At 39.8% G+C, this 72,089-nt stretch overlaps 4 protein-coding genes across 10 annotated transcripts in view; 3 read left to right on the top strand and 1 right to left on the bottom strand.

Annotated features, from left to right (window-relative positions):
• The first annotated feature begins 19,484 nt into the window (after positions 1-19,484).
• Positions 19,485-53,078, top strand: hrg (poly(A) polymerase hiiragi). Of its 7 annotated transcripts, XR_011225851.1 has the most exons (13): positions 19,507-20,148; positions 22,953-23,100; positions 23,932-24,016; positions 24,271-24,447; positions 24,686-24,941; positions 25,162-25,358; positions 25,564-25,784; positions 26,085-26,356; positions 26,754-27,013; positions 27,643-27,738; positions 28,822-28,869; positions 45,455-45,587; positions 52,767-53,078. XR_011225851.1 is itself a non-coding variant. In XM_069318150.1 (12 exons), exons 2-12 carry the CDS (start codon positions 22,958-22,960, stop codon positions 52,857-52,859), a joined length of 2,925 nt encoding a protein of 974 aa, XP_069174251.1. In that variant the 5' UTR covers positions 19,485-19,605; positions 22,953-22,957; the 3' UTR covers positions 52,860-53,078. The 7 variants fall into 7 exon arrangements, 6 of the variants coding, with proteins under 6 accessions (XP_069174251.1, XP_069174254.1, XP_069174253.1 ...); XM_069318150.1 differs by lacking the exons at positions 28,822-28,869; positions 45,455-45,587 and adding an exon at positions 42,004-43,128 and having other exon boundaries at positions 19,485-19,605; XM_069318153.1 differs by lacking the exon at positions 45,455-45,587 and having other exon boundaries at positions 19,485-19,605.
• A 7,419-nt stretch (positions 53,079-60,497) lies between these two features.
• LOC123773236 (ice nucleation protein InaU-like) lies at positions 60,498-61,841 on the top strand. The gene is made up of 2 exons (XM_069318219.1): positions 60,498-60,504; positions 60,742-61,841. Exons 1-2 carry the CDS (start codon positions 60,498-60,500, stop codon positions 61,839-61,841), a joined length of 1,107 nt encoding a protein of 368 aa, XP_069174320.1.
• Positions 61,842-63,356: 1,515 nt separating this feature from the next.
• The window catches only part of LOC123773344 (ankyrin repeat and BTB/POZ domain-containing protein 2), a 198,588-nt gene continuing 189,855 nt past the window's right edge, over positions 63,357-72,089 (top strand). Inside the window, exon 1 of the mRNA XM_069318138.1 lies at positions 63,357-63,480. The gene's annotated coding sequence lies outside the window, so the exon portion shown is untranslated. The remainder of the gene's footprint in view (positions 63,481-72,089) is intronic.
• LOC138359226 (integumentary mucin A.1-like) overlaps positions 65,740-72,089 on the bottom strand; it is a 16,933-nt gene continuing 10,583 nt past the window's right edge. The window contains exons 2-3 of the mRNA XM_069318218.1: positions 68,802-69,380; positions 65,740-65,911 (exon numbers count right to left, since the gene is read on the bottom strand). Of these exons, the coding sequence (XP_069174319.1) occupies positions 65,740-65,911; positions 68,802-69,380 (751 nt within the window). The remainder of the gene's footprint in view (positions 65,912-68,801; positions 69,381-72,089) is intronic.

Raw genomic sequence — 72,089 nt, 5'->3', positions numbered from 1 at the left:
TTGTAAACCTCTATCATGTCACCCCTAACTCTTCGCCTTTCCAGTGAATGCAACTTAAGCTTTGTTAATCTTTCTTCATATGAAAGATTTCTAATTTGGGGAATTAACTTAGTCATCCTACGCTGGACACGTTCAAGTGAATTTATATCCATTCTATAATATGGCGACCAAAACTGAACTGCATAATCTAAATGGGGCCTAACTAGAGCAAGATATAGCTTGAGAACCACACCAGGTGTCTTGTTACTAACGCTGCGATTAATAAATCCAAGTGTCCGATTTGCCTTATTACGAACATTTATGCATTGATCCTTTTGTTTTAAATTCTTACTAATCATAACTCCCAGATCCCTTTCGCAATCCGACTTCGCAATCACAACACCATCTAGCTCGTATCTTGTAACTCTATCATCATTACCTAACCTCAGAACTTTACATTTATCAGCATTAAACTGCATCTGCCAATCCTTTGACCATTTCAAAACCCTATCTAGATCAACTTGAAGTGATAGTGAGTCCTCCTCCGAATTAATTTCCCTACCGATTTTCGTATCATCGGCAAATTTGCAAATGTTGCTACTCAAACCTGAATCTAAATCATTTATATATATTATAAACAACAGAGGTCCCAGGACAGAGCCTTGAGGCACTCCACTTACAACATTTTCCCACTCTGACTTGATTCCATTTATACTAACTCTCTGTTTCCTTTGGTATAGCCATGCCCTAATCCAGCTTAATATAGCACCCCCAATACCATGAGACTCTATTTTTTTAATCAGTCTTTCATGTGGCACTGTATCAAAAGCTTTGCTAAAGTCAAGGTATACAACATCGCAATCCTTACCACTATCAACTGCCTCAACAATGCTAGAATAAAAAGATAACAAATTTGTTAAACATGAACGGCCATTTATAAAACCATGTTGCGACTCAATTATTAATTTATGTTTTTCAAGATGAAGACGAATTTTATTTGCTATTATAGATTCGAGTAACTTTCCCACAATAGACGTTAGGCTAATTGGTCGATAGTTAGACGCAAGTGATCTATCTCCTTTCTTAAAAACTGGTATCACATTAGCAACTTTCCAAAACTCTGGCACTCTGCCTGACTCTATTGATTTATTAAATATGGTTGACAGTGGGTCACAAAGCTCCTCTTTGCATTCTTTAAGCACCCTAGCAAACACTTCATCCGGCCCTGGGGATTTGTTTGGTTTGAGTTTTACTATTTGTTTAAGAACATCCTCCCTGGTAACTGCTAAACTCGTCAACCTGTCCTCGTCCCCACCCACATAGACTTGTTCGGCTGAAGGCATATTGTTAAGTTCCTCTTTAGTAAATACAGATACAAAATATTTATTAAAAATACTACTCATCTCTTCATCACTATCTGTTATTTGACCTGTCTCAGTTTTTAATGGACCTATCCTTTCCCTAGTCTTAGTACGATATAACTGAAAAAACCCTTTAGGATTTGTCTCTGCTTGCCCTGCTATGCGAACTTCATAGTTTCTTTTTGCTTTCCTTATCTCTTTTTTAACATTTCTAACCAGTTGTACGAATTCCTGTTCTAATGTGACCTCCCCATTTTTAATCCTTTTGTACCAAGCTCTCTTTTTACCTATAAGTTTCTTCAAATTCTTTGTTATCCACTTTGGGTCATTAGTATACGATCTATTCAATTTGTATGGTATACTACGTTCCTGTGCTTTGTTTAGAATATTCTTAAATAAGTTATATATTGAATCCACATCGAAATCCCCATTTAAGTCACCTATCGCTGGGTTCATGTCTCGCTCCAAGACCGGCCCACACCCCATACCCAAGCCTTTCCAATCAATTTGACCCAAAAAATTTCTTAGGCTATTAAAATCAGCTTTTCGAAAATCTGGCACTTTAACAGAATTTTCTCCTACTGGTCTATTCCATTCTATGCTAAATCTGATTTCTTTGTGATCACTGCTCCCTAGCTCACTCCCTATTTCGATGTCATTAATTTGCGTTTCCCTGTTAGTTAACACTAAATCTAAAATATTATTTTCCCGTGTTGGTTCCTTAATGTGTTGCGTAAGAAAGCAATCGTCAATTAATTCTAGAAAATCTTCTGCTTCACTATTCCCTGTTTTGTTCAACCAGTTTATTCCGCTAAAATTAAAGTCACCCATGACATAAATACTGTTAGATCTAGATGCTCTAGATATTTCATCCCATACTTAAGCTTTGTTAATCTTTCTTCATATGAAAGATTTCTAATTTGGGGAATTAACTTAGTCATCCTACGCTGGACACGTTCAAGTGAATTTATATCCATTCTATAATATGGCGACCAAAACTGAACTGCATAATCTAAATGGGGCCTAACTAGAGCAAGATATAGCTTGAGAACCACACCAGGTGTCTTGTTACTAACGCTGCGATTAATAAATCCAAGTGTCCGATTTGCCTTATTACGAACATTTATGCATTGATCCTTATGTTTTAAATTCTTACTAATCATAACTCCCAGATCCCTTTCGCAATCCGACTTCGCAATCACAACACCATCTAGCTCGTATCTTGTAACTCTATCATCATTACCTAACCTCAGAACTTTACATTTATCAGCATTAAACTGCATCTGCCAATCCTTTGACCATTTCAAAACCCTATCTAGATCAACTTGAAGTGATAGTGAGTCCTCCTCCGAATTAATTTCCCTACCGATTTTCGTATCATCGGCAAATTTGCAAATGTTGCTACTCAAACCTGAATCTAAATCATTTATATATATTATAAACAACAGAGGTCCCAGGACAGAGCCTTGAGGCACTCCACTTACAACATTTTCCCACTCTGACTTGATTCCATTTATACTAACTCTCTGTTTCCTTTGGTATAGCCATGCCCTAATCCAGCTTAATATAGCACCCCCAATACCATGAGACTCTATTTTTTTAATCAGTCTTTCATGTGGCACTGTATCAAAAGCTTTGCTAAAGTCAAGGTATACAACATCGCAATCCTTACCACTATCAACTGCCTCAACAATGCTAGAATAAAAAGATAACAAATTTGTTAAACATGAACGGCCATTTATAAAACCATGTTGCGACTCAATTATTAATTTATGTTTTTCAAGATGAAGACGAATTTTATTTGCTATTATAGATTCGAGTAACTTTCCCACAATAGACGTTAGGCTAATTGGTCGATAGTTAGACGCAAGTGATCTATCTCCTTTCTTAAAAACTGGTATCACATTAGCAACTTTCCAAAACTCTGGCACTCTGCCTGACTCTATTGATTTATTAAATATGGTTGACAGTGGGTCACAAAGCTCCTCTTTGCATTCTTTAAGCACCCTAGCAAACACTTCATCCGGCCCTGGGGATTTGTTTGGTTTGAGTTTTACTATTTGTTTAAGAACATCCTCCCTGGTAACTGCTAAACTCGTCAACCTGTCCTCGTCCCCACCCACATAGACTTGTTCGGCTGAAGGCATATTGTTAAGTTCCTCTTTAGTAAATACAGATACAAAATATTTATTAAAAATACTACTCATCTCTTCATTACTATCTGTTATTTGACCTGTCTCAGTTTTTAATGGACCTATCCTTTCCCTAGTCTTAGTACGATATAACTGAAAAAACCCTTTAGGATTTGTCTTTGCTTGCCCTGCTATGCGAACTTCATAGTTTCTTTTTGCTTTCCTTATCTCTTTTTTAACATTTCTAACCAGTTGTACGAATTCCTGTTCTAAAGTGACCTCCCCATTTTTAATCCTTTTGTACCAAGCTCTCTTTTTACCTATAAGGTTCTTCAAATTCTTTGTTATCCACTTTGGGTCATTAGTATACGATCTATTCAATTTGTATGGTATACTACGTTCCTGTGCTTTGTTTAGAATATTCTTAAATAAGTTATATATTGAATCCACATCGAAATCCCCATTTAAGTCACCTATCGCTGGGTTCATGTCTCGCTCCAAGACCGGCCCACACCCCATACCCAAGCCTTTCCAATCAATTTGACCCAAAAAATTTCTTAGGCTATTAAAATCAGCTTTTCGAAAATCTGGCACTTTAACAGAATTTTCTCCTACTGGTCTATTCCATTCTATGCTAAATCTGATTTCTTTGTGATCACTGCTCCCTAGCTCACTCCCTATTTCGATGTCATTAATTTGCGTTTCCCTGTTAGTTAACACTAAATCTAAAATATTATTTTCATATTATGCAGTCTTTAACATGGTTGGGAAGGTCATTCCACATTCTGGGCCCCTTGATTTGTAGAGCATTTCTAGTTTGATTAAGTCGTACTCTAGGAATATCAAAACTGTATTTATTTCTGGTGTGACGCTCATGGGTTCTGATACAACCTTCTATGAAGCTTTTGAGATCAGGATTGGCATTATAGTTTAGCGTTTTATATATGTATAATACACATGAGAGAATGTGCAGTGACTTAATGTCTAACATATTCAGAGATTTAAGTAGGGGTACCGAGTGATGTCTGGGGCCAGAATTGGATATTGTCCTAATAGCAGCTTTGTGTTGAGTAATTAGAGGACGTAAGTGATTTTGGGTAGTAGAGCCCCAAGCACAAATACCATAGTTGAGATATGGATAGATAAGGGAGTAATAGAGAGTCACCAGGGCAGGGCGTGGTACATAATATCTGATCTTAGAAAGAATGCCCACAGTTTTTGAAACTTTTTTTGATATGTTTAGAATGTGTCCCTGGAAATTCAGCTTGTGGTCAATGAGAATGCCAAGGAATTTGCCATCTAATTTGTTACAAATTTGGGTATTGTTTATTTTGAGATTTATTTGATTAGAGGATTTATTGCCAAACAGAATATAGAAGGTTTTGTCAATGTTAAGGGTGAGTTTGTTGGCAGTTAGCCACAGATGGACTTTATTTAGCTCAGTATTTACTGTGGCATTTAGAGCAAGGGGATCAGGACTGGAGTAAATGAAGGTTGTGTCGTCAGCAAACAGAATTGGTTTGAGGTGTTGGGAGGCATTTGGAAGGTCATTAATCTAGATGAGAAAGAGGAGAGGGCCAAGTATGCTGCCCTGGGGGCAGCATTTATATATATAAATTACACACAGAAATCCCAATAGCGTGATTCGTCAAATGAACAAATCCACAAGGACCGTGATGAGGGTTCGAACTTACGCCCGGGATGATCCCAGAACCCTCATCACGGCCCTTGTGGATTTATTTATTTATTTATATTTATACAAGGTACATTGGGATTGTGAGGATACATAGCATAGTGATTACATTCTTGTAAAACCACTAGTACGCGCAGTGTTTCGAGCAGGTCCTTAATCTAACAGAAAATCTAATTTAACATTTGTTCATATATATAAATTATTTATATATACAAGAGTTCTTACGTTTTTGTAAAGCCACTAGCACTGATAGCGTTTCGGGCAGGTCCTTAATCCTATTTTTTTTTTTCCCCGGAATACGACCCGCCAAATCCGGCTACTCAACAACCCGTTCCGTGATGGGAGAACAGCGGCTAAAAGGACTGGCACCCAGTCAATCCTCTCCGGCCAGGATACAAACCCAGGCCAAAACGCTCGGAAGCGCCGGGCGAGTGCTTTACCACTACGCCACGGGAACTAAATTTAATCAATTTAATTCCTACTAATACCTAGTGTTTATGCAGGGGGTAATGATGTTGGGCGAGTTAGGAGTGAGGAACTAATACAGAGATTCAGGACAGCCATTGAATTAGTTAGGAGCAAGGGAGGAATCCCGATCATATGTGGCATTATTCCAAGAAAGGGAGTGGGAAATGAATGGATGTCGAGGGCACTTGGTGTCAATTGCCGGTTGGAAAGATATTGCAAATCAAATGCAATATCTTTCATAGACAACTGGGAACGCTTCTATGGAAGAAATGAAATGTATACTCTTGATGGGGTGCATCTATCGAGGGCTGGGGTTGTTGCTGTTGCGAACTCATTGGAACCAGTGGTTAGAGGTGTTTGTTTGGGTTTAAACTGTTAGTAGATAGTGGTATGGGAATTGATTTGGAGGAAGGAGGTAATAAAAGTATGTGTTCGTGGGAGAAAGGAATTGGCAAAATGATCAGGGAAAGAAAAGGGCCTCAAAATAACAATTCACTTAGGATATATTACACTAACAGTAGAAGTCTAAGAAATAAAATTAATGAATTAAATGCTCTTGTCTGCACAGAAAAAATAGATATTATTGCACTTACCGAAACGTGGATGAATGTAGAAAATAGACAACTATTAGCTGAATATCAGATAAATGGATTTAAACTATTTCACACAGATAGATATATTAGACGAGGAGGGGGAGTAGCCATATATGTTAGGGACAATTTGAAATGTAGTCTCAAAGAGGGAATCAAAACTGAGCCACACACAGAAACTATTTGGATAGAATTAAATGAAAAAGCAAATAATATTATAATAGGAGCTATATATAGGCCACCAAATTTAGACAGAATTGAAGCAAAGCATCTATGGGATGAAATATCTAGAGCATCTAGATCTAACAGTATTTATGTCATGGGTGACTTTAATTTTAGTGGAATAAACTGGGTGAACAAAACAGGGAATAGTGAAGCAGAAGATTTTCTAGAATTAATTGACGATTGCTTTCTTACGCAACACATTAAGGAACCAACGCGGGAAAATAATATTTTAGATTTAGTGTTAACTAACAGGGAAACACAAATTAATGACATCGAAATAGGGAGTGAGCTAGGGAACAGTGATCACAAAGTTATCAGATTTAGCATAGAATGGAATAGACCTGTAGGAGAAAATTCTGTTAAAGTGCCAGATTTTCGAAAAGCTGATTTTAATAGCCTAAGAAATTTTTTGGGTCAAATAGATTGGAAAGTCTTGGGTATGGGGTGTGGGCCGGTCTTAGAGCGAGACATGAACCCAGCGACAGGTGACGTAAAAGGGGATTTCGATGTGGATTTAATATATAACTTATTTAAGAATATTCTAAACAAAGCGCAGGAACGTAGTATACCATACAAATTGAATAGATCGAATACTAATGACCCAAAGTGGATAACAAAGAATTTAAAGAACCTTATAGGTAAAAAGAGAGCTTGGTACAAAAGGATTAAGAATGGGGAAGTCAGGTTAGAACAGGAATTCATACAACTGGTTAGAAATGTTAAAAAAGAGAGTAGGAAAGCAAAAAGAAACTATGAAGTTCGCATAGCAGAGCAAGCAAAGTTTGTTATATTATCATTGCAATATGGAAGTTGTAGTTAAGGACCTGGTGACTCTAGTGGGAGCCCTGAGGACAGAGTTGGACTCTCTGCGGGAGGAGGTGCGTCAGATGAAAAAACAACGAGAAGTAACGAAGGAGGAGACCAGCAGTAAAGGGACCTCGTCTTGGAGAGTTGTGAAAGACAGGGGCCTTAAGAAGACTTTGATAAAGCCGCCTTCAAACGCCATAGCAACTTCTAATTCATTTGACGTTTTGGAGGACGAGTGCTGTGGAGAGACTGTGGATCGCGCAAAAGGGAAAGCAACGAAGAGAAAGGAAGCGCAGGCCCCTCAGAAAGTAAAGGAAGTACCTAAGAACATAAGAACATAAGAACATAAGAACAAAGGTAACTGCAGAAGGCCTATTGGCCCATACGAGGCAGCTCCTATTCTATAACCACCCAATCCCACTCATATACTTGTCCAACCCGTGCTTGAAACAATCGAGGGACCCCACCTCCACAATGTTACGCGGCAATTGGTTCCACAAATCAACAACCCTGTTACTGAACCAGTATTTACCCAAGTCTTTCCTAAATCTAAACTTATCCAATTTATATCCATTGTTTCGTGTTCTGTCCTGTGTTGATACTTTTAATACCCTATTAATATCCCCCCGGTTATGTCCATTCATCCACTTGTAAACCTCTATCATGTCACCCCTAACTCTTCGCCTTTCCAGTGAATGCAACTTAAGCTTTGTTAATCTTTCTTCATATGAAAGATTTCTAATTTGGGGAATTAACTTAGTCATCCTACGCTGGACACGTTCAAGTGAATTTATATCCATTCTATAATATGGCGACCAAAACTGAACTGCATAATCTAAATGGGGCCTAACTAGAGCAAGATATAGCTTGAGAACCACACCAGGTGTCTTGTTACTAACGCTGCGATTAATAAATCCAAGTGTCCGATTTGCCTTATTACGAACATTTATGCATTGATCCTTTTGTTTTAAATTCTTACTAATTATAACTCCCAGATCCCTTTCGCAATCCGACTTCGCAATCACAACACCATCTAGCTCGTATCTTGTAACTCTATCATCATTACCTAACCTCAGAACTTTACATTTATCAGCATTAAACTGCATCTGCCAATCCTTTGACCATTTCAAAACCCTATCTAGATCAACTTGAAGTGATAGTGAGTCCTCCTCCGAATTAATTTCCCTACCGATTTTCGTATCATCGGCAAATTTGCAAATGTTGCTACTCAAACCTGAATCTAAATCATTTATATATATTATAAACAACAGAGGTCCCAGGACAGAGCCTTGAGGCACTCCACTTACAACATTTTCCCACTCTGACTTGATTCCATTTATACTAACTCTCTGTTTCCTTTGGTATAGCCATGCCCTAATCCAGCTTAATATAGCACCCCCAATACCATGAGACTCTATTTTTTTAATCAGTCTTTTAGACTGATTAAAAAGACAGCCACAACTAATGTAAGCAAACATTAGTTGTGGGAGATTCCCAGATAAGGTATTTGGATAGAACGTTTTGTGCTAGAGATAGGGGGAACAGGTTAAGGGTTTGCTATCCCGGAGCTGGCATTGGTGATATTATAAACAACATGAATGAACATAAGAACATAAGAACAAAGGTAACTGCAGAAGGCCTATTGGCCCATACGAGGCAGCTCCTATTCTATAACCACCCAATCCCACTCATATACTTGTCCAACCCGTGCTTGAAACAATCGAGGGACCCCACCTCCACAATGTTACGCGGCAATTGGTTCCACAAATCAACAACCCTGTTACTGAACCAGTATTTACCCAAGTCTTTCCTAAATCTAAACTTATCCAATTTATACCCATTGTTTCGTGTTCTGTCCTGTGTTGATACTTTTAATACCCTATTAATATCCCCCCGGTTATGTCCATTCATCCACTTGTAAACCTCTATCATGTCACCCCTAACTCTTCGCCTTTCCAGTGAATGCAACTTAAGCTTTGTTAATCTTTCTTCATATGAAAGATTTCTAATTTGGGGAATTAACTTAGTCATCCTACGCTGGACACGTTCAAGTGAATTTATATCCATTCTATAATATGGCGACCAAAACTGAACTGCATAATCTAAATGGGGCCTAACTAGAGCAAGATATAGCTTGAGAACCACACCAGGTGTCTTGTTACTAACGCTGCGATTAATAAATCCAAGTGTCCGATTTGCCTTATTACGAACATTTATGCATTGATCCTTTTGTTTTAAATTCTTACTAATCATAACTCCCAGATCCCTTTCGCAATCCGACTTCGCAATCACAACACCATCTAGCTCGTATCTTGTAACTCTATCATCATTACCTAACCTCAGAACTTTACATTTATCAGCATTAAACTGCATCTGCCAATCCTTTGACCATTTCAAAACCCTATCTAGATCAACTTGAAGTGATAGTGAGTCCTCCTCCGAATTAATTTCCCTACCGATTTTCGTATCATCGGCAAATTTGCAAATGTTGCTACTCAAACCTGAATCTAAATCATTTATATATATTATAAACAACAGAGGTCCCAGGACAGAGCCTTGAGGCACTCCACTTACAACATTTTCCCACTCTGACTTGATTCCATTTATACTAACTCTCTGTTTCCTTTGGTATAGCCATGCCCTAATCCAGCTTAATATAGCACCCCCAATACCATGAGCCTCTATCTTTTTAATCAGTCTTTCATGTGGCACTGTATCAAAAGCTTTGCTAAAGTCAAGGTATACAACATCGCAATCCTTACCACTATCAACTGCCTCAACAATGCTAGAATAAAAAGATAACAAATTTGTTAAACATGAACGGCCATTTATAAAACCATGTTGCGACTCAATTATTAATTTATGTTTTTCAAGATGAAGACGAATTTTATTTGCTATTATAGATTCGAGTAACTTTCCCACAATAGACGTTAGGCTAATTGGTCGATAGTTAGACGCAAGTGATCTATCTCCTTTCTTAAAAACTGGTATCACATTAGCAACTTTCCAAAACTCTGGCACTCTGCCTGACTCTATTGATTTATTAAATATGGTTGACAGTGGGTCACAAAGCTCCTCTTTGCATTCTTTAAGCACCCTGGCAAACACTTCATCCGGCCCTGGGGATTTGTTTGGTTTGAGTTTTACTATTTGTTTAAGAACATCCTCCCTGGTAACTGCTAAACTCGTCAACCTGTCCTCGTCCCCACCCACATAGACTTGTTCGGCTGAAGGCATATTGTTAAGTTCCTCTTTAGTAAATACAGATACAAAATATTTATTAAAAATACTCATCTCTTCATCACTATCTGTTATTTGACCTGTCTCAGTTTTTAATGGACCTATCCTTTCCCTAGTCTTAGTACGATATAACTGAAAAAAACCTTTAGGATTTGTCTTTGCTTGCCCTGCTATGCGAACTTCATAGTTTCTTTTTGCTTTCCTTATCTCTTTTTTAACATTTCTAACCAGTTGTATGAATTCCTGTTCTAAAGTGACCTCCCCATTTTTAATCCTTTTGTACCATAATGATATTATGGCTGGTAATGGGAACAATCCCATTATTTGCATTAGCGTGGGAGGAAATGATGTTGGTCGAGTTAGGAGTGAGGAACTGATTCAGAGGTATAAAACAGCCATAGAGTTAGTTAGGAGCAAGGGAGGAATCCCGATCATATGTGGCATTCTTCCAAGAAAGGGAGTGGGAAATGAATGGATATCGAGAGCACTTGGTGTCAATTGCCGGCTGGAAAGATATTGCAAATCAAATGCAATATCTTTCATAGACAACTGGGAACACTTCTATGGAAGAAATGAAATGTATGCTCGTGATGGGGTGCATCTATCGAGAGCTGGGGTTGTTGCTGTTGCGAACTCGTTAGAAGAAGTGGTTAGAGGTGTTTGTTTGGGTTTAAACTGTTAGTAGATAGAGGTATGGGAATTGATTTGGAGGAAGGAGGTAATAAAAGTATGTGTTTGTGGGAGAAAGGAATTGGCAAAACGATCAGGGAAAGAGAAGGTCCGCAAAATAACAATTCACTTAGGGTATATTACACTAACAGTAGAAGTCTAAGAAATAAAATTAACGAATTAAATGCTCTTGTCTGCACAGAAAAAATAGATATTATTGCACTTACCGAAACGTGGATGAATGTAGAAAATAGAGAACTATTAGCTGAATATCAAATATATGGATTTAAACTATTTCACACAGATAGATATATTAGACGAGGAGGTGGAGTAGCCATATATGTTAGGGACAATTTGAAATGTAGTCTCAAAGAGGGAATCAAAACAGAGCCACACACAGAAACTATTTGGATTGAATTAAACGAAAAAGCTAATAATATTATAATAGGAGTAATATATAGGCCACCAAATTTAGACAGAATGGAAGCAAAGCATCTATGGGATGAAATATCTAGAGCATCTAGATCTAACAGTATTTATGTCATGGGTGACTTTAATTTTAGCGGAATAAACTGGTTGAACAAAACAGGGAATAGTGAAGCAGAAGATTTTCTAGAATTAATTGACGATTGCTTTCTTACGCAACACATTAAGGAACCAACACGGGAAAATAATATTTTAGATTTAGTGTTAACTAACAGGGAAACGCAAATTAATGACATCGAAATAGGGAGTGAGCTAGGGAGCAGTGATCACAAAGAAATCAGATTTAGCATAGAATGGAATAGACCAGTAGGAGAAAATTCTGTTAAAGTGCCAGATTTTCGAAAAGCTGATTTTAATAGCCTAAGAAATTTTTTGGGTCAAATTGATTGGAAAGGCTTGGGTATGGGGTGTGGGCCGGTCTTGGAGCGAGACATGAACCCAGCGATAGGTGACTTAAATGGGGATTTCGATGTGGATTCAATATATAACTTATTTAAGAATATTCTAAACAAAGCACAGGAACGTAGTATACCATACAAATTGAATAGATCGTATACTAATGACCCAAAGTGGATAACAAAGAATTTGAAGAACCTTATAGGTAAAAAGAGAGCTTGGTACAAAAGGATTAAAAATGGGGAGGTCACTTTAGAACAGGAATTCGTACAACTGGTTAGAAATGTTAAAAAAGAGATAAGGAAAGCAAAAAGAAACTATGAAGTTCGCATAGCAGGGCAAGCAAAGACAAATCCTAAAGGGTTTTTTCAGTTATATCGTACTAAGACTAGGGAAAGGATAGGTCCATTAAAAACTGAGACAGGTCAAATAACAGATAGTGATGAAGAGATGAGTAGTATTTTTAATAAATATTTTGTATCTGTATTTACTAAAGAGGAACTTAACAATATGCCTTCAGCCGAACAAGTCTATGTGGGTGGGGACGAGGACAGGTTGACGAGTTTAGCAGTTACCAGGGAGGATGTTCTTAAACAAATAGTAAAACTCAAACCAAACAAATCCCCAGGGCCGGATGAAGTGTTTGCTAGGGTGCTTAAAGAATGCAAAGAGGAGCTTTGTGACCCACTGTCAACCATATTTAATAAATCAATAGAGTCAGGCAGAGTGCCAGAGTTTTGGAAAGTTGCTAATGTGATACCAGTTTTTAAGAAAGGAGATAGATCACTTGCGTCTAACTATCGACCAATTAGCCTAACGTCTATTGTGGGAAAGTTACTCGAATCTATAATAGCAAATAAAATTCGTCTTCATCTTGAAAAACATAAATTAATAATTGAGTCGCAACATGGTTTTATAAATGGCCGTTCATGTTTAACAAATTTGTTATCTTTTTATTCTAGCATTGTTGAGGCAGTTGATAGTGGTAAGGATTGCGATGTTGTATACCTTGACTTTAGCAAAGCTTTTGATACAGTGCCACATGAAAGACTGATTAAAAAAATAGAGTCTCATGGTATTGGGGGTGCTATATTAAGCTGGATTAGGGCATGGCTATACCAAAGGAAACAGAGAGTTAGTATAAATGGAATCAAGTCAGAGTGGGAAAATGTTGTAAGTGGAGTGCCTCAAGGCTCTGTCCTGGGACCTCTGTTGTTTATAATATATATAAATGATTTAGATTCAGGTTTGAGTAGCAACATTTGCAAATTTGCCGATGATACGAAAATCGGTAGGGAAATTAATTCGGAGGAGGACTCACTATCACTTCAAGTTGATCTAGATAGGGTTTTGAAATGGTCAAAGGATTGGCAGATGCAGTTTAATGCTGATAAATGTAAAGTTCTGAGGTTAGGTAATGATGATAGAGTTACAAGATACGAGCTAGATGGTGTTGTGATTGCGAAGTCGGATTGCGAAAGGGATCTGGGAGTTATGATTAGTAAGAATTTAAAACAAAAGGATCAATGCATAAATGTTCGTAATAAGGCAAATCGGACACTTGGATTTATTAATCGCAGCGTTAGTAACAAGACACCTGGTGTGGTTCTCAAGCTATATCTTGCTCTAGTTAGGCCCCATTTAGATTATGCAGTTCAGTTTTGGTCGCCATATTATAGAATGGATATAAATTCACTTGAACGTGTCCAGCGTAGGATGACTAAGTTAATTCCCCAAATTAGAAATCTTTCATATGAAGAAAGATTAACAAAGCTTAAGTTGCATTCACTGGAAAGGCGAAGAGTTAGGGGTGACATGATAGAGGTTTACAAGTGGATGAATGGACATAACCGGGGGGATATTAATAGGGTATTAAAAGTATCAACACAGGACAGAACACGAAACAATGGATATAAATTGGATAAGTTTAGATTTAGGAAAGACTTGGGTAAATACTGGTTCAGTAACAGGGTTGTTGATTTGTGGAACCAATTGCCGCGTAACATTGTGGAGGTGGGGTCCCTCGATTGTTTCAAGCACGGGTTGGACAAGTATATGAGTGGGATTGGGTGGTTATAGAATAGGAGCTGCCTCGTATGGGCCAATAGGCCTTCTGCAGTTACCTTTGTTCTTATGTTCTTATGTTCTTATAGTGAGTCCTCCTCCGAATTAATTTCCCTACCGATTTTCGTATCATCGGCAAATTTGCAAATGTTGCTACTCAAACCTGAATCTAAATCATTTATATATATTATAAACAACAGAGGTCCCAGGACAGAGCCTTGAGGCACTCCACTTACAACATTTTCCCACTCTGACTTGATTCCATTTATACTAACTCTCTGTTTCCTTTGGTATAGCCATGCCCTAATCCAGCTTAATATAGCACCCCCAATACCATGAGACTCTATTTTTTTAATCAGTCTTTCATGTGGCACTGTATCAAAAGCTTTGCTAAAGTCAAGGTATACAACATCGCAATCCTTACCACTATCAACTGCCTCAACAATGCTAGAATAAAAAGATAACAAATTTGTTAAACATGAACGGCCATTTATAAAACCATGTTGCGACTCAATTATTAATTTATGTTTTTCAAGATGAAGACGAATTTTATTTGCTATTATAGATTCGAGTAACTTTCCCACAATAGACGTTAGGCTAATTGGTCGATAGTTAGACGCAAGTGATCTATCTCCTTTCTTAAAAACTGGTATCACATTAGCAACTTTCCAAAACTCTGGCACTCTGCCTGACTCTATTGATTTATTAAATATGGTTGACAGTGGGTCACAAAGCTCCTCTTTGCATTCTTTAAGCACCCTAGCAAACACTTCATCCGGCCCTGGGGATTTGTTTGGTTTGAGTTTTACTATTTGTTTAAGAACATCCTCCCTGGTAACTGCTAAACTCGTCAACCTGTCCTCGTCCCCACCCACATAGACTTGTTCGGCTGAAGGCATATTATTAAGTTCCTCTTTAGTAAATACAGATACAAAATATTTATTAAAAATACTACTCATAATTAATAGGGTATTAAAAATATCAACACAAGACAATGGGTATAAATTGGATAAGTTTAGATTTAGAAAAGACTTGGGTAAATACTGGCTCAGTAACAGGGTTGTTGATTTGTGGAACCAATTGCCGCGTAACGTGGTGGAGGTGGTGTCCCTCGATTGTTTCCAGCGCGGGTTGGACAAGTATATGAGTGGGATTGGGTGGTTATAGAATAGGAGCTGCCTCGTATGGGCCAATAGGCCTTCTGCAGTTACATAAGAACATAGGTTACTGCAGAAGGCCTATTGGCCCATACGAAGCAGCTCCTATTCTATAACCACCCAATCCCACTCATATACTTGTCCAACCCGCGCTTGAAACCTTTGTTCTTATGTTCTTATAAGCACCTCCAAAGGATACCTGATCAACCAGGCTGTGACTCATACGTCAGGCTGCGAGCAGCCGCGTCCAACAGCCTGGTTGATCAGTCCGGCAACCAGGAGGCCTGGTCGACGACCGGGCCGCGGGGACGCTAAGCCCCGGAAGCACCTCAAGGTAACCTCAAGGTAAGGATACTTTTAATACCCTATTAATATCCCCCTTTGTTATGTTAGATGGCGCCCCTTTCCCCCTTTGAGAGTTAACTGGAGCTCCGATTGTAGTAATAATATTATTACAGCAATAATGGAAGGATTAGTGAAGGAACTGATGGATCTAGTTGGAACTCTGAGAGCAGAGATGGATTCCCTACGGGAGGAGGTACGACAGCTGAAACATCGAGAAGAAACGAAGGAGGAGACCAATATTAAAAGTATCAACACAAGACAGAACACGAAACAATGGGTATAAATTGGATAAGTTTAGATTTAGGAAAGACTTGATACTTTTAATACCCTATTAATATCCCCTTTGTTATGTCCATTCACCCACTTGTAAACCTCTATCATGTCACCCCTAACTCTTAGCCTTTCCAGTGAATGCAATTTAAGCTTTGTTAATCTTTCTTCATATTCTTTTATGTGCTAGCCATATGCTGTATTGTGCCTGCTAAGTTTTGTTAAACTACCATTCAAGCTGTCATTGCAATCATTCTGAGCTACCTATAAGCTTCAATATACCTACAATATTTCTCTCATCTTTTATTTTTTTCATGTGGCCTCTGGTAGGCCCCATTTAGATTATGCAGTTCAGTTTTGGTCGCCGTATTATAGAATGGATATAAATTCACTTGAACGTGTCCAGCGTAGGATGACTAAGTTAATTCCCCAAATTAGAAATCTTTCATATGAAGAAAGATTAACAAAGCTTAAGTTGCATTCGCTGGAAAGGCGAAGAGTTAGGGGTGACATGATAAAGGTTTACAAGTGGATGAATGGACATAACAGGTGGGATATTAATAGGGTATTAAAAATATCAACACAAGACAGAACACGAAACAATGGGTATAAATTGGATAAGTTTAGATTTAGGAAAGACTTGGGTAAATACTGGTTCAGTAACAGGGTTGTTGATTTGTGGAACCAATTACCGAGTAACGTGGTGAAAGTGGGGTATTTTTGAAACAACCCTCGATTGTTTCAAACGTGGGTGGACATGTATATGAGTGGGATTGGGTGGTTATAGATAGGAGCTGCCTCGTATGGGCCAATAGGCCTTCTGCAGTTACCTTTGTTCTTATGTTCTTAATATTAAAAAAAACTCGTGGAAAGTCGTTAATGACAGGAGTCTTAAGAAGACCTTGACAAGGCCGCCTTCAGACGCCCTAAGGACATCAAATTCTTTTGCCAAGTTGGAAGACGAGTGCTGTGGTGAGCCTGCAGTTCACTCAAAAGGGAAATCAATGAAGAGCAACAAAGCACAGGCCCCTCAGAGTGCTTAGAAAATTAAGGAGGTACCTAAGCGAATTTTGGTTGTGGGAGATTCCCAGGTGAGGTATTTAGACAGAATGTTTTGTGCTAGAGAGAGAGAGAAGATTATACGAGGCAGCTCCTATCTATAACCATCCAATCCCACTCATATACTTGTCCAACCCGCGTTTGAAACAATCGAGGGACCCCACCTCCACCACTTTACGCGGTAATTGATTCCCACAAATCAACAACCCTGAACACGAAACAATGGGTATAAATTGAATAAGTTTAGATTTAGTAAAGACTCGGGTAAATACTGGTTCGGTAACAGGGTTGTTGATTTGTGGAACCAATTACCACAAATAACGCGGTGGAGGTGGGGTCCCTCGATTGTTTCAAACGTGGGTTGGACATGTGTATGAGTAGGATTGGGTTGTTATAAATAGGAACTGCCTCGTATGGGCCAATAGGCCTTCTGCAGTTACCTTTGTTCTTTTATTCTTATGTTCTTATACATAATATAAGAATAATATACATCTTATATGATCTTGTATTTATGACGATACAATGGGTGTGGGAGTACACGTTGGTGACTGAGTAGCAACATTGTGGTAACACACACATAGCATTAGTGAGGTGTAACACTTTAGTATAAATTCTAGGCACTTGGGTGTTCGGGCCACACAAGCGACACGTCTGATCTCGCAAGTGATCTCTAACATAAATTAAGATATTCGTAAACAGACTTCAAATACCGTGCTTTGGCGTTAAGTTGTTTAAGGAAGAAACAGTGAGCTACAGTACACCTGAACCACACACGAAGAACTGAGTAAGTAATGGTTAACGTTGGACAAATGTCCATTTATTAATTTAGATGTTCTTGGATGTATGAATGATTGTTGTTGTTGTTTTAGATTTAGCTACTCAGAACGACGTGTCCATGTAGCACGGGCTATGGTGAGCCCGTTGTGGACTTACCTGGCACAGGAGCGGGGCTGTAACTGTCGATCCGTATATAATCACTCCCGTCCTTCACCTGTATTCCTCTTCAATTCAATGACCAAACCACACACAGGAAAATCGAGAAACAACGTCGTTTCGCTCCGTCATGGATCATTATTTACCTTTAGTTACCTCGGGTAAACAATGAGGTAATTTCCAATACTTGTGTCATTAGTCCTCGATGAGGTCAAGAAGTCGGGGAAGGAAGCCCTCATTTGCCCTGACATATATCAAGTGACGTTCCGTTTCCTGGACGGACCGACACGTCCTTTCTCCTTTTCTGATGTGTGGTCCTGTCTTGGTAAAAGTATTGCAACCTGGAGTCCTCACTAGGATCTGGAAGCCCAATCGGGGTTTCACATAATTCCCCCATGCACCCGGGCTCCGTCAACCAAATGTTCTACCTCTACGCCCTTTACTTCAATACATAAATCACAATAACGTGATATATCAAATGAACAAATCCACAAGGGACTAACATCCCCGTGCGAACCCTCATCACGAACCTTGTGGATTTGTTACAAAAGTTTCTATAGAAAGTGGACTTGGAACGGACATAGGAGAAAATAGACCATATCAACACTTTCGGCAGCCTCCTCCATGGGAAGAATCGAGTCTAAAGATAATCATTGAAGAATTACCACTTAAAAAATCAGCATGTGACTCGCAGAGCCTAAGCCACTTTTTCAGAAATTTAGATATAAACCAATCTAAGGTTTCAAACTCAACAAGGCACAATGCAGAACGGAAAACAGGAGATGCTTTTTCATCGGTAGATTTGTATACTCATGGAAGCGCTTACCCGCCGAAGATTAAGTGCCTAAACGTTGCTGAATTTCAAAATCCAGTTCGACAAAATCATCAGGACAAATGAGGGAACCTTCAACAAGATGACAGTTGTTGTCGCCTCAGGTAACCAAATTTCTCGTTTCGCTCCCTACCAACCACTTGGGCTGGACGGTCTTGCATAGTGCAGGATGTTTTCTAATTATTTTCTAATCAGGCTGCGATGTTTTCTAATTATTTTGTTTTTTTATGCTCTAATTGTTGATTAGTGTGTAACATAGCGTCTGAGGCAGAGTATATACATTTATATTTATACAAAAAGATACAAAGTACATATGTTGGTGATTCTGTGTTACATTCTTGCAAAGCCACTAACACGCATAGTGGGTTTGAGAGAATAGCTGTACGATTTTGAACAAAAATGTTATGCCAATTAAAGCAACAATTCTTTACGTGGAACCGAGTATGCACCTTATAGGTGGAAGCCTGGTCGAAGACCGGGCCGCGGGGACATTAAGCCCCGAAATCATCTCAAGATAACCTGCTAGGTCAATTTGGGGTATTGTTTATTCTTAGATCTATTAGACGTGGTTGATTCACCCAGAATTAGTGTGATACTGTAACTCAAATGACTTGGTTACCCTTGGCTCAACCTAAGATTGGCTCACCCAATGGCTTCTTATTTTATTAGATGTTGTAGTTTATAATAATATAATTAGTGGGTCATTATTAAGGGTAAATAGGCTACGGCGTGGACAACAATGGAGCACCACAGAAAACGGAGTCCTTGTGACGTCACCGGAAGTCTTGTGAGCCGCCATGTTTGTTGTTATGCGATAGTCCGCTTTGTTTACTACGTACCGTTGGGGGCCTCTCTCACCCTTATTTTAAGTTGACTTGGCTTCTGTTTAAGTGTTTCGGGTGAGGAGAAAGGGTATTTGGGTTGAGGAGTGCGTGTACGAGGAGGTGGAGGGTGTCATTCTCCGCCATGTTGAGTATTGGTGCAGTTGTGTATCAATAACCAAGTGAGGCTCCGGGCTGCTGCTGGGGGAAAGCTGAACATTGTTCAAGTACCAATTTCTTACCCTCTGGACTAACCTGTTGGAGTAGCACAGAACCATCTTGGGCATTAGTTGCACCCCTTGTGACTAAGAGTGATGTAGTAATATTGTATAGCGTAAGCAGCACAAGACGGTGTTTGCCTGCTGTGTAGAAACATGGGCGCCCCGAGACGTGAGTGCTGAGGGCGGTCAAGTCTAAATGGAGGCTAACTTTTGCACCTGACAAGGTCCAACATACACATACTTGCCGAATATATGAGTGTTGAAGGGTGGAAGGTGAGAGTTGACCTCGTGGACAGACCTTTCCAAATGGTCGGTTGAGGGTGATGATCGGCTGCTTCGTCAAGATCTAGTAATCTGAAGCCGAGGGTCACTTTCTCCACCATTCTGGATCTGTCACAGGGCAAGTACAGGTAGTTGGGTGTTTAACGTTTATATGCTTACCTTACATTCAGGCCATATTGGCTAATTTTCCTCCAGCTGTCTATTGACAGGACACAATATTTGTGCTCTATAACCTTATGTGAATGGCAGTTATCTCATTTATAGCTGCAACTAAATTATATTTAATTTATATGTAACGTGTAATTATGGTTGGTACCATAATTACGAGTTGGAATTTAACTTGCTTGAGGGTGATGTGAAAAGTGATTCCTTGACCTTATACAGGACCTTGGGGTGGTGTACAACATATAGATACAATTTAATTGTTCCTTCAGAATTGCACATTATTTTGATAAATTCCTATCCCACATTATTTTGACAATTTCCTCTGAACATTATTTTGATAATTCCTATATGGAGCAGATTCCAGCAATATAGGCTGCTGCTAGGAAGTAGATCTGCCTCACCTAATCTCTTATTGTGCATTTTAAACATAGATGGTAAGGTAAAGTCTACCGTCACCAGTTTACCAACGCTTAAGGCTAGGATATTGACATTCACATTGCCTAATAGTTATCGTGTTTATTGTGGTGTGAAGTAGAAGATGCCGGACAAAGTTCAAGTGTATGGGCACTCCTGATGCCGGTCTGCGAATAGTGTGATATATTATTGCAGACGATAAGTCACAGTAACGTGGCTGAAGTATGTTGACCAATCCACACTATAAAATGAAGGGACAACAACGTTTCGGTCCGTCCTGGACCATTCTCAAGTTGATTGTGACTATTGTGACCATTCTCAAGTCACAATAAACTTGAGAATGGTCCAAGACGGACCGAAATGTCATTGTCCCTTAATTTTCTAGTGTGTGGATTGGTCAACATGATATATTATTCATTTGTAAAGGAATTCTGCAAGTACAGTCTACCCAAGTATTTTATGGTTTTTATTTACTACCTCCTTCCTTGCTTACCTGGGGAATATCTGGAGAGGGTCTTGGGAGTTCTTTTACTGGCCTGAGGCTTGCTTCGACTTGTGATAACTTGGTCTTATAGGCTACTTTTGTTTGGAGCGGCGCTCAGGTCACGTCCGACAGACGGACCTGATTGGTCCGGCATTTCTTGAATACATTCGCGTTTGTTCCTGCAATATTTATAATGCTTGCTGGGACGGAGGAAGAGCCCTGTACCCCTGATGTCCGGACAGTGCTCTCTGATCGTGCCTATGGCACCTGTATTACTCACTGGTTCTATTCTTGCTGTTAGGCAACACTTCAAAAAAACATGTGTTCCTGGTTCTCGGTTGTTCAGTCCTGTGAGAGTCCAGAGATACTGTATGAACAATGGAGGCCTGTGATGCATTGACCTTCTTTCTCAAAATAGATCAAAGATTGCTTTGATCTATTGATGCTTTCGATAGGTGATTGGACAAAATCCAGCGGAAGTCTCTGATCAGCCAAGTTGCAGAATAGAACCAGTGAAGAGCAAGGGTGCCATAGGCACAATCAGAGAACACTGAATAAACATCAGAGGTCCACGACTGTTCAATGTCCTCCCAGCGACTACATTGCCAGTTATAGTCGCTGGGAGGCTATAATATATAGGCAGTTTATTGCGACTAGAAATATTGCCTAGGAAATATAAACCTAGGACAATATCCTAGGTTGTCCTGGCAATATCCTGAAATCCTACAATATGTAGGATCTCAGTGAGGATATCTTATCAAGGAATCATTCCTTGGGAACCAATACAGTATTCTTGGGAATCTGATACAATATTAATGAAAAGGTAGCATGATTATTTGGAATGCCTTGGTTACATTTTTAATTGGTAGGGACCTGGCTTTGGTGGTTCAGAGACCAAAAATACAAGGGGTGCCAGATTCTGGCAAATAGAGTTTATGCATATGTGATCTTGTAGTATGGAGCAATCTGAGCAAAAAAGGACTTCACCAGAAAGAGGTGTTTCATTACATTTAATGAAGCTTTTTGTAATTTGGCACGTATAGACTACTTTGTCTACTTAACATAGAAAATATTTGTACTGTATTTAAAACTGATCTGAAAAAAGTAAGTACTGTACAATATAATTGAAGGTAAAGCCACTGATATCTGGATATGCTTTTTTTTGTTAAAATACTGTACAAAAATACAATACATGTACTGTAAAATACTATAAGATACTGTATAAAAATATTGTACTAGATAATGATACTATATTCTTAGTAAGTAGACCAGCAAGCACACACCAGAGAGGTTAATTAGTTTAGCTCATTTATTATACTGTATTTACATTTATTATACTGGTGGTAGTGGAAAAGATTACAAAGACACGTATATATGCTCTGGAACTGAATCGTCAAAATACATTTAGCTAAGGAAGAATTTGTGGCTTAGCTCATCTAAGAGATTTTTGAGCCATGCATAATTATATATGATAGTTGATAGTATGCATAAGTTGGTCTTCACAAATACTGTCCTCTTAATAGATCATTACATTTTGATGTACAGTATACTCTACCCAAGGCCAAAAATTGTCGTACTAGAAAGTGGCTCCCGAAATTGACATTGTCTCGTTTTCTGTTTTAGGTCCTCTGGTAGGTTAGTATAAGGGCACTTTAGTACGACAGTTTCTTGACGTTGGTAAACCTTAGGAGGACTGGCTGGATCATTTGTTTTAGTGATTTGGCACTTATTCATTACTGTTAATTCATTTTGCAGTATCTTTTTCTTAATGTTTACAATTTTTTTTTACAGGGTTTACAGCTTTGTGTTCTATTGCCTAGTAACTATATGTATATTAATTATATACTGTATATTTTTAGACAAGATGGAAACCAGTAAAACACTGGGAATGACATCAGCGATCAGCCTGGCCAAACCCAAGCCCTCAGATCTAGAGCACACTAAGGAACTAGAAGAATACCTTCAAGATGCAGGAATGTTTGAAACAGATGCAGAGCTAAATCACAGGTTAGTTTCTGTAACTTTTGTTTGACTAGTTTTGATTTTCCTGCTGGGAAGAAAAGTTTTCTGGGAACGCCCCATTGATAGCTCCCCGAGCTATGCTTGTTACTGAGCTAATTCACAGCAGCACATCTTCAGAAGACTATCCATAATGAACCCCGAGCCCCAAACAGCAGCCAGCAGACTTCTTTCTGGGGACCTGAAACCCAGAACTGATCCCCAGTAACTAGTTCTGATGACTAAAAAATATCTACTGAAAGGAGGAGGAAAGGGAATTGGATCACAACAATGTTCTGAGGAGACACATACACATTTTATGTGTCAATTGACACATACAATTAACACAGTAATGTGTGTCAATTGCCTCAATGAATAAAAACAGGATAAGAGAATATATATAGGTAGAAGCAACTGGAGATTTAAATTCAATTTTAAGTAGAATACATTGAAATAGGAAGTTGTGGAGTCACTTCCATCCACAGTTTCAAGAGTAGATACAATAAATAATGCAAATGTTTGGAAAATTGACCTAACTCCTTAGTAGTCACTGTAAGCACAAGAAAATAATATTTACTTGGGTTCCAAACACTTGCACATCATCTAGAAACAAAGTACTGTATCTAACTGCTCCTAAACAGAATCTTAGATAAGCTCTTTTTCTATCGTATAATCTGTTTTCCATCACTTTTTTTTTATTACACATGATGAAAATCTTATTTGTGGAATTGCGATCAGTGCAAACGCTAGATTGGACTAACTCGACTCTTAGAATTTTTAATGTATAAAAGTAATGTTTGTTTGGCATTTTTCATGTTAATTTATTTTCAAAATTTTCAGATTTGAGGTCTTGGGCAAGTTAAATACTATGGTAACACAGTGGATAAGAGATGTAAGCATAAACGTAAAGAATATGCCACCACAGGTATGTCATCAGTCGTCAAATTTTGTTTCTGCAATATACATGTACTGTATTACATAATCTACTATTTTTGCCTTTAGTTACTTTTGTTGACCAATTAATAATTAAGAATTATTGTTCATAAGGCTTATTTTTATGATTTTAGTTTAAATGTTAACAATTATTTGCAAAACTACATAATACGTATATGCATATGCTGTATATATAATTTTTTCTCCCTTTCCTTTTGATACTGATTCTAACTATATTTTCACCAGATTGCAGATACAGTTGGTGGTAAGATATGCACATTTGGTTCGTATCGACTCGGAGTAGCTGGTCGTGGTGCTGATATTGATGCGTTGTGCGTCGCTCCCAGACACATTGAACGATCCGACTACTTTGGTAGTTTTTATGATCTTTTGAAGGATCAGTCGGAAGTAACAGAAATGCGGGTAAGTTTCCGAGGATTAAGATGAGAGGTTGTAAAAATGTAAAATATATATAAAAATCAACCAGTAGCCTTATATATGTAAGACAAGCTTAACATTCAAGTTGTTTATAGCGTATGATGTTTTGGTAAAAGTTCCTATTTACTGATACATGAACAAATTACTGTAATAGCAAATAATCTTAATACAGAACTGTAGTAAACATTACTGTGCTAATGAGACATGTCTTTTAATATTTTAGGCAGTCGAAGAGGCCTTTGTGCCTGTGATCAAGATGAAGTACGAAGGCATTGAGATTGATCTTCTGTTTGCTCGGCTAGCGCTGAAGGAGGTGCCTGACTCGGTGGACCTAAAAGACGACACCATTCTTAAAAACCTAGATGAAAAATGTGTGCGGAGTCTTAATGGGTGTCGGGTGACTGATGAAATACTACGCCAAGTGCCAAACAGAGAGAGCTTTCGTTTGGCATTAAGGGCAATCAAGTTATGGGCTAAACGTAAGTACAGTACATTATCGTAGTAATATCTAATTCTTGAGAAAATATTTTAGTAAATTATAACTCGGGTGTTGTAGTTATACTAGTTTTAATATACTGTTCATAAAAATGCATCTTATTTCTGTAACTTTTCACATTTGTGGATATTCAATGGTATATACTGTATTTGGTTAGGTGATCTGAATATTTTTTTATGCCATTTTGTTTTGTTTCTCAACAGGTCATGGTGTATACAGCAATGTTCTTGGGTATCTTGGTGGTGTTTCATGGGCCATGTTAGTAGCTCGCACCTGTCAGTTGTATCCTAATGCTACTGCCTCTACACTTGTTGAAAAGTTCTTCCTTGTGTTCTCAAAATGGACTTGGCCAGCACCAGTATATCTCAAACAACCTTATGATGCCAAACTTGGCTTTAAGGTCAGTATTGTATTATTTCATAACTGTAAATTTTGTAATTGTAATTATATTAACTGTAACTGTAAATTAAATTGACTGAACTAACATTTTAGGTTTTAGTTCATTCATTTTGCTATTTGTTAAGAAGTATTATATAATATACTATACTTTAATTACAAATATATAAACATCAATATGTTAACCTAAGTTAATTTTGTGTTGTCAGGTGTGGGATCCACGGGTGAACGTCCAGGACAGATTTCACCTGATGCCAATCATCACACCAGCCTATCCCCAACAGAATTCTACTTTTAATACTTCACAGTCAACTAAGGCAGTTATGGTTGAGGAATTTAAGATGGGTCTTCAGATTACCGAGGACATAATGCTTGGAAAGGCTACGTGGGATAAACTCTTTCAGCCACCCAATTTTTTTACAAAATACAAGTATGTTTATATAGTGTCTTATATTTTATAAATGAAATAATTATAAATTCTCATAACTCTAATTATACATAAACTTGTTGTTACGGCCACTTACGACCAGTAACCGGGTTCTTGATGGATTAACCTCTTTTAGTGTATCCGACCCCCAGTCTTTCCCATGGCTCGGCTTAAAACAGTCTTTACCTCTGTCCAGTTTAACCCACGTATAAGATAGTGATCCCATGGTGTATGGGAAAAAAATTGAGTTTTTCCACTGATTAATATAGTTGATCTCATAATTGTAAAATATTATATTGGCAGGCACTACCTTGTGGTGATTGCTGTTGCACGAACTGCAGAGGACCACCTAGAATGGTATGGACTTGTCGAGTCAAAAATTAGACATCTAATTGCAACTCTGGAACACAATGCTGCCATAAAAGCTGTCCATATTAATCCTGCGACCTTTAATTGTCGTGACAGTGATTATATGGAAAAACCACACTCATCTTGGTTCATAGGGGTGGACTTCAACAAATCAGAAAATGTAAACATAGATCTCACCAACGACATCAATAAGTTCGTCGAAGTAGGTAAGTGAATATAAATATTAAAATTTTCTTGGGAAGATGATATATTTGCATAAATCTTAGCAAAATTCAAGTATGAATGATGACGTAATGAACTAAAGTAACGTTGGTTACATCAATAAGAAACAGTTACATTTGTGACTCGAGCGCAAATAGGCAGATGCAGATGTGTAAGAATTATGTGGGGGAGCAGTTGGTGTATGATAGTGTAATGGTAATAGTTCATTAAAGTTCTATTTAGCTTCATCAGGCATGTGCCTGAAATATAATTAGATTTCTTCAAATAGAAAGAACTAGTTATTAATTTTATTTTTTCAGTTTATTCTTTACATTTTCAAATACTGTACTAGTAAAGTAGGAACTAATAAATTTTATTGACAATTTAAATTTTCTCCTGCAGTGTATAAGCAAAGTACGTATAACAAGGCTTATAAGGAAGGCATGGAGGTAAACTGCAAGTATGTGAAACGAAAACAGCTGACCCACTACCTATCACAAGATATCTTGGACAAATACAAATCCAAAACAGAAGAAGGAGGCCAACCACGACAAATAGGACAGAAGCGCAAATCCGACCCAGTACTTCCCGATTCACCAAGTCGAAACAGTCCCGAGTCAAACAAAAAGCTCAAGTTAGACCCAGAAACTCTTCCAACTCAGGTACTGTAATTGTCTTCTGTTATGTTCATACTGTATTATTAGTAAACTCAGATTTGCAGTTTGTTTTTGCTGAATTCATCAAAGTCGGGCGCATGTAGAAACATAACAAAATACAAAGCCTTGTGTCGTAGTTGGTGTTGTATGTTCACACCGTCACCATATTTTCAACACCATCGCCAACATTCTCATTACTAGCTTGATCAGCATCACAGTCACTAAAAATCACAGTGGCACGTTTCATCAGATTCGATAGCACATGGTATAAAAGTTGCTCCACTTGTTAAGACATTTATCTCTACCACATCGGTAGCAGCTCTCATTGTGGTCAACGCTAAAAGTTCAAAGGTACATTTTTTGTAATTCAATGTTTTGTGGTACCTAATAGGCTCTGTCAACTTTAAATAACTTTAAATTTCTATTAACCAAAACTCACTCTACTCATTGTTAGTAACATATTTCATCTTCTGATTAATTATATTCTCCATTAAATAAATTTCTCAATTACTATTTATCCATTACTAGAATTATCCCTTAAAATAAGGGATAATTTTATGTTTTATTTAAATTAAGTCTTAAATGATTCAATTAATAAGTGCTAGGCACTAAACATTTTTTCTTTCACTTCACAGGCTGCTTTAAACGGTGATGACTCCAATATCTCCATTGACGAAGCATTCTCTAATACATCAATACCTGGTCTTGCGCCAGAAATAAATACCACACAGGTAATTATTACAGTTTAATGGCACAAGGAAATCACGATACAATAGTATGATATGCCTATGAGGAAATGTTTTGAAGTGACCCAGGACAGGAGTTTGATTCCATCACATTGCTCCAAAATATTTTCTCTTCGATGGCAGTCCATTTGTACTGTGTGACCACTGCATTAATCCTGAGAGGGAAGGAATATGCAATTCTTTCTTAATTACTTTTGAAGTAATTTTTTTTAGATTTATAGAAATAATTGCTACAGCTGGACAAGCTGGACAATAACAATTCTCAGATATGTATGATGTTGCAATTGTCCATAACAAAATATTTATTAACATTGTTTATTAAGATTTATTATTTATTTACATTGTTTATTAAGATTTTATTTTGTATTAGATTTTTTCGATAAGATTTTTTCATATTAATAGAAATGTCTATTTGTGATGGAAATCTTATTCACACATTTATGCTTTTTGAATATCTTTTTACAGCTACTTAAATCCTGTTATTTTGAGTCTTATCAAGGCTCGTCAAACAATTGTTGATAGAGTACTGTATTTTTACTGCCAGATGACAGGTTATCTTTGTGTCCTGTTGAAGGTATATATATTTTTAATTTTGCAGAGTTTTGCTGCTATGCTGAGCTTCACTTAAACCATTTATGACATGGTGGTGGTGATTGTAAATCTCTCTTTATTTGACAGCAGTATTTGTCAGTGTTTCAGATACCTCAGTCTTCGAGAACCCTCCTTGAGAGGGCAGTATTACAACATGCAATATTACAATTTTGGCAACAATATGCAGATATTTAATTTTTGTGTTGGTGTGACATACCATAAATTATACATACCATATGATGTGACATTCCATAATGGTAATGTCTTATCATAGAGATAATAACATAGGGTCAAACCCCACACTTATGAGAGTGCAAAAGACTGTGTAGTTCAAATCTTGACATAAAATACAAAAATATAGGGTTTTTATCCTATACTGTAGATTAGTTACTAAATAAATATTAAATTTACATTATGAATCTTTTTAGTTGTTTGTGATTATGAGTCTAAATGTATTTTACCTTCGTTTCCTTTCAGCAATCTTTACCATTGTCTAGCTGAGGGTAGCAGAAAGTGACAGCACCTGTAAGTTGGATCACTGTTTTCTTTTGATCGTCTTGATCAAGCTTGCTGTTTCAGGATGCTTCTGAGCTTGCAGCATGACCAGTGCATTATTATAGTGCACCGCTTCCTGCTTGTCCCTCTTGTGTACTTTGGTGGAATGGAAAAGTTACCTAATGCTTGTAGGCCTCCTCAGACGAGGCTTCTTACCAGTAGTAGTTTTACTGGGTCTCGTGTGCTTGTCTCCTGGACTTTGGCTTCAGCTCATGGCATGCTTATTATAACTTATTGATTTAAGTTAAATATTCAATATGTAATCTCAGTTTGTAGCCTCACAGATTCATACATCTGTGTATGCTATTCAACACCACCACCTAACCATTCTTTGGTTTTTATTAAAATATGACATATTTTTGTGTATATAACTATGTATATACAGCCTCACTGTTTCTATGACATTATGTGTCCATGCTAAAATTGACGATCCTCCATACACCTTTCTATATTATATTTCTTCCTATAAAAATTCTTGGGCACTGGTATCGTTTTTTACCGAGTTCTTTCAGAATTATAATTTAATGCCGCTCAGAATGATACATTTATGGGAGACGCAAATGTATAATTATGCACACACAAATGAAGTTTGTCATGGGTGCATAAAGTATCAATTTGTGAAGTACTTGTTGAGCAAACAGTGTAGAGTAATATGCACTTTAAAGCACTAAAGCAAAAACAGTAATTGCCTATGAGGGAGAAGCCACCAACATGCTAGAAAGCCCCCCTTCAGCTAGAAATTTTCTGCAAAAAATAAAGTGCAGACATTTTAATTTCTAGAATTGTGTAATTGTTTTTTGCTGCATTGCATTTGGATGAATGGAACCTAGTTAAGTTGAATGTAAATAACTTAAAATAAATAAAATAACAAATGAAACTGATTCCCTGATTGCCCCCCCCCTTGCTACTTCCACACGGGTACATGCATTGTGTTCTGCCCACACTTCTAGAGGCACGTTCTGCATCACCACCAAAAAATAAAGTTAATTATACACTTTCTGTATGAAACAGTAAATATTGAGGCTGTGTGGTGGAATGCAACCTGTGTCCTTTAACTCTTCAGGGACACAGGTTTTTAACCTTGATATCTATTGAAAGATTCATCACTTTCTTTTTACCTTATTGTACATATAGAATGGCAGTATAAATGAATAATAACAATCAAACTGGTGAAATTTTCTACAATGCCATAGTGCTTGAAAGAAGGTGAAGGAAAGACCCAATATATGTGTTTATTATATACAAAATTTTTGGATATAATCTATATCCTTTCTGAAGGTACTGCATACAATGCATACTCCCTTGAGAAAAGATGTAAGTTACATCCAAAAATTTGTATCTTAATACACTTAAAACATATATTTGGGTCTTTTATTCACCTTCAATAATACTCGTAACAGTAGTAATAATTGGTGATCTAAATTAAATAATGTTTTGGAACTGCTTGTAACAAGAAGTTGGTGGCCTAAACAGTCACTTGAATTAATAAATCTGGTAAATTTAATTCGAATGATACACAGTGATATTTAAAATAGTGGAAGCTCATTTGTCTACCACAGTACTTTGGCAACTAAAGTTCCTCGGCACAAGTTGATAATACGTATCGGTATAGTGTATTTGGTAATTAAAATATGAAAAATCATCTGTCTAGCAGGTGTTAAAAATCCTTAAATAAGTATAATTAGTATTATTAATATGTTATGCTCAAATATTACTAAACTGTTTGCTTTGATGATCTGAATAAAACTGGTGGAGGGGGGGGGCTGGTGAGCATTAAAATAATTCCAGATGCGAGTGTAGAAGGATAATTAATAATAGTCTAATAATTAATAGATAATTAAAATAATAGTCATTTAAATATGAAAAAGTGATCTGATTTCCTCGTAGAATGGAAGTGGCATGTAAAGGGTTGTTAAAATATGTGGTAACACCAAAGTGCTCTTACTTATCAAAATGGTTATTTTATCATGCCTATCCACTTTAATGAAAGGAGATATGCAGTATCTGAAATAGGAGGAATACAGAAAACATTTCCTGTCCTCACAGATATAGAAAAACAAATTAATGTGACCATTCCTAAATACTCCAACTGTCTGGAATGTGTGAGAATTTGTTTGCAATTTTTTTAGGTTGCTAAAAATGTGCAAATGGAAAAGTCTTGTTTTTTTTTTTTACTGCTTTTACTCCTAGTGATACCATTTTCTTTAGATATTTAATTATTTGTTACTATAAAAATGTTTGCCAGAAGGATTAATTGGACTAAGTCAGGCAGGGGATAGAGAAGGAGCATCTTATTACAGTACTGTATATTAAAGAAAAGGCTAAATTGATTGAAACAGTTTAACAAGATTGGGTGTGAAAGTCAGAGGCTTCATCACTACTAGTGTTTAACACATAAGAAAGCATACATTTCTGATTCTGGAGAGAAAGATACTCCAGAAATGATAGCACCTATGGTCTCAATATTACGTATTGAGATTATACTCTACAGTACTGTGTTAATAAATGTTTTACGAGTAATAAATAACGAAAGAGAGACTCAAAGATGATTTACGAATATTTCTTTGTGGATGACTTTAGTCTTCCAGTACCTTTGTCTGCGTTATACATTTCAAAAATGAAAGCGAGGGCAAATTTGTGGAAGTTCAGTTCAGTAAAATCCTTAAAAAAAAGTGTATAATACTGTATGTACAGTACTTTGGAAATGTAAGTTATCAAGGAAAAAATTTGTCTCAAGGGTACTGGAATATTGAGATTTTTGTATTAAAGTATAGTACAGTGTGTATTGTAATTTCACTTTATCAAAATATGGTAATAATTTATAGGTAGCTAGATAGAAAGTGATGATCTTTCTTTCAACAGTAAAACATATCTTGTGTGTAAATTAGTAAGAATAATTATACAAATTATATTCATGTGGAACAGTTTGAGTCTTCCCCTTTTTCTCGGTGATAGTTTGTGTCTTGTTTGAGTCTCGGTGCACTGCCCTCTGCATGTTAGGACCTTCACACTAAACTGATGCTGTTTTTACTGCACAGCTGCAAGTTTATCGGTACCTTCAGCTCCACTTCCAAACTGTCTTAGTCCACCTCCAGTCCTAGAAGACTCATGGAAGCACTAAATAGCTTTGAATGTAATGAAATGCCCCCTTTTAAGAGTCGTTTCCTCTGTAATTTCTCTTAGCTTATGTCATCAGCACATTAGAGAGAGTCTGAAAAATACTGTCACCCTGTGATGATATTGATCCACCTAGAGTCAAGCTCAACATTGGTATAGACTAGATATAGTCCCTTATATAGACTAGAGTCAACCTCAACAGGGTCTTCTTTCCCCGCTGTTTAATGCAGGCCCATTCCCCTGCCTGTGGGTTTGCTAGATAGTAGATAGGGACAGTGGGAATCTCGTTAATCCATTAATGCGCGTCAGTAATTAGATGACAAGGCATTTGGCTACCTTAAGAGAGTCATAGTTACTCCAAATGATCAAGGACCATTTTAAGGCCACTGTGCCCTGTCAAGAATCACATTGGTATAAAAAATCAACTCGGCAGATTTAAACTGCAAAACACTACTATGACTGCGCGTTGACATCTCTACATGCTGCAGACCCCCATTGAAGGGGGTAAGGGGGTCTCAAATAGGTCCTTGTCCAAGGTATGTAGAGGTATACATTGGAGCCTAGCATATTTAGTATGCCCATAACAGGGCAGGTGCTTAAGGTATGGATATCCACTGTGGGTTTATCCAGAAAGATTGAAAAAGTTTGCTAGTTTTATCTAGTTAGAAAAATCTAACAAGTTTAGCTAGTTAGAAAATCAAGGCTAGTACCGAAAAGTCTAAGACACAAAAATAGGTTATGAGTGCCGAGTATAAGAACTCGCTTTCGGAGATCAGTCACAAGGGATATGATCATTATACAGTATGTACAAAAATTTATGGAGAATAAACAGTTTTTGACAGGTAGTCAAGGACAGTTTAGTTTTAAATATGGGAAAATTGGGGCAAGAGCACAAGGGTGGAAGCTGGAAATGTAAATGAGGGGGAGAGAAGTTAGAAAACGTTCATACTGTGTGGTGGGGGGGGTCAATAAGGAAAATGCTTAAAGAGAAGTGGTCTTGTAATCCTCCTCTATCTACAGCTTCAACAGCAAAATTACCAAATAAAAGACCAAATAATTTGATGCATCAGGCACAAATGGTTTAGAGACGGACCAAAAAACTAGCAGGAGTTAATAGTTTAACACTCGCACTACTGCTCCCCATTCCCTTCTAGTTTGCTTTGCTGGGACATTTTCCTCACTGCCCTGGTGCCACTCACTTCCTCACTGCCCTGGTGCCACTCACTTCCTCACTGCCCTGGTGCCACTCACTTCCTCACTGCCCTGATGCCACTCACTTCCACACTGCCCTGATGCCACTCACTTCCTCACTGCCCTGGTGCCACTCACTTCCTCACTGCCCTGGTGCCACTCACTTCCTCACTGCCCTGATGCCACTCACTTCCTCACTGCCCTGATGCCACTCACTTCCTCACTGCCCTGATGCCACTCACTTCCTCACTGCCCTGATGCCACTCACTTCCTCACTGCCCTGATGCCACTCACTTCCTCACTGCCCTGGTGCCACTCACTTCCACACTGCCCAGATGCCACTCACTGCCCTGATGCCACTCACTTCCTCACTGCCCTGGTGCCACTCACTTCCTCACTGCCCTGATGTCACTTAATGGGGTTGAACTGGGGTTGGATGGCCAGCATGAGGGATCTGGGTGATCCGTTGCGCAGCTTTCCCCTCCCAGGGAGGTTTCAACCTCATCCTGGATCTAGGGTCAAGAATAGACCAAAACGTCATCACTTTATTCTCGTATGTTGGTTGCGTTACTGTGATTTACTCTCTACAAGTTGCAAATTCTTGAGATCATGATGTAAAGATTGCACTTTTGGGGAGTGAAAGGTTAATGGTTCAAGAAGCAAAGAAAACTACATCAAGAATTTGAGTGAGAGCTACTCAGATATGAGAGCAGTATTTAGGGCAAGGGCAAATTGGACTTGTGGGGCTCAGGTTATAGATACAAAATATCTAGTGAACTCAAAGAAAATTATCTACTTTTTGTAGGAATTCCCATAATAAAGTGAATAAAAATAGATTGTTGTAAATTGTGGAAAAAATATAATGTGTGATAACTGCTATGAGGCTTTTTAACTTTAAGACCCATGTTAAGCATATATGGTTATCATGGATGAATATTGTATTAGACCAGTTCTCCAGTTGTGTAATCTTAGCCCTTTCTCTGCAGCCTCATACTTTTTTCTACTGTATATGGAACTTTATTTTTTTATTTTTTTAAATTATTTGTACATTTAGAGTAAGGAAATTATTATAAATGTAAATTATAAGAAATTACATGTTCTTTCCAGTGGCACCATTACCAAAAAGATTAATAAAAATGTTTTGATGAAAACAAATTTGTATGAAGATAAATATTTGAGTATCGTGGTAACCTATTTCTAATAGAAAATATGGTCCAAGTAACTCAGTATCAGGCCATAAATATTTCCAAGATATAAAATATCTTGTACAACCAATAACAATGATCACATTTTTCGGTGGATCTCCTCGGTGGCTACCCGAGCTAGCCATCTGGTTAACTTAGTGAGCCACTGAGGGGCCCTACCAGAAAGAGGCGTTTCATTACATTCAATGCTGGATATTTATTTTGGGGGTGAAGGGGTCCTTCAGCTTTGTCATTACAGTATATATTTGAGAAGAAATGGGTGTTTTTTCTTGTCTGATGAACCTGGCTCCTAACATGAGGCCTCTGCTTCTTTGTGAGGTTGGGATTTTTTGGCTGCTATGACACTGCACTAGGCTCTACTATATTTACTCAAGTCTCGACATTGCTCATTTATTGACTTCTGTTTTTTATTCTGTTATTGTTTTTTTTTTATTTCTCTTTAATTTCAACCTCAGGCTTTCACGCCTTTGTGAAGACATTTCTTAACACTTTCGCGCTTTATATTAGAGATAACTCGTCGCCGTTTTTTCTTACGATTCCGCATAACAGCCTACTTTTCTCGTCCATCGAAAAAATATTTCTATAAATTCCATTTTTTAACCGAAATGGATGGGGATACTTTTGTTTTGTAGAGAATTTATTTGCAAATTTTTTGGTACCAGAATGAATATTATATCACATAAACTTCTATGAGTAAAAAAAAAAATACACAAAGTATGTTTGGGGGTGTGGCGAGCATGTGGCAGTGGGTTCCCTTTAGCCGTTGATATATCCAACACGTGGGAAATATCTGTATGTGTTATGTATATGTCTGTGTAGGGAATTTTACTGCAATCACTGTCATATAAATTATAAAATGTTTCAACAAGTATAAACATGACAAACATCAAACGAACGAAAACAATGCGTTCGTTTCTGCCGCGAACGCATACTGAGCGACGTGGTTCTATATTTGGCGCTTCTCTTACACATGCTTTGTACAAATGTTATACATTTCATCTTATAGAAAATTTTATTGCGAACACATTGGTATAAAAAAGAAATACCTACATAGAAAAGTAGGGTCAGGAAACGTATAAACTTTCCAAGCATGATTTCCCCCCTGTGTTTTCGCCAGTGCGCTCGCGGCTAACTACTCTCCACTTCACACACTCTTGCGGGTGGGCAATTACCTATATTAAACATTCATATGCATATGTCCGTGTAGAGAATTTTATTGCAATTCCAATGATACCAAAATTAGCGATGTAGGACATCTGTAGGCTTCGCAACCATTAAGAGAGTGGAAACATTTTGTTGCTGTTTGGGGCTCTCGGCGAGTGATCTGCATAGTTTTTTATTTGGTGTTGATACTCCTTATGCTTGGGCGGCATTTTATAGGTATGCTCTTATAGACAATTTCATTGCGAACACAGTGATACCAAATTTAAATACGTGCGCCTTCAATTCTTGTCAGGACAGTCAAAAGAGTGTACACTTTTTCGGTCTTACCGCGTAGGCGCGCGAAGTGCCGAAAGCATCTGGGGCATTGTTTTTTTTTGAGCGCCGAGAGCGCGAAAGTGTTAACATTCTAGTTCTCATTTCTTATTGGTTGCAACTACATGGCTAAATGGATATTGCTTCTCTTAGGTATTTGCCAAACAGCAATTTTCTAACTTAGCCTAGTAATATAAAAAAAAGACACTGTACATAAAAATAGTATACATAGATGAAAACTACTTCTGAGCAGGCCACTTAGTTGTGGCAGTAAGCAGCATCCTCCTACTCTCGCCAGGAATGACATCACACCATTCAGCTCAGAAGGTTTATTCATCCATGCTTAAGAAATTAGGGTGCATATCATTGACATAGATTGTTGTTCTGTCTAGTTAGTTCAACAACTCGCATGTTTTCGAATGATATCTTGTTTTTCCTCTGTCGTCCTCCTCACAACTATTTTCTTATGTTGAACTTTACCATTGACTTTCTTGGAACCCATGGCATGATATATATAATAAGAACTTTTATGTTCAGAAACCAAAAAAGCAGAAAAACAACGAAATTCTTCACAAAGAACTCAAGTGCGGTCATCACTAGGCGGGATACACTGGTAAACTGAGCGTGCCTTGCCCTGCGCCCAGCAGAACCACGCACTCGACGACTTATACATGTGTCAACAAACTTCGGCCCCATTCCGTAAGTTTTCTCGTGCTTTGTTTCTCCTCCGTCCTACTCATGCATCGCCTGAGCCATCCTGGTCCTTGGACAGGGTGCTCTCCTATCTCTCTTCTCGTCAGTTCGTGGTGGCCCCTTTGGTTCAAGATTATTTCTCTTAAGGCTCGTTTTCTGCTGGCATTGGCCTCTGGGGGTCGGATGGGGAAGCTTCATGCTCTCCTCCGGCGTAGGGGTTTACCAGCTCTTTTGGCCCTGGTAGTCGGTTTGTTCGGTTGCAGCCATCTTCTACTTTTCTGGTGAAGAACGAGATGGCTGCTTTCGAGAGGGGCCTTTGGGTCATTGATGCTTGGAGCTGCACGGACAGCTGGTGCAATGGTTAGGTGTGACGTTTGCTTGTTTCCTTAAGTTGTAGGGTGAGTTCTGCCTCCCTGTTCGGTTTTTGATCACATTTTCTTACCAAGTGGGGTTTGTTTTGTTATGCCTACCTTTCTGGGTGTCAACCCCAGTCGATGGCAGACACTGAATGCCTCCAACCACATGGGGGTTTCTATAGCCCATTGCTCCCTTTGCCTCTCAGAAGGGGGCCATGTTCTGGTACATGGTCCCCAGTAGGCTGAACTCCAATTGACTGATACCCCATACCAATATAACACACATCAACCTTATAGCTTCAGGGAGCCTCCGGTGCTCATCCAGAAAATGGCATTTCATTACATTCAAAGCTGGTTTTTTACCCTGTAGTAAGATGTTATTCAAGAAACTTGCCGTTTGATTTTGTAAAATAATGCTGGAGACTGATGGGTTCTTTGGACTGTTTCTCAAGAACTTTGAACAAACAAAAAAAAAGCTATGTAAAGAAAATTAATATAATAGACTAGTTTGCAGTATTTGCATTAATTATTATTTTCCTTCATTTGTTTAATTGTATTTCTTACCTGTTCATTATCTATATGTACAGTATTGTATCTTGAACTGGTGTTTGAATGGATCTTAGTTCAACAGATGAATTCAACAAAAGGATTCCATTTTGGCTGTATGGTCATTTTACATTCCTGATACTGTATATGGTTTTGTAGAAAATAATGGAAGACTGCTGGTCGAATGAGTACACACACACACTGGAAAACTTAAAATAAAGCTGCTTTTTAAAAGATATACAGTGCAATATTAGTATACAAATTTCTGCAAAATGCAGAACATGTTTGTACCGAAATAATATAAATATAGTGTTTGATATAAACCAGCAAGCTAGGTCCTACAAAATTTTTGGTTGGTGTGGAAGGGGTATACCTGGAGTATACCATGTCAATGATTCCGTGGATCAATGTCCTTAACCCTTAAAGTGCGCATCACGTCATATGACGTGCTGGACATTGTTCCAGTCAACTGCGCATCACGTCATATGATGTGTTGGAGTACTACGCAAGATTTAAACAGCCCACGGATACACGGGGTTCACCACACCTTCATCAGGGCTCTTGTAAACAGACGCCATTTTAAAAAAAAATCGTGGGCCAAACTCCTGGGTGTTATTGGCCTCAGTATTGAGTGAGCAACCAAGCCTGACGCACGCAGCATGAGCTAACAGCACTGCTGTTCAGCTTGTGACCACAGCATCGCCTAAAAATGCCAAATTATACTTGTTCATGCTATTATGTAGCGATGATATTATTACAGAAGACCCCTGACTGATAAAACTGACCAGGGTTCTGATAATAGCAGGATTGTGGTGATATTTAGCGCTGTGCGCCATGGAAGGAGGAGTAATGCTGTGGGAGGGAGGGTGGTGGCGAAGTCTTTTGACTGTGTGTGGCCACCTTTTATTGACTGCACTCAGCATACCAGCTTAGTGGTTCGCTATGGTGAACACAAATGTAGATACTTATATATAACGTGTGTATAGAGGGTATAAACAGCAAGAGAAGGTTTGGAGCCGCCATTTTGGTGAGGGCGGTGGCGTCGTCTGCACGACACCACCGTGCAGACGACGGTGTTGTTTACTGGTTACCACGATGGTCTTTGGGCACCATACCAGTTTATTTGTACAAGTATGGTGAATAAAACAGGTAGATATTTATATATAATGTGTGTATATAGCGTAATAACACCACACAGTATTGTTGGAGGAGAAATATTAGTGCGTCTGGCCTTGAGGGCGGCCGCCGATCAGCTGACTGTGTGAGTAGCCACATCTTTGTGCCTTTACTCACCATACAAGCTTAGATGTACAGTTATGAACAAAACATGTAGATACTTATATATAACGTCTGTATATAGTGAATTATAGCAAAAACATTACTGTGAGAGGAGAATGTGGGTGAGTCAGATGACTGGAGGGAGGGCGGGAGTGGCTGGCTGGTACACGGCGGTCACTCCTCGTTACTTTTTGACTCATAATAGCTACTTAGTGGTTCGTTATAGTGAACAAAACATGCAGATACCTATATATAACCTGTGCTTATAATGTAATAACCGACAAAGTATTTGTTCACTGATTGATGAACATAATTGAATCAACAATATGCACACCATATTTTTGAGTACAGCGATGATTCACTCATTTTATTATAAATATATCAAACTACACACTATTGAATAATATTACAGCAAAAAAAGTATGAAAAATCAATCAGAGACATTGAAATAATTCGGTAATTATCTCTTTGTGGCAACTCCGGCCTGACAGCTTGCGAGCAACAGACCGCCTGGGACGCACGCTGAGTCAGCGCCTATAATTTGCCAGACTTCCCCGCCCTATAGCGGGCAATATATGCCACTTACGATTTTTTTATTATTTTTCCCTTGATCAGTGAACACAAATTAACAGGTTAGAAAGAAAAAATATTTTGTTTTTTTTTCAAAATGACATGCGCCTGTGGGGATGACAGGATATTAAACCCCGAGCATGTTAAGGGTTAAGGCCCGATCTCTGACCAGGCCTCCTAGTTGGTATTCTGGTCAGCTTGGCTGTTCAGTGCTGCTGCTTGCGGCTTAATGTAGGAGTTACAGCCTGGTTGATCAGGTATCCTTTGAATGTGTTTATTAAGTTTTTTTTTGAACGCTGCCTGAGGTTGGCAATTTATACTCCATGTGTGTTGAAGAAGAGTGCTGAAAAGTCTTGGGCTGTTGATCGAGTTCTCTCTTAGCATGCCTATTGACCTCTGGTTTTCAACGGGGCTATTTTACGTATCTTGCGCTTCTGGTTTCATATGGTGTTATTTCTGTATGCATATTTTGAACCAGTCCTAGTATTTTCCAAGTTTAAATCATTATGTATTTCTACTGCCTGCATTCTATGGAATACAGATTTAACATTTTTAAACAGTCCCAATAATTTAGATATGTGTTTGAGTGGATTCTAGCAGTAAAAGACCTTTGCACACTCTCCAGATCAGCAGTTTATTCAGATCTGAATGAGGCTGTTACTATGCAACAATATTTCACCCTAGAGAGCACTAGCATTTTAAAAAGTATCATTACTGATGTGGCATTTCTTGTTTGAAAGGTTCTTGTTATACAACCTGTTAATTTTTCTAGCAGTTGTAACAGCCACATTATTGTGTCCATTAAAAGTAATGTCTTCTGACAAGATTACTCCTAAATCTTGTACATTGCTTTTCTTTCAATAATGGGATTTGACTGCATTTTGTATGTGGGTTCTGTTTTGATATTTTTTGTTTTTTCCATAATGCAGTAACTGGAACTTATCCTCATTAAACATCATGTTATTTTCTGAGGCCCATTGAAAGACTTGATTAAAATCAGATTTGAGGTTTGCTGTTTATCTCTGTATTGTCCACTCATGGAAATCCTAACATCATCTGGTATGAATTTGTCTAATTGAACAGGACTTCACTGTGCTTTCTTTGTTGTCTGTCATAGAGTGCTGTATTTTATTAGTTTTTGTTATACAAAGAGAATGTCACAATAATGTGGCTGAAGCAAGTAACCCATATTTCACAATATGAAATAAAAGTTCATTTTGGTCAATCCAGGACCCTTATCAAGTTTCATTTCATTTTGTTTGTTTTTTGTTATTCTTCATATTGTTTCCCACTGTTTACTTTGAGAAAATCAGTAGGAGCCATGAGGAGGATTCGAACCCGCACACTGGGTTGTGAATCAAAACAAACAAACCCTAGACCACTACCCCACAACATGGTGTTTAAACAAACATCCTAAACCACTTCCCCACAACATGGTCAAGAGTATGTGTTTGGGAGTACCAAGTGTGCGGGGAATCGAATCCTCCTTGTGGCTCCTACTGATTTTCTCATTGATACTTGCTGTACATCACGTTAGTGTGATTTCATTGTGTTGTTTACTTTTGTATATCTCGGCTGTATGATGAGTTGTGCTGCATGATCGGATTCTACATTTTTTTTAAATTTATAAATCGTATTTAATTTTACCCAATTAAGTTAAATTTTAAATGGTCAAGACATTTGGAATCACTAGGAAACACTATTATTTTATTTCTGATAATACTGCAAACTTTGTATAAACATTCATAATAATCCTAAATAGAAAAGTTTGGAGTTTCATAATTATTTCACTTGTGTTGGGTCTGGTCTCTTCTCTTTTCCATTTCTCTCTTATGTTGCTTCTAAACTTCACTTACTAAATTAAATTGAATTCCAAAGGCTATTTTAAAGCAGTTATGACTTGATAAGGGTCCAGAATGGACCTAAACATCATCACTTTCATTTAATTTCATATATGTGGGTCAGGTGATATATTTACGGCTGTTTTAATTTATTGTTTTGCTTTATTGCATCACTTACAGATTATAATTTATCATCTTTTGTTGTAAATTTAATTTTACCAGAATACTTCATACTTTTCAATCAAGTTTTTACATTTTTTTTTACATTGTGTGATTCTTAGAGAATTCTTCAGAGGTGCATCCCCATTTCACACCAGGATCTCACTACAGTATATTTATTATTTTCTTTACTTATTATGTTATTTGTGTATGTTTATTTAAAATAATCATAACAAAATGTCTTTATAATTATATATATCGCATTGTACATTTAGAGCACTTCAGTCATTTCAGCTTACAGTATGTTGCATAATGATTTGCTAATTCTACACTGGAAACAGATTGCCGCTCTTTCACATCTAGTGTTTTTGGAGACATGAAACCTTGCCATGTTTCTGCAGCGTGAGCAGTTTGTTAGCATGATATTTCTTTCCTTTGAAAAGCATGAGAGGAGCCTAGCACTGACTGCTGAAATTCTCACCAGTCATTTCAGGTACTCATCATCTGTCATTTCAGGTACTCATCATCTGTCATTTCAGTTTCTCATCATCATGTCATTTCAGGTACTGCAGCTGTCTGTTATTCACTTCATTTTATATGTTTGAAACTTAATAATGCATTTTAATGTTTGTTAATTTCATAAATTTACTGTGTTCGTGGATATGGCTTTAGTACCTGTTGGTGCAGCCATTCCTGTATAGTGCGGGGAACAGCAGCACCGGTGACAGTGGTGTCACACACAGTGGATGTGATGGTGGTGGTGGTGAACTCAATATGATCAGAGCATTTTATCAAATGTTCTTCACACAATTGGCATCTGAACACTTTGTCACCTCACAGCACCACCAACATTTTATGAGCCAGAAGTCGTCTGTCACAACCTCCCCAACTTGTACACACTCATTTCCTTCCCAAGTACATCATCATCAGCCAAACTTGAATTGTGATTCAGCCTCGCCACTACAGACATTTAATGTGTCCCAGGTATCTGGTTATCCCCAGCAGCAGCATCAACATGTGCCACCACATTTTCTGAGTGAACCATTTCAAGGTGTAAATCAACATAATACAATAACTCCACAGCACCAAATTCATCATTATAACCCAAACTTCCAGCAACAGTCAGAATACCACCAGTACTTCCAAAGCCCTTTGTTATTTCAGCCTTACAACCCAGAACTAATGCATTGCCAGCAGTCACATACAGTGACTTCAAAACCACCGGGTCCCATCCATTTAACACCACCATCGACACAGATACATTCTGCTCAAATAGATACATCTTCCACCCCTTTACAGGATCAGAATAGCCTCAGTCCCCATCTCAACCATTCTCAGTTGAATTCTTCCTCCCATTCTACTGTCCAGACTCATGACCACCTGCCAAATAAGCTTCAGTCTAGCTCTTCTTCTAATCATGATAGTTGCTCTCCAAACTTTTTTCAGTATCAGTACATTTCTAACTACCTTAATCGTTCAACGCCTTCTCCTCCTGCTTCTCAATGTTCCAGCCATTCTCAGTATTCGGATCAAACACATTCACCCAACCAGTCTAAATGTCTTGCTTCTCCTACTCACTATGCGATGGTCCCACCACCTCGTCAGTCAAGCCCCTCATCTTGCCACCGACTTCGTAGTCATCTTCACAGTCATTCCCCTTATACTTTTCCTCACATGGACACTAAAAGACAGCCTCACCACCACCATCACCAGCAAGGCCTCTGTGGTAACACCAACAGCCGAATGTCATTCACAAGGCCGGCAGTGAAACCTCCCCCTCTGGTGCTAGCAAGACAGGTCTGTAAAAATAATCAGTGGTGTGATGTAGCTCAATTGGTAGCAACTGGGAAGGATAGTCAACCATTTTGTTGGTACAGTAATTGTTATATTTAACCAATTTGTTGTAGTATGGTTCAGTAGATTATTTTAGTTGACAGAATAGTGGCATAAGCATGTATAGAAATACCCATTATCTGTTGAGTATGACTTTGCTGCTGGGTTCTTGTACTCAATGGATTTTATATTTCTGGAGGTTACTGGTATTTTTTAATTTGGAGCCTCCAAGTTAATTTGATTTCTTTACATCTTTTTCTGAAACATTTATTTTACATTATGTTTATTACAACAGTCTACTGTGGTAGTGCGTGGCAGAATTTAACACTTCACTACTTGGGGTAAAACTTTATAGCCATACAGTATTTCTGCTTAGGTAGTTATCTCTTACTTTTGCACTTTGATGAGAATTGTTAATACAAGAGAACCATGAACATCATAATTTTCACAAATTTTAATAGAAAGTTAAAAAGTTTTACCTGTTTGGAGAAATTCAAGTGTACTATACATACTACACTCATTGCCATCTTATTTATCTTGGTGGCTTGTGATTATATTTTGTTTATAAAATGTTGTATTCAATTACTTGTAGGCAGTCACCAATGTAGGCTGGCCCCAGGTCAGGCTACAATAGAAAAACCATTAAAATCGTCCACATGCAATTTAATGTACACGATTTAATCTGCAGGTACTCAAGACCAATTTTAAACCAAAATTAAATTTAAAAGCCTCTAAATAGCTTTTCTAATGAAAATTACAAATGCCTACAATACATGACTTGGTGCACAAATTATATATGACTGCAAATAACTGCTTGAGAAAATACTAGTCATGGGTGCCTATCCCAGGTCCTTGGATGAGGATCACAGGTTCTTGGGAAAGTACGCCTTGCACATGGAAGAATACCTTTTGCACTTTGCAACGTACTCCATATTCTTGGAAGAGTTTCACTTGTTTTTGAGTGAGTGTCCCCAGGCCAGTAGTAGTGTACCTAGTATTCTTGGTGAAGTACTCAGGCACAATACATGGGAAAATATCCTTGGGATGTGGGTGAGTACCCCATGCTACTGGCTGTCACTGAGCTATGGGTTTAGCATTGATGCACTTTCCTGGCCTTAGAGGCATTGGTCTTTTGCAATGTGGCATGCAACTCTTGCTGTTCAGGCTTTGGGGATGGGGTGACACGGCTTGTTGCATATCCCTCTCCACTAGGCTCGGCTGTCCATCCGCTCTTTGTCTGTGCTTTGGTGATGCCTTGCCTCTTTTGAGGAGCCCCTTCTGGTCTCTCCTGTTGTGACATTTGACATCAGATGCTGCTGCATCTCTTCTGGTATCTTGCGCTCCTGCCATTTCAGAAGTTCCCATTGTAAATACTGTTGTCATTTTGTTCTGGTGGATGATCTTTTGTTTTTGCCCCCTAGGGTCTGGCTGAGAATGAGCTCAGGCCTTTTTTTTTTTTCTTGCATGACGGTCTTGGGTGGTGCTACAGTACTTGCATTCGTGAGGACCTTTTAGCTTTCTGTTTCATTGGTCTTGTTTCTAATTTTAGGTCCATTTAAGCCCTTTTGGCTGTTTGTCCATTATGTCTTCCTGTATTGTTGTTTTTGTCTATGATGAATTTATAGGATTTGTCTTACACGCTGATCCTGCCCTGATTCCCTGCTGGTTCTCTTTGGTATTGCCAGTACTTTTCCCAGAATCTTCTCTTTTTTGCAGTGCTTTTTGCTGCCAATGCTGCACAAGCACTTTCTGGTGCATCATTGTTCTTTTCTGTGGTGTTTTGTGGTTGATTCTTTTGTCTGGGGGATGGATATTTCAGTGTTTTCTTGACATTATTTCAATATGTTCAGATGTCAATTTTTCCTGACATCTCCTGACATTTTCCTGCAGTATAACCATCAGCATCCTTCAGCTTGTCTGAAGTTGTCTTCTGGGCTGGTAGTGTCTCCAGCAGTTCTGGTGATCCATCCTGCTTGATTTTTGCGTGAAGTCTGCTTCCTCAATTTTCTTGGGTATTTCTGCCAGCATTTATTTTCTAGGTTTTGATCTTATCTCACTGACCTCTCCTTGGTGCAGACACCCAGCTGGTTCTTAGGACCTTAAGAGGTTTTTGTTTACCTGCATTCTATGTTGGCATTATTTACCACACTTTGAGATAGGGCAAAGTGCCTGCTGCTCTGTGTGGTTTTTTCTCATTGGCTGCACTGTTCTCCCTGTGCTCCGGTTTTGTGGAAAGTCATCATTTTTCAGGTGTTCTCCACATTTATCTTACTCAGACTTCTTGGCCCAGGGTATTTGGTGGGAAGCCTGTTACCTGCTCCTGCTTCCCTGCCTCATCCATCCAATGGGCCACCTGTCTCCTGGTTGGGTTCTCTTCAGACAGGGATGTCTCCTCCTCCTTCTGGCTCTACTCTACAGCCTGGGTAAGTACCACTTTTCATTTTATATTTTATTATCATCCTTGGTGTTTACCATGGAACCATGGAAGTCTTGCCTAAGGAAACAGCTGAAAGAGTTTTACTCAGAAATAAAGCTTTGAACTTAAATGAAAGCTCCTTTCTGAGCAGGTCAGTTGGTTGATATTTTTTCTCCTGCTTTGACCGCCAGGCTAAATGTGAGGACAGCAGGTCACTGTGCCTCTGTAGACATGTACTGACTCTGTAGACAGTGCTGACAGCATGGGGTGGAAGCAGTGTAACCAATTAGCAATCAGCAAAGTGATACTTAATGTTCTTCTTGAGGCTGAGTCAACTATACAACCATCCCAGCCTTACAAGATATGTCCAACCAATCACCCATATCCATTCCTACTCTCATTCTGCTACCACTAGCTTCACCACATCTCGTAGTGAAGCGAGATGTCTAGCGACAACAAAATAACATTGACACGCGATCAGCAACAAACAATTCCACAACCACAGCTGCCCAACATGACTCCTCAATGCGCTGAATAGCTATATCAGAATTTCCACATCTAACCTTTCACACACAGACCATGTTGAATCTCTTTCACTGGGACATTCCCCACTGATCAGTACATGTACACAGATTTAGACGATGTGACGAATGTGGGGATTTCCAGTAGGTACAGGAGCTTTAGCTCAGATCATTGCAATAACAAACAAAACAGAAATAACACTTAACAAATTTATATTTTTATTTCCAGGGTAGTAAATTATATTTTCTGATTGCTTATGCCTCCAAAGTATAGAAAATGCCTATTAGTCCCCCTCAAATTTTGCTTTGATCTTTGCTTAAGACAGCTTAGGGAAGATGCCTTGAAGGTACCAGAAGGCTGCAGACTTGAGAATGTCACAACTCTATATAAAGAGTCTGTAGCCTTTAAGTATCTTAAAGATGTCTTCCCTTATCTGTCTTAGGCAAAAGTCAATGTAGATTTTAAGGGGACTAATAACCATTTTCTGTTCTTTGGAAGCATAATAAATCAGAAAATAACACTACCCAGGATGAAAAATGGTTACATTATGTAATAGGGGATGTAGTCTTTCCAATGGGCTCTCAGGTGATCAGGAAATAAAGAAACAATACTGGAGTTTTGCAGAAATTCCCATGGCAGAGATAGCATATCCACAAGGCTAGATTTTGCAAATATTAAATAGAGGACAAGATGCTAATGGTAAGTAGTCAGATATAATGCAGCAGATGACTAGTGGCCAAAGGAAGAATATGGCGAGAACAGCAGAAACAGTACTGTAAAGGCCATCGAGACCTTCACTGTACACTGTAAAGTGACAAGTGGAATGAGAGCAAACTTCATAGTGCCTTTAATCATAGGGAAGGTTACTGAACACTGAATGATTCCTATGGTAGGGATGACACACGGAGCTCAGCAAAATTGGTGGACTCTACTGATAGATTCTTCCTAAAGTAGCACATACTGCAGCTAAAGAGGGAAAAGGCAGACTTGAGATGTATATGGAACACCCTGTCATCCAAAATGCAACATAAAGCCACTATTGTTCAAACATACAAAAATAAACTGTTGCACCAGTGTAACACGGGTTCGTGTTCCTCTCTCTTTACTTCCTTCTTTCTACTCCCTCTACCCGTATTCTTACTTTTATTTCTAAACCAAGGGACTCCAAAACTTTTACCAAAGCCAACTCCACGCCACGTGGTCCTAAGACGATTGACCGACTTAGGATTCTACACCCAGTATGACGTGACCTAAGCTCTGAACAAAACCCTAGAGTCACCTCTGCTGCCACCACCAGACCAGTAATACAAGAGCAATGATCGAGGTCTGGATCGATCACGCTAATTAATCAACCTTGGGGCTTGATCCCCACTATAAACGATGACCTTGAGTGTGGAATAAATTACACGGTAATGATAATTCCGATTCGATGTTAGAATCGGCGCCCAATGCAACTCTGCCTCGTGTGGACCACGTGACCAGGACAAGTATACACATAAAACACATGGAAACAATAAAATGCAAATTAATAACAAATTTAATTTATTAAAAGAAAACTAAAACAAAATCTAAATATGTTCACTCCCTATCACTTTAACACTCCCTACTTGACCTGAGTGGCAAATGAGACTATTTCTATACTTAACAATAGCAACTATACCTTGGGCGACCACAGCTCTAGGTGTTGGGGCTGTTCTTGGGGAGAGGTAAGATGTTGACCTCTTATCCCAGCTGCTTCCGTGACCACACTGATCTCTTCCTTGTCTGGTCTCCCCCAGACAGAACATTGTATCCTTCCGCCTAGTCAAAGTTCTACCCAGTTACTAGCAAGGTTTAAGTTATAACAATTAAACTCTGTTGTACTTAATTGATCCAGACTGGTTGAATTATTTTACTGAATTAGATTACACAAACATCTAACGGCAAAGCTGTTCCCGATCACAAAAATGGTTATTAAAACTTTGAGAAATATTAGACATGTCAACCCTGCTGACCTATGACCGCCGGTCACTCCGCCTCAAAAGTTAGATCTGATTCGTGACGTCACTGATGGTGACTTAAACTCAATAATTAGAATACTCTTGATATTGTATCCAGTACTATTATACAATACAATTTTAATGCAAAATGAATAAAGGCTAATTTTCTCTAAATTGCTGAATACTATAGGATGGTTCATTATACGCAGCTATGAACAAAGCGTTGGTTATTTCCACCGCGAATTCCCCTGGGGGTCAGGTCACCATGCGGCTCAGCTTCCCATTCTCTTTTGTCGATAAACCACTCTGGATAATTCTTACAACAGCCTAGTTTGTTACACCAGAAACGTTCACATTTTGTACTATTAATTTTGCAGTGGACACGAGAAAGAAGGCAAGAACAGGTTCTGTAATTCCACTTTTTAGCATCCCATGTGGAGTATTCCAGTATCTTCTTGAGGTTATCTTGAGATGATTTTAGGGCTTTAGTGTCCCCGCGGCCCGGTCCTCGACCAGGCCTCCACCCCCAGGACGCAGCCCGTGACAGCTGACTAACACCCAGGTACCTATTTTACTGCTAGGTAACAGGGGCATAGGGTGAAAGAAACTCTGCCCATTGTTTCTCGCCGGCGCCTGGGATCAAACCCAGGACCACAGGATCACAAGTCCAGCGTGCTGTCCACTCGGCCAACCGGCTCCCTAGGACTCCAGTAGGACAAAATGTAAAAATATTTGCTTATAACAGTTCAATTTTGTACATATTATCAGTAGTTGTTATACATGATATAATTTTTTGGAGTATAGGTTGATATTGAGAAGATAATATATGGGCACCACTATTAAATACTATTAAAAACCACTACTGTATATACCATTATTAAAAATGTGTTATTTAAAGCTCAGAAACATAATTTTTGAAATAAATCATTAAGATTTAATGATAATGGCAGGAAACTGTCCCTCTTCTGTGTTTTTAAGGCTGTACCGTCTCAGTCCCTCATAATCATCTTAATGAAAATCACTTCCTAAGCTCCTAGTCACTCCCAATCATCCTTATACTCTATAAGGATGATTCATTAGTATGTGGGAAAGCTCTTTTATGTCAAGTTTGAAAATGTGCAGATGAATTTTGACATAATGGGGATTTAGCATGACTTTACACATTATCGGATGATCCATGGGTTTGCTATGTTCTTGGCAATGTGTCTAGATTCCACACACACTATATTTATTGTGTTATGCACCAGTATAGCCAAGCCTTATGAAACTGTATGAAGACTTCAAGACCAATCCTAACCTAACATGAGCCAGGACTAGAATCTGGCTCTCATTATGAGGTAAGGGGAGCCTGAGGATCAAAAATACCATATGAGTAGTACTAACAAACCAGCCCAGCTAAATTAAGAAATGGTATCTCTGATGTAATCTAGACGAATTAATTATCACTGGCACAGGGACACTATTCTTACTAAAAATATTTAGTAGTCTATTAAGACTGCTCAATAGCTCGGTCGATAGAGCTTCGGCCCCACACGCTTGGGGTCCACGGTTCGAGTCTCCTAGAGCCCAGGTGAATGGAATGGAATGGACTATATTTGCCGTTTCCAGGCACCACCAGATGGCACCTAAAGTCATCTGTTGGCAACAGAAATTATCCATGTGACCCAATCTTTGCGGGTCTCCTCCGCCAAATTATCAGTGGCAAAGAATGATACACCCAAACTACAGATGATTCTGAATCTTTCTTGGCATAGTTTCCACATGACCTGCCCAAGATGACTACTTTTTCCTTGGTTTGCCAGGGGATTACAACCCAGTCTTGGCTCATTAACCTGAGCCTATTGACATGTTCCTATCCATCTCAGGTTCAGGGACTGGTTCTTCAGAAGCTCTAGCTCTTCTTAGTGATTCAGGTCATGACCTGAATTTTGTAACTGTTAGTTGATTTGTGCTCCAAGTCACCTGTCTTGCCTGCTAGCCAAAGATTTAGTGCTGCAAGTGATGGACTGGTGCAGTTTCATTTTAAATCTCTGGGTGTCCCACCTCTTGCTTAGGCAATGCCATAATTGGCTGAGGTTGGTTTGGGGTACCAGATTAGTCTCTTCTTTCTAGAGAGCACTTTGTGATTTATCAGCATTTGGTCATTGGAAGGTGCTGTACTGTTTTCTCCAGTAATCTGTGTTTTGCTGGATTAGGAGTTATGTAATGCATATATGTCCCATTGGGCCTCAGAGTTTCCCTGCTTAGGCATTTTCTTCTTCAATCTTTTGGGGATTTAGTTCCATCATAGCTTCCAGCCTCATCATTCGATCTGTTCATGGATGCATCCAGCCTGGGTTGAGACTTATAATCAAGTCTTCATGCTGTACATGAATTTTTGTCTTGATTTAAGGTTAAATCAGTGTGTGTGAGTTGTTGGCTGCTTGAATTGCACAACTCTCCAGTATGGCTTGGCGATTGGATTGTGCTCAGATGGTTCTGCATTAGTCCATTGCTTGAACTGTTAGAGATTGGACTTGCTTGCTTTCAATATGGCAGTAGATTCTAGCTGTAGCTTTTCCTCTGGATTCTTGTGGTTTATTTCTTCGTGCGGTCCACACTCGTCGGTTGTTGTATGTACTCATTGATTGTCTCTGCTGCTCTTGTCCTATTTTGATGGAATGGAAGGTGGATTTGGCTTCCTTTTCATGTATATATACGAGACATTTGGTCATCGTTAGGTGGAACAGTTTGCTTCCAGAGAAAAAACATTACCTCCAGGTTTACATAGTCCCATTCCTTTACCATGAGATTTTGGTATTGGATTCTTTACATCTCTACTGAAACAGGTAGGATTTGATCCATTTCCACCAGTCTGGATGCTGCTTCCTGTCCTGTCCAAATTGGAGAGCTTTTAATGTGTCATCATTTTGTTGTCTTCCATGTTATCTTCAGGTCTCACATGCTTGTCATGCCCTGCCCCAAGGCTTGCCTCTTCCAGTTGATTTGACTGATGGCTAAGGATCCAAAACTTTTCACTACTCTCTAAATATTAAAGGGACATAACTAGCTGATCTCCTTTGGTCTTCAAAAGGGGACTTGATTGGCACCTCCAAAGGATACCAGATCAACTGGCTTGTAATTCATATGTCAGACAGCAAGCAGCAGCATCTAACAGCCTGATTGACCAGACCAACAACCACTGATGTTGCAGCTGCAGGAACAATGATTTTTGGAAATATATCAAGATAGTGTCAGGTAAATCCTATGCCTGTTGCCTAAGGAAGCATACCTCGATCATCCTCCGTGCCTATTGCCTCCTGTTTGGCTATTTCTGTAGCAGAGATTTGGGCCCGAGGGTCCTGAAGGTCGAACGGGACCTTTGCATCTAATTTTCTGCCAGTTATGTCATGTCTCCACCACTGGTATGTTGCCCCGAGTCCTGTCTGTCTTCTGCAGTCTACTTTGGTAAGTTTTCCTTTAATTTTGCATGCACGAGCCATTACTTTGCATCGGAAGGTGGCTCAGGGAAGCTACAAAAAGAGGTCTTGCTCAGAAATAAAAAGCCGAGTTGAATGAAATGCTCTTTTCTGAGCTGCGCCTCGGTAGCTCCTCCCTTCCTCAATTTTAGTTTACACAAATTCATTTGGGTAGCTCAAGTGAGGGTAGCCACCTCTCCCACGTGAGCAATTCTAGTTGGTGCTGCTGCTGTCTAGTGGCAATCAGTGTAGTGGTAGTTGTATGTTATGCTATTTCAAAATGAGTTGACTATAATAGAAATCCTAATGCGATAATTTTCAGGGGTATTGAGAGGTATGATTCGTTCTTTGGTGTCATTGTAAATGGTTATTCTTGTTGGAGGACTGAGATACATTCTCCACTATGTTCCTCACCCCTGGACTACAGAACAAGAAAATTTGCTAAGTTACTTGTTTGGTAGGCTCCAAGATGGTAGGCTCCATCAATGCTTTGCATACGATGGTCATTGTGATAAGTCTTGTGCCATGGCTCACGAGAGCTACTGAGCCACCACTTAGAAATGAACATTTCATTCTACTCAATGCTCTGTTTACTGAATGTTTGAGTCTTAAGTTTCTCTAATGCATCTGGTTCTTTACTTTGCTTTATTGACATCATCTTGGGGTGCACATTACGACTGTGCCACATAATGTAATTGTAATTATATCGTATTTATATTGTATATGTTTGTGTAAATGTAGCTATGAATTGTAGAGGTGTAATTAATAACAATTACTGTTGTTCTTCAGTCTCTATTATGGTTCAGTCTTTGCATGCTTGGTATACATTTTGTATTTAAAGAACTGATGGAAACTTTGTTATTACAATTATTAATGTATGGGTTTGTGGGGCTGAGAAGCTCCTTAAAAAGCAGGTTTGGTATTTGTTGTTTAATTAGAGAGAAACTGTATTTCCTGCACATAACTGACTACTAACAACACCCAGAAACCATCACTTATATAGAGCGTGCTACTCTCTATATCAGGAACAGGTGTTTGGAAATAATTGGATATAAACAGTGCAACATGTTGAATATACTTTATGGTTTTTGTAAGAACATTAATTATCAGTGACCTGGGCAATTATGAGAACTGTGCTTTTGCATTTGTTATTCATTGTAAATGACTGCTGATCTAATAAGATTTACAGGAATTGCTTGATAATTATTTTATGTTATTCCGTAACAGAGGTTATCAAGCAATGAACTTCCTGATGTCCTCACACCCGAGCCGCCCACATTGGCTGCTATGCCACGCAACCTCATCGTTCGCTTAAAGTAGGCGAGCCAATGAACGAAAAGTATAGATTGATGTGGACAAGAAGTGCAAATTTCCAGCACCACAACAGTTTGGTAACTTTTAAGATTTTTGGCTGTTATATATACAGTGAATGACACTTTTTTTAATGATATACAGGAATAAAAAAAAAAATATAAAAAGAAAAAAATGGTAGGGAAAGCAAATGAAAAAGATACACAATTGTGAGTACATTAACAAAAATTAATATATTTCTTGGGCTTGCAGCTTGCATAAAACTTAAGTTGCCTTGCAATATGTGTTAGTGTGAATTTATATATATATATATATATATATATATATATATATATATATATATATATATATATTATAATATATATTATAATATATATATTATATAATATAATATATATATATAATATAAAATAATGATTTATTAAGTGCCTTGATTTTGACTTTATTGGTACCCCATCTACCCATCTTCAGTTAGCTAATGATGATGGCAAAAGGGCACAGTGATCACAACTTACCATTTTACTTTATAAAATTACAAAAAAAAGTCAATTGCCTTGAAATTGGTTATTGTTTTATGTTATTAGTGGTGTGTGTGTGTGTGATATGTGAGCAGTCTTGTGTTATGGTTACGTCGCTGACGGCGGAGACTTTACCTGAAGGTTTAAAGGATACATAAGAAAAATGTTATACAGTATAAATATAATGTTGTTACTTATACTATGCCCATAGGATTCAAATGCAAGAAAACGTTTTAGAAACAGGGAAAAAATAGGAGTTGTCAATTGACACACAACTGCAAAAACAGGTCATGGAGGATTATGCTGTGTGCTGTCACGTTGAACTGTTTTAATGAACAAAAGAAAAATAAGACAAATAACATACTGTTTCGTAACAAACGGGTACAAACTAGAAAAACTATCCACGTGTTTACCCCACTTGGACTATTGCATTATTAATGAATATTTCATTAACCATAAAATATTGGAAAATTCTCATTAGTCTTGATTCATTGTATGAAGCCTGAGTCAACCAGAAGGAAGCCAAACTTGTTGTTAGTGATGGTATTTACCCGTGGGAAGTCCAGATCAATGTAGTGTGCACAAGAATGTGGTGTGTACAGAAATGGGAAATTAACATTTCCATGTCAAGTGTGGGACTGAAGTGAGTTTTTTATTCGACTGGAATTATATCCAGAACTATTTTCATGTAGCAATTGTGAAAGTCATCTCCTCATTTAATGGCACTTGAGTTGTTTTTAATATTAGTTTAACTTCATGGAATACTTAAAGTGCTCTCCTAGAGTGACTTAGCACTTAAGGGGCACTTAGGGGGTAGTAGCCAGAGCCAAGAATCTGTATGGTAGTATTATTCATTCCGCTAATATTAGTACATGAAGCATTTATCATTCATCAAATGGTAAGGCATGATAAAGTACAATTTTTCAATTAAATTATTTATTAATGAACCAAGGGTTAAAGATTTTATAATTTTTACAAGTTCAAGCAAACTATTGTTATTTAAGCTTCCTTTATCTGTGATTCCACCCATTAATTATATACATGTATGTGTGTGTGTGTGTATATATATATTGTGTATGCGTGTGTGTGTATATATATATATATATGTGTGTGTGTGTGTGTGTGGTGCATGTAATATTAATATTACATGCCACACACGCACACATGCACACGCACGCACGCGCGCACACACACACACACACACACACACACACACACACACACACACACACACACACACACATACATATATATATATATATATATATATATATATATACATATTCATCTTCACATACTATACATATTTATATTGTCATGAACGTCCACACACCCACCACACATGCAGATAAATACATTAATATAAGTTTAAATACAATGTGTGTGTGCGTGCATGCATATTTGTGCATGTTGTGAAAATATATATATATATATACACACACACACACACAGTTTTAATGAACAAAAGATAAAACAAGACAGCAAATCAAGAAATATCATATGTGCATTATAATGTACTGTACTTGCATTTTTTTTACTACTTTATACAGTAATTAGATATACCAGGCAATTAGGCAAGATAATTTCCAAATTATCCCTTGAAGGGCATTGTGTTAGGTCTTACAAATCTTATCAGACGTACAATATGGTAATTGCAAAAGCTATCATTTAACTACTATCCTTTCTTGTGCAGAATAAAGTATTGATTTGGGTCAATAGAAAACTTGTTAGAAATGCCTTTTTGAAGCGCATAGTTACCAGCAGTACTAGTATTGTTTTATGGTGTCATGAAATAAGCATTTTATTTAAAATTTATAAATTTACATTAAAATTGACTAAATACAGTAATCTATCAAATTTTGAGTTGCTGTAAAAAATTATTTTGATTGAAGAGTTTTTTTTATAATGGTTCTATCTTGGTTATCAATTGCATTACCATAGTTTCGTTTATCATTTTAATATACATTATCAGTTTTGTGATTATCTAAAACTAAATTTGCTATCAGGATTAAATGTCTTAAATAAACATGAATGTGGTTAATGGATTGTTTCAGAGATTTGAGAGTTCTGGCAAAATCAAATTTGTTTTAACATGTAAAGCATATTATTATTTGTATCATGCCTTGTGTATCTCTGTGAAACTTCATGCATGAGAGAGAGAGAAAGAGTGTTGTTAGAAAATAATGCCTAAATCAAATTTATTTGTGTTTCCTGGACAATGGAAATCTTAAGACTCACTCATAGCAGCCTGGGAAAATGCTCGGCCAGTTGTGATGATCTCTCTAGTTTTCATCGAAAAGGTAATGGGATTTGATTGAGATTTCAAGATGTATTTTCAGCACACTCTTAATTTATGTATGTTGCGCAGTTTAGTATATTAGTGTTGTTGTAGATACATTGTCATATTTATTCCACACAAAGGTATACATTGTCATATTTAAGCCACACAGAGGTGCAATTGTCAAAACATCAGTAAGTAGAAGTCCTTTTCCAGTTTTAACAAGAGAATTTATTGCAATGAATAATTGCGAGACCAAATAATTTGCTGTATACATATCTTCCTTTTTCTACATATTTTAATATACAAGATACAAAAACAAATTAGATAACTGAAAAAATTATTTTAATCCTTTTTTTTTTACTAGAGTATTTTATCAAATGCTGTATGAGCAGTGCAGTATTTATTTTTTCATTTTGGCACATGTAGTAATTACTTCTTTATCTTGCCTTTCTTTCATTTACTGCCTTGAGGTAGGGTCAACCAGGCCATTGGATGCCACTGTATGCAGTGACATACAAAGCTCTTCTAGGAACACATTGCTATTGTAAGTTGTTAAGATATACAATATTCCTTCCATTTCCTAGAAAGAAACTGAACTAATTTCTGTCACAAGTAGCCAAAGTTATCATTCAGGATTTTATAGGTCGTTTTAATTTGTTTGTCCCTGTTATAAATAATAAAGGGCTTACCCCAATAGTTAACTTGCTGATTGTTGATAATTACAGGTTTTGTTCATATTTCTAACTGCTTGGTTGTTTGAATGTGTGTTTGGAAGTACAGTATTTCAAATAATTATTGTTCATGAACTCATAGTGACATGGACCAAACTTTAAAATATGAAGTTTGTTTTATTTCTATTTAGAAGTGTAATAGGGGTTACTGATCATAATAGATACAGCCAAGTTGTGCGTAAAGCTGTCATGTACGTTCACACAAGTTATTCCATTGAATATATTATCCTACATGCAGATATTTGTAAATGAAGAAAAATACTGCATGAATAATGTTTTTAGACAAAATAAAATATGAATAAAAAAATAGAGGGATGGGGGAGGGGGCACCAGTGCACACGTTAAAGAATACAGACATTATATTTGAATGATAAATCTTAGGGATGAAAATATTTTATGATAGGAGTGTTAACTGATTTGAGTCTATATCTTCAAAATGATACAAAAAGAGGGTGGCCATAAAAACTTGAATAATAACATTTATCTTGTAGTGAACACCAAGTGTTTTTCTTGGTTATTTAAATTGCAGCTTCTTCCAAATGAGCATAATATTTAAGGTAAATGCAGATTATTGCAATATTTCATGTAATTTGGATGAGCATGTATGCACTGAACTCACGATTTGGCTAATAATTTCTAACAGTGAACAACCTATTTTAAACAAATGAAGGTTCCTCCAGCCTCTGTGCATGTATTCAAAGATGTAAACTCAATACCTCACTTACGTATGTTGACACAATACTGCAGTTCTGTACAATGTGCTATAGTTTTGTACATTCTGTTGTAGTACAGCACATTCTACTGTAGTTTTGTTTATTCTACTCCAGTCTTGTATATTCTACTGTAGTTCAGTACATTCTACTGTAGTTCGGTACATTCTACTGTAGTTCAGTACATTCTGCTGTGGTTCAATACATTCTACTGGCGTTCAATACATTCTACTGTAGTTCAGTACATTCTACTGTAGTTCAGTACATGCTACTGTAGTTCAATACATTCTACTGTAGTTCAGTACATTCTACTGTAGTTCAGTACATTCTACTATCATTCTGTACATTGTACTACAGTTCTGTATATTGTACCCTAGTTGTAACATACACTGTGCTGCTTGTGTCAGATGGTATGGAAGTAATAGCATGTTTCACTCATGTTCTGGAATGATATAGCATTGGTGAAGGGTCTCTTTGGTGTCAGTGCAGACAGTCATCAGTTTGTAAAACACATTTGTATCTCTGACTTTTCTTGGTTTCTCTAGGGGGGGGAATAGAAATATACTTGATATATATATATTACATGTTTTATATCTTGTGTTTTCAATATGTTTTAATGTCCTAATTAAAAAGCAGATAAAATTTAGTGAAGAGAATAAAAATGGTATTTGCCCCCCCCCCCTCCCCTCTCCTTCCCCTGGAGTATACATATGAACTATAAAAAAAAGTATACTGATACATTTGTATGAATAGATGATTGTGTGTGTGAATGTATGTATATTCTGTACGTGTTTTCTTCATTTTGGTTTTCACTCGACCATTCAGGCATCAGTTATCATAAAATCCTATTTGTTTGGAAACACTCTGTTATTATTTTAATGAGTCTACCAGCTAGAATGCCTCACAGGGAGCATTTGTGTAATTGTGTATTGCTACAGGGGGACCCAAAAGTGTTGTTGAAGTATTATAATGTGTGCTCTGTGAACTATTTTATACCTAAAGTGATAAAAGCCGTCACTGGCAGATAAGTTTATTTTTCAGGAATTATGAAAAGAAAATACTTGAAAAAAATTTACAAGAGAATGAAATTGTAAAATAAAAATGATAAAAGAAGATAAAATGCTAAAGACTTGTTTTATTTTCTCGTAAATGGTAATTGTTTGGTTGTATTTGGTTGGTGACTGGTTGTGTATGGTCACACATGGTTAGTTACTAATTGTGTGTGATTTTCTTCTCTTACCATCAATATTCACTATGTAATATGATAAACATGTTTTTCGTTTTTTTCTTCATAGAATTGCTTATACAGTTCAACACACGTTTAAAAATATGATGCAAGAAAAAATACAGAAAAAAGTGATAATAGATTATTTAGCAACGTTGTTTACACTCAAGTTTTGAGTGAATTAACTGCAGAATTCAAAATTTCTCAGAATGTGAAGTTTTTGTTATAAAACATTTCACTGAGGAAAGTTGCATCAAAATGCTGAATAATAGATGAAATGATATAAGCATTTTTAAAAACATTTTGCATATATTCATAAAAAAATACAGGGTAGGTGAGCTAGGTAGAAATTTCTTGAATTTTGAACCAATGTGTTGGAAATCTATTCATATATTTATCACGCTCATGATGTGCTTGCATTCTGTCTTCACGTGTTGGGATGACTAGGATTTTAATTGTCTGCTAATGATAAATGTAATATGCCCGTGTATATGGCTTTCCACGTTTACAATATTCTTGGCACAGATTTCACTCCTACCTAACTGGATGTTTGGTCTGCGAGTCATGCGACCAGATCTTATACCAAGCTTCTTTCAGGGTTGGAGATGGGCATGATGGGAACTGTAGGTGAGGGCAAGAGGGACATAACTGAACCCCACAGCTGTTTTGCTCCACTGCCCCTTCTCTAGCTCGCTCACTCGCATGCTTTCCTCTTTCCCTCCACCTCCTTTTCCTGTGCTCTATCCCTCTTTCTCCTGCCTCCATTTCCCATCCCCACTACCAATTTTTCCTACCTCTTCTTTTTCTCTCCCATCCTCTTTCTCCTCCCTCTTCCAATTTCTCCTTCCTCTTACCCACTCACACTTTCTCACTTTCTTTAACCTTCCTTTTCTCTTTCTTTTCACCTAACTCTTTCTCCACACCCTTCTCTTCACCCTTCCTCTTTCTACCCCCCCCCCTTCTTTTTTTCACCCTTGTTTCTTTCTCCTCCTTTTCCTCTCTAATTTCCCCATCCGCTCTTCCTCATTCCTCCTTCCCTTCCATCCCACCTTTATCTCTATCCATTTTATCTCCTTTCTCGCCCAAATTCTTGTATTTACTCTTATCTTTGCTGTACTTACTGCCTCATCCCAATTTTAAATTATATTCTGTCTTATACAGAAGTCTCTCTCTTTATGTGCAGTATTTAAACCTGTCTATAAGTTTACCTAATTTTATATGTTAATGACTTACTTTTAACCCATCTTTCTATCCTATTTTACATCTTCTCAACGTTTGTTTTTCATAGATCCTTAATGCGTGACTACTCTTTGTTCTTTTATACTGAAAGTAATTGGTTTTCTATTAATTTTTTGTATTTTCTTGCAGATTTTGTTTATGTATAGTTTTCTTCAATAAAGATCATACAATTTGCATGATTGTTATTTAACACACCCATTCATAATGTACAGTACTTATTGTCCAAGATAAGAAGATAAGAATAAAGGTAACTGCAGAAGGTCTAGTGGCCCATACGAGGCAGCTCTTGAGAGATGTATTTATTTCATACACTCAAGCATCTCTGAGATAAAATATATATATAATAGAACTATCATCTTCAGACTGCTTAAATTAAAAGGCATCAAACTTCAGGATAAGGTTTTTTGCACCTGCCTTGTGTCTACCTTGTGATAGGAAGGTAGAAATAGTCTAAGCTACTCTTATCGCTTTGAGGTGTATTTTATTGTCTCAATGGACGTACTTGAACTTTATGATGATTTTAGGGCTCCAGTGTCCCCTGGAGCCCTCCTGGGGACACCTGGTTGACGTCCTCCTGGTTGACGTCCGGTCTACCAGTAAGGTAAGGGAATGTTCTACTATTCTTTCTTGTTCATTACAACCAATGGAGTATGGCACAAATTTTCAGGTCATATACTTAATATAAGAGTACAGTACTGTATTTGTATATTTTGTTGCATTTGCAATTCTGCAGTTGCAATACTGTGAACCTTGATAACCAATCACCTCTGTATAATAGACTAAATGCCAACTCTATACCCAACTCCCTAGGTATGGAGGGAGGGAATTATCAGGGGAAAGCGCCAAGCCATTAGGACTATATAGCCCTTGGAAGGGGGTCAAATGAAACACCATTATTAATGTGTTATCTAAAATAACTACTATAGAAAAATTTGTGATAAAGATGATTAGTATGTAAATTTTTGTTACAGTTGAATGTAAGTTGGTACAGTACAGTATTTCAAATTACTTAATTTATACTTCTCTTTATTGACAATTTTATTTGCACCTGGCCAATGAATGGTATTAGGCTACTAAGGAAGTGATAACATAGGCTACCTAGGAAGAGATACATTAGGCTACCTAGGAACATACCTTAGGCTACCTAGGAAGTAATACCTTAGGCTACCTAGGAAGTAATACCTTAGGCTACCCAGGAAGTAATACCTTAGGCTACCCAGGAAGTAATACCTTAGGCTACCCAGGAAGTAATACCTTAGGCTACCCAGGAAGTAATACCTTAGGCTACCTAGGAAGAAATACCTTAGGCTACCCAGGAAGTAATACCTTAGGCTACCCAGGAAGTAATACCTTAGGCTACCTAGGAAGTAATACCTTAGGCTACCTAGGAAGAAATACCTTAGGCTACCCAGGAAGTAATACCTTAGGCTACCCAGCAAGTGATACCTTAGGCTACCTAGGAAGTAATACCTTAGGCTACCTAGCAAGTGATACCTTAGGCTACCTAGGAAGAAATACCTTAGGCTACCCAGGAAGTAATACCTTAGGCTACCCAGGAAGTAATACCTTAGACTACCCAGGAAGTAATACCTTAGGCTACCCAGCAAGTGATACCTTAGGCTACCCAGGAAGTAATACCTTAGGCTACCCAGGAAGTAATACCTTAGGCTACCCAGGAAGTAATACCTTAGGCTACCTAGGAAGTAATACCTTAGGCTACCTAGGAAGTAATACCTTAGGTTACCTAGGAAGTGATACCTTAGGCTACCTAGGAAGTAATACCTTAGGCTACCTAGGAAGTAATACCTTAGGTTACCTAGGAAGTGATACCTTAGGCTACCTAGGAAGTAATACCTTAGGCTACCTAGGAAGTGATACCTTAGGCTACCCAGGAAGTAATACCTTAGGTTACCCAGGAAGTAATACCTTAGGCTACCTAGGAAGTAATACCTTAGGTTACCTAGGAAGTGATACCTTAGGCTACCCAGGAAGTAATACCTTAGGCTACCTAGCAAGTGATACCTTAGGCTACCCAGGAAGTAATACCTTAGGTTACCTAGGAAGTGATACCTTAGGCTACCTAGGAAGTAATACCTTAGGTTACCTAGGAAGTGATACCTTAGGTTACCTAGGAAGTAATACCTTAGGTTACCTAGGAAGTGATACCTTAGGCTACCCAGGAAGTAATACCTTAGGTTACCTAGGAAGTGATACCTTAGGCTACCCAGGAAGTAATACCTTAGGCTACCTAGGAAGTAATACCTTAGGTTACCTAGGAAGTAAGTAATTATCAAAAGAATGCACCAAGGCGGGGAGACTGTAGCAGTGGCTAACCAAGGACGTGATACCTAACTTCAAACTTAAAAAGCTCATGATCTTGAAAGTAAAATTTCCTTTTAAAATTTAGGTGTGTAACCTGCCTGTATATAATAGTAAAAAAAAAATGTATATATATCGACTAGAAATTTAGAATATTTGCGTGATAATGAAACAATGATGGCTCAAAAAGGGTTTTATATGGTGATTTTGGGGCTTTAGTGTCCCCGCGGCCCGGTCCTCGACCAGGCCTCCACCCCCAGGAAGCAGCCCGTGACAGCTGACTAACACTCAGGTACCTATTTTACTGCTAGGTAACAGGGGCATAGGGTGAAAGAAACTCTGCCCATTGTTTCTCGCCGGCGTCCGGGATCGAACCCGGGACCGCAATATATACGCAAATGAGCCACAGGGATGTGAGGAAACGCTTGTTTTTGAAATTGAAATAAGTTTATTGAGGTAAAATACACACAAAGGGATGAGGTAGCTCAAGCTATTCTCACCCCGTTCAATACATCGTGTTAACACACACATAGATACACATCACAAGCCATAAACATATTACCAAACATTGTGAGAGATAAACATATACATTTCCTAGACTTGTTTAGTGTAAGGGAAGTAAATAGGGAGGGAGGTGAGGGAGGATGGGAGGGGAGGGTAGAGGGAGGTGCAGACCCCGGCAGCTGCAGCAGCAGTGTGGCGTGTGCCTCGGCTCCGGTGGCTGTGCCCCACACAGTACGCGCAGCCCTCTCCTGCACGGTACTCCAGCCCTCCCCGTGCCCTGCCTCACGCCCCTCCCCACTCACCGTGCCCAGCCCCCATTACCTGCGCCACTTCCCGCGCCCCTCGCTGCTCACCGTGCCCCTCGCCACTATTTCTGCATATACCATACCCGTGCCCCTCTCTACTCCCCCACGACACTCCCCACTACCCCTACCCATCACCCATTTCCCGTACCCCCCCTTGCCACTACCTCTACCCATCCGAATACCCCCACCACCGTAATACCCATACCAATTCCCATTATCCGCGACGCTCTCCAATACCCTCAACCAACCCCTGCCCCATTACTCATGCCCCTCCACTAAACACTCAACAACCCACACCCCCGAACCACAACTGTGCCCCTGCCACATTATACCCTCACTGCACACATATACCCCTTCATCCATATACCCTACTATACCCCTGGGGAATACACCCATACAAGCTTCCTACACCCATTCACACTCTCCTCGCGTTCCTCATATGCCCCTCTCCGTGCCTCGCCCACACACTGGCACGTGCCCATACCCACTATACCCGCGCCCTTGCACACACCTCACGCCGCTATCCCCCCATTCCCCCCCTTTGCTCGACCCCCTCTCCAATTTCAGTACCCAACCTGCCCCACCTCCCACAGGCACCCTCCTCCCCTATACTTTTCTAGTTTCGTCACAAGGAATAAAGGTGGATATAAGGACGCAGAAGGGACCAGGTGAAGGGAAGTGATGGTGATGATGGATGAAGTGTGATGGTGACCAGAGAGGAAGTGTGGGCCTGGCTGCCACCATGTATCGCTGGCTACCTTGGCTGACCTCCCGCGCCCTCCCCACACTTGCTGGCTGGTAAGTGTTCCTCTCACTGTGTTGTATATGTCTCACACACACACACACACACACACACACACACACACACACACACACACACACACACACACACACACACACACACACACACACACACACACACACATGGGGATACATATTTGTAATGCTACACACACACACACACACACACACACACACACACACACACACATACAATTTGCAAGGTTAGAAAGGCGCAACAATACATAAGTGGAATGTGTCTTTGAAAATACTACTCATGTATATCGGCGCTAATGCGTATGTTTTTACTGCATATGCTTTTGTGCAAGTGCTGTATATGTGTGTGCTGTGGGGCCTGACAGCTGAGTGGACAGCACTCGGGATTCGTAGTCCTGAGGTTCCGGGTTCGATCCCCGGTGAAAGCGGAAACAAATGGGCAGATTTTCTTTCACTCTGATGCCCCTGTTTCCTAGCAGTAAATAGGTACCTGGGAGTTAGACAGCTGCTACGGGCTGCTTCCTGGGTATGTAGTGGCCCAGGACCCACTCCCTGGGTGGGAGTGGGTCCTGGGCCACCACCAGCTGTGGGAGTGGGTCCTGGGCCACCACCAGCTGTGGGAGTGGGTCCTGCGCCACCACCAGCTGTGGGAGTGGGTCCTGGGCCACCACCAGCTGTGGGAGTGGGTCCTGCGCCACCACCAGCTGTGGGAGTGGGTCCTGGGCCACCACCACCTGTGGGAGTGGGTCCTGCGCCACCACAAGCTGTGGGAGTGGGTCCTGGGCCACCACCAGCTGTGGGAGTGGGTCCTAGGCCACCACAAGCTGTGGGAGTAGGTCCTGGACCACCACCAGCTGTGGGAGTGGGTCCTGGGCCACCACCAGCTGTGGGAGTGGGTCCTGGACCACCACCAGCTGTGGGAGTGGGTCCTGGGCCACCACCAGCTGTGGGAGTGGGTCCTGGGCCACCACCAGCTGTGGGAGTGGGTCCTGGACCACCACCAGCTGTGTGAGTGGTTCCTGGACCACCACCAGCTGTGGGAGTGGGTCCTTGTTACGGACCCGTAACAAGGACCTGTTACGGGTCCTTGTTAAGGGTCCGTAACAGTCCTGAGCCACCACCAGCTGTGGGAGTGGGTCCTGGGCCACCACCAGCTGTGGGAGTGGGTCCTGGGCCACCACCAGCTGTGGGAGTGGGTCCTGGGCCACCACCAGCTGTGGGAGTGGGTCCTGGACCACCACCAGCTGTGGGAGTGGGTCCTGGGCCACCACCAGCTGTGGGAGTGGGTCCTGGGCCACTACCAGCTGTGGAAGATCCTTACTGTGGCATGTTCTGTCAATATTTATATCCTAAAAACGTGTACTGAGCTACGCTGAGTACGGGTGCCGTGGCGTGGTGTGTCCTCCCTCTCCCCCGGCCGTGGGCTGCATAACTTCTCCCAGGACAATACGCATTTGTGCAGTTAGCCTAATTTAGCATTAGTAGCGGCGTTTGGGAAGTGGTTTCCCCCGGAGTGATCGTCCTCCCCTACTGGTCACATCACATAAATTCCAAAGAGGCCTTCCACTCAGAATGTAAATGAGTGATTTTCTTGTGCTGACCATCGCGTGCTGCAGTAAGGGAGTCTTATTTAACACGTCGCCCCTCGGGTTTCCACGGTGTTTATCTTCTCGCCTTGGTGGGTATGGATGTGTACTGACCTTAATGGACTCGTAGGGTTCAGTCTTAACTCCTGAGCTCCGCCATACCATTTGCCGTCTAATACACTCACTCACGCTCACTGGGAGCCGGTCGGCCGAGCGGACAGTACGCTGGACTTGTGGTCCTGGATTCGATCCCAGGCGTCGGCGAGAAACAATGGGCAGAGTTTGTTTCACCCTATGCCTCTGTTACCTAGCAGTAAAATAGGTACCTGGGTGTTAGTCAGCTGTCACGGGCTGTATATCAGTGGCCAGTGAATCTGCCCACCGATGGCTTCCTGCCTTCCATATACTTAAGTGTTCCGTAATAATACATCTCGCTTCCTACAACTTTAGAGAGAGAAATCACACTAACGTGAAGTATCACTGAGAAAATCCGTAGGAGCCGTGATGAGGATTCGAACCCATCCTCGAATTGGTTCGAATTCGAACCAAAATTTGACGAATCAAATTCGTCAATTTCATCATTACATATGGAGACGATTGAATGGGATTTCACTTAACTCCTTTGAGGCAAGCACTCGTGTTCCTAATGAACGAATAATTAGGTCAAGTCGTCCAATTAGAAGCGCGTATACTGCTAGCGAGAAGATGACGCCAGAGTAGGAAGCACTGTGATTGGTTGCGGCCCAGTAGCTGAAGCAAGGAGGGTGACTTGGACGGCGTAGCGCGCCATTCGGAGCCCGCCATTACTACAGCGGTTGCTGCTGCTGGTCTGTCTTCCTTCCAACACTGCGCCCCGTCTCGCACACCTGTAACCCCTAACTTATGTTAACCCATTGCACACCTGCCCTCATACCTACTTTGCACACCTTTTAGACCGTTGCACCTGTTAACCTCTCGCACGTGTTCACACTTTGCACCTGTTAACCCTTCGCATCTGTTCACACCTTGCACCTGTTAACCTGTCGCACCTGTTCACATCTTGCCCCTGTTAACCCCTCGCACCTGTTCACACCTTGCACCTGTTAACCTGTCGCACCTGTTCACATCTTGCCCCTGTTAACCCCTCGCATCTGTTCACACCTTGCACCTGTTAACCTGTCGCACCTGTTCACATCTTGCCCCTGTTAACCCCTCGCATCTGTTCACACCTTGCACCTGTTAACCTGTCGCACCTGTTCACATCTTGCCCCTGTTAACCCCTCGCATCTGTTCACACCTTGCCCCTGTTAACCTGTCGCACCTGTTCACATCTTGCCCCTGTTAACCCCTCGCAGCTGTTCACACCTTGCACCTGTTAACCTGTCGCACCTGTTCACATCTTGCCCCTGTTAACCCCTCGCATCTGTTCACACCTTGCCCCTGTTAACCTGTCGCACCTGTTCACATCTTGCCCCTGTTAACCCCTCGCATCTGTTCACACCTTGCACCTGTTAACCTGTCGCACCTGTTCACATCTTGCCCCTGTTAACCCCTCGCACCTGTTCACACCTTGCACCTGTTAACCTGTCGCACCTGTTCACATCTTGCCCCTGTTAACCCCTCGCATCTGTTCACACCTTGCCCCTGTTAACCTGTCGCACCTGTTCACATCTTGCCCCTGTTAACCCCTCGCAGCTGTTCACACCTTGCACCTGTTCACACCTTGCACCTGTTAAAGCCTCACACCCGTTAACCCTGACGTATCTACCGTAGGTGTAGCGAAGGTGACGACATAGAGAGGGAAAGAGAGTGAAGCGAATATGTAATAATATGGTTGATGACGGTACAAGGGGACCGCCTTGTATTGGTACAATACAAGGCGGTTGTAGACAACAAGGGGACCGTTGTTGTTGTCTAAGACTGGGCTACTGAGAACACGCAGGTGCTAGTAGCACTATGGTGAGCCCGTAGTGGACTTGCCTGGCGCGGGGCTGTGACTTGATGAGAGGGGAAGGATGAGGGAAGTAGAGGAGAGGAAAATAGTGGGGGTAGAAGGATAGAGGGAGAGTGGGGGGGGATGTAGGGAGGGAGGGAGGGGAGGGAGTTAAAAACGGGCATACAGAGTACAAGTTAAGGACCCGAGGCGGGTCTGCATGCCTCTGTGAGCGGCCAGTACCTGGCCAGGCTTGGCACTACTGCTGCTGCTGCTGCTGCTGCTGCTACTGCTGGTGTCTATACTCGCACTTCCCCACGCCTCTTACACACTCCTCCAATTCCTCCAACGTCCCTTTCTCCTCCAACATATCTTCTGCCCCCCTTTCTTGTTCCTCTGTCCTCTTCCACCCTCTCTTCATTCTTCTCATCTTCCACTCTCTCTTCCTCCTCTACCCTCTCCTCCTCCTCCTCCTCCAGCACGTGACAAGCGGGGGTTCCCAAGGGTCGGAGCTGAGACCACTACCGTCCCTAATGATTGTGAACGACCTGCCGAGAGCGTGAGGTTGTACATGTCTGTTTACACACAACGCAAAGCTAACGAGGAATGTAAAAACAGATGACGACTGCAGGAAGTTACAGGAAGACTGACATACATCAGTTGTAGGTAAACAAATGGTTGCTGAGATGTAGTTCCAATTAGTAAAGAAGATGTAAAGGGGAGAGAGAGAGAGAGAGAGAGAGAGAGACCAAACTGCGTCTACACCATAAGGGAAAGGCATCGACAGAAATCGGAAAGAGAAAACGATTTGGGCGAGTTGGGACAATTCCAACACTAATGCTTGGTGTAATAATCATGTGAGTGTCGGGGCGTCGGGTAAGATCTACACACAAGCTGCTCTTTGGTCTTAACGATACCAACAACGTTCACAACCCTATACAAAGTATGTAAAGGTGTAGGAAACACTGTAGCTCAGTATTGGAGGGGCCAGGACACCTCCTGTCTGTGGAAACACTTGAATATTAGTACCGAACCACATGTACTGGTCGATACAGTGACAGCCTTGCTTCTTGCAGGTCGGCGCTCGATTCCCAATGGTTCAATGAGTTGGGCAACTTTCATGCCCTCCGTCCTACCCCAGCGTCAGGTCGTATCTTCCAAGTGCTATGTAGTCGTACTCGCTTAATGTTCTCTCACGATGATGATCTAAGTGAGGCTTCTAACATGCATCAGAGACTGCGGCTTGTCCTAAATGTGGCAGACCTGCTGTGTGTCCAGCCTCCTAGAGGCAGCAGGTGTAAGCTGTGCCGCACCACAGATCATTGTCTACCGCAGGACGGCCTACCCGGCCTGGCCCCTGGGACGGCTGTACAGCCTCCTGGGCCGCGTGCGGTAATGTAGCTAGGGTCAGCCTGTGTACCTATGTGGCCCACACACCCAGGACGGCTGCCTGTACCTGTGACGATGGTCTTCCACCACCAGCTGGGAACACCTTCCACCACCAGCTGGGAACACCTTCCACCACCAGCTGGGAACACCTTCCACCACCAGCTGGGAACACCTTCCACCACCAGCTAGGAACACCTTCCACCACCAGCTGGGAACACCTTCCACCACCAGCTGGGAACACCTTCCACCACCAGCTGGGAACACCTTCCACCACCAGCTGGGAACAACTTCCACCACCAGCTGGGACCACCTTCCACCACCAGCTGGGAACACCTTCCACCACCAGCTGGGAACACCTTCCACCACCAGCTGGGAACACCTTCCACCACCAGCTGGGAACACCTTCCACCACCAGCTGGGAACACCTTCCACCACCAGCTGGGAACGGCACTGACCGACGTGTAGGGGTAGTCGGCACTGACCGACGTGTAGGGTAGTCGGCACTGACCGACGTGTAGGGGTAGTCGGCACTGACCGACGTGTAGGGTAGTCGGCACTGACCGACGTGTAGGGTAGTCGGCACTGACCGACGTGTAGGGGTAGTCGGCACTGACCGACGTGTAGGGTAGTCGGCACTGACCGACGTGTAGGGGTAGTCGGCACTGACCGACGTGTATGGTAGTCGGCACTGACCGACGTGTAGGGGTAGTCGGCACTGACCGACGTGTAGGGTAGTCGGCACTGACCGACGTGTAGGGGTAGTCGGCACTGACCGACGTGTAGGGGTAGTCGGCACTGACCGACGTGTAGGGTAGTCGGCACTGACCGACGTGTAGGGGTAGTCGGCACTGACCGACGTGTATGGTAGTCGGCACTGACCGACGTGTAGGGGTAGTCGGCACTGACCGACGTGTAGGGTAGTCGGCACTGACCGACGTGTAGGGGTAGTCGGCACTGACCGACGTGTCGGGTAGTCGGCACTGACCGACGTGTAGGGGTAGTCGGCACTGACCGACGTGTCGGGATAGTCGGCACTGCATGAAGTTTGAAAAACATCCTTGTATGCTTATTGTATGTAATGCTACATAAGTGCTGTATAGGTAACATAATGTGGACCATGATAGAGAATATATACATTTAGGTCTCGGATGTATTACTCACATGTATACTGCGTAGTTTCCATTTTAGTATTGTACCTAGCATTGTCCTCTTATCATGACATTTAAAGAAATTATGGCACTGAGAAATGTTTTCCACCAAGCTTTTGATACACAGGTTTTATATATCTACTTCACTTTATATTCATGTATAGATAGGTATAAACAGTTGGCCAACGTCATTGAATCCTCCCTAATCCCACTTCCTCTCCCCCCCCCCTCCCCCCGTGATGTAATGACTTGCGCCAGCGTTACCATCCATGTCTTATCAATATGAAATCTGTGTGTATATATTTATATATCCTGATAAATTCTCTAATGTATTGAATTCTTCTTAAGTTTGTGCCTTATACTCTTTACTTTGCCTACATTAAATTAGAAGTTCATGAGTGAGTTATGTCTGTAAATGAGCTAGAGAGAGTTGAAAGTTGAGGGTCAGTTGACTCAGGGAGTTTGGATAGTGTCGCCCCACGGTCAGGCTGGCTCAAGGCGCCATTACTCCTTGACTTTCCCAGACGAGCTCATGTGTAGCGTTCTGGTCAGAGATTTATGACCTTATTTGGGGGTACAAATCTAGTGCCTGTTAGATTTAGTATCATGCAACAGTATGTATAAACATGGATAATTTATACTGTTGTTCAACATGTATATAAGGTTGTAGAGGTTTTATGTCTTTCTGAGGTGAAATTCTGAGGAACTTAAGTAGTGCCATGGTGCTCTGTGTGATATTGTTTCTTCATTCCTCATGTGTTACTGGTAGTGACACCATCACCCTGTTTTGGTATTTGCAGCATATAGGCGCTAGTGTTCCACTGTGCCAGGCAAAGTTCCTGGTGTCAGCTAGTGTTGATTGATGCAGTTTCAGACCTGTATTTGATGTATCATTGCCAGCTGATGAGAAGCTGGATATAAAGTAATAGTGTGTGGTATCTGTAGAATGTATTATTTTTAATGTTATGTGGATTGAGATATTAATGGCAGTAAACTTTAATATTTGTTGCTAGCCTTTCACTCCCCTAGAACCTTGATAAATATAACTGGCCAGGCTATGTGTTCCAGTGATGCTGAAGGTTACTCTCTCTTAACAATTAAGTGGAGGTTCTTGTCCGTGTCTTTTAACATTGAAATGGGGACTGTGACTCATAACAGCATAGCTCATAACATATTATTATGGGGGCACTGAATGTGATCCATAACACACCACACTTGTCTCACCGTCACTACCACCAACACACTTGTCTTAGTCACTACCACCACACTTGTCTCCCTGTCACTACTACCACCACCACACTTGTCTTAGTCACTACTACCACACTTGTCTCCCTGTCAATACCACTAACACCACTCTTGTTTCACCGTCACTACAACCACCTACGGACACTATTGTCTCCCCGTCACTACCATCACCACCACCACACTTGTTTTACCGTCATTACCACCACCCATTACACCTGTCTCAATGTCACTACCACTACCACACTTTTTTCACCGTTAATACCACCATCCATCACCCTAATTGTCACTACCACCAGCGAGTAACAGTGAATGGGGAGACATCAGAGTGGCGAGATGTCACCAGCGGAGTCCCACAGGGCTCAGTACTTTGATCCATCCTGTTTCTAATATATGTAAACGATCTTCCAGAGGGTATAGACTCGTTCCTCTCAATGTTTGCTGATGATGCAAAAATTATGAGAAGAATCAAGACGGATGAAGCTAGACAGGGATTACAGGATGACTTGGACAAACTGGAGGAATGGTCTAGAAAATGGCTGCTAAAGTTCAACTCAGGACAGTGTAAGGTAATGAAATTAGGTGACGGGAGCAGGAAGCTGAATACAAGGTATCATCTGGGAGGTGAAATCCTGCAAGAGTCAAATAGAGAAAAAAATTGGGGGGTTGATATCACACCGAACCTGTCCCCAGAGGCCCACATCAAAAGAATATCATCAGCGGCATATGCTAGACTGGCCAACATAAGAACTGCCTTTAGAAACTTGTGTAAGGAATCGTTCAGGACCCTGTATACCACTTATGTAAGACCAATCCTGGAGTATGCAGCTCCAGCCTGGAGTCCATACCTAGTTAAACACAAGACAAAGTTAGAGAAGATTCAGCGGTGTGCCACCAGGCTCGTCCCGGAACCGAGAGGAATGAGCTACGAGGAAAGGCTAAAGGAGCTGAACCTCACATCCCTGGAAAACAGTAGAGTAAGGGGAGACATGATAACCACCTACAACATTCTCAGGGGAATTGACAGGGTGGACAAAGACAAACTCTTCAGCACGGGTGGGACACGAACAAGGGGACACAAGTGGAAACTTAGTACACAGATGAGCCACAGAAACGTTAGAAAGAATTTTTTCAGTGTCAGAGTAGTTAATAAATGGAATGCACTAGGAAGTGATGTGGTGGAGGCTGACTCCATACACAGTTTCAAATGTAGATATGATAGAGCCCAATAGGCTCAGGAATCTGTACACCAGTTGATTGACAGTTGAGAGGCGGGACCAAAGAGCCAAAGCTCAACCCCCGCAAGCACAATTAGGTGAGTACAACTAGGTGAGTACCAACACGATCACCCTT

The sequence above is a fragment of the Procambarus clarkii genome, chromosome 89 (assembly GCF_040958095.1).
Source record: "Procambarus clarkii isolate CNS0578487 chromosome 89, FALCON_Pclarkii_2.0, whole genome shotgun sequence".
In the NCBI taxonomy this organism is placed as follows: domain Eukaryota; kingdom Metazoa; phylum Arthropoda; class Malacostraca; order Decapoda; family Cambaridae; genus Procambarus; species Procambarus clarkii.
Note: the sequence above shows the minus strand (reverse complement) of the source record. Positions and strands in the feature narration are given on the sequence as shown.

Coding starts and splice junctions, on each gene's coding strand:
- hrg (XM_069318150.1), top strand. CDS start 22,958: ATGGAAACCAGTAAAACACTGGGAATGACATCAGCGATCAGCCTGGCC. Junction 27,014..27,642: donor CAGAAACTCTTCCAACTCAG/GTACTGTAATTG, acceptor TTCACTTCACAG/GCTGCTTTAAACGGTGATGA. Junction 27,739..42,003: donor CAGAAATAAATACCACACAG/GTAATTATTACA, acceptor ATATGGCTTTAG/TACCTGTTGGTGCAGCCATT.